The following is a 72,089-nucleotide window of genomic DNA, read 5'->3' on the forward strand; positions in this document are numbered from 1 at the left end:
ACATCACGGATATGTTTAACTCGTATACAGGGAGTCACAGACGACATTTTACCGTACGACTGTGTTACCATGTCTTGAACGCATACGAGGACCGATATCGAGACAAAGGTCCCGAGAGCCTAACGACTCTGTACCGGAAGGTCGATATCGGGGATGAGGACGAGTGTGATGTGGCGGACCTCCTTATGCGTACGCTTGAGGTTTTCCGCCACCTCACTGAACAAGAATCGGGAGCTAAAACCATGACATCCGTAGCGACCGAACCACGAACTGAGCAATCTAACGCTATGATGCCGATACGAGAGGCTGCCCCTTACTGGGTTCCTCCGCGAGGTGAAGGGACTAACGATGATGCAAACCACAAAGATGCAAAAGGAAGGGTAGTGTACAACTGGGTCTACCAGCCATGGGACCGGCAAAAGATTCTGACATTCCGGAAATCTCTGCCTGACCTACGTAAAAACCCCACTGCCTTCTATACTGAATTAGGTACAGCCCTAGGTTCAACGATTATGACCCTGGCTGACATCGACTTGTTCTTCGGGTTATGTCTACCAGCTGATGTGTGGAAGCAAATCCGGAAAGTCGACCACCTTGAGCTGTTTGGACACACCTGGTCACAACTCGATGGCATTGATAAACAACGAGAACCTGGACAAAAGCCTTTGAAATCCATTTTAGACCTCCCAGATAAAATCGTACAAAAATTAAAAACCCTGATTCCAGAAAAGAAAGTGGACTGGTCGATAGTAACGGCCTGTCGCCAGAAACCCCAGGAGGATGTATCGGACTACTTCTCCCGGTTTGAAACGGTGTTCTCCGATTACAGCGGCCAGGACATGATCACTGCAACCGGACACCATCTGTTTGTCCAGAATTATGTTAAGGGTCTGTCACCAGAAGTCTCCCAGAAACTGCAGGCCAGCGAGAGTAGTTGGGCAGCCTCCAAACCTACGGCTATCCTCCAGATGGCCCAATATTATGAACATCAGAAAAATGAAAACGATAGAGCAACAGAGAAAAAGAAGAAGGACTTGAAAGAGAGGGTGATGATTGCACAACTGCAAGGGGTGACTATAGGACGAGACCAATACCGGGGAAACTATCAGACGAACGTCCCTAAGACTGCACCTCCCAAGGACCGCACTTTGACTTAGAGAGGACCAGTGTGCTTTCTGTAAAGGGACTGGCCATTGGAAATCCCAATGCCCGGTTCTTTTGGAAGTAATCAGAAACAAAGACCCCAAGGACATAGCAAGTGGACGGAGAAATAAGGGACAGCAGCGAGGGCCCCCAACTGACACGACTAACGACAGATCAGGCAGACCGAATACATTTGATCGACCCAGACAGAACCAGTGCCAGCAATCTGACTACGATGATGCCCACGACTTTGCATAGGACTGCCAAGGGCAAGGGAGGGATCCAGTCGAGCTCTATGTTGACCAGCAAGGCCTTTATGTCACTGCTAAGGTCTTGGGTACAAAGTCTCCATTTCTGGTAGACACTGGCGCAACACGTAGTGCGTTATCTAAACGACTGATTCCAAGGGCACCCTTGTCTGGCTCACTTATAACATCGACAGGTTTCGATGGAACGCCCTCCACTAACCCTTTGTCCACTCCGATCCTCTTCGACTTAGAAAACAACACCACTGACACCACGTTTTTGCTTTCCTCCAATAGCCCTGACGCCATTATGGGACTCGACTTATTGAAACACTTCCGAGCGACAATCAGATGTTCTCAGGACGGAGTTCGAGTTTTCCTTTACGACAATCCCGTTCTGCTTAGACATTGCCCTTCCCGACGCATGTTTTCCATCACAGACGCTGACACATCCCTGCTTGACACTCTGCCTCCGTACCTGTGGGCCAAGACGGATTCGGACGTAGGGCGCATGATGATTGACCCAGTGCACATTTTTTTATTATTACATTTCTTAAGCGCTCAGCTACCCGTAGGTTTCCCGGCGCTGACTGTCATTACTGTCCGACCAGACGCAACACTCCCAAAACTTCCACAATATCGGATATCGCCCGAGGGCGAGAAGGCATTGGTAAAGATTATTCAGTCACTGATAGACGCAGGAGTGGTAGAGGAAGTGGTTAGCAACGTTTGCAACAGCCCTATCTTGCCCATCATCAAGAAACAGGGAGAGGGAGATGAGAAAGCATACCGCTTTATCATTGACCTTCGAGAGATCAACAAAGTGGTGGTACCCCAGTACCCCGTGGTCTCAGACATCACCACCATCCTGACTTTGATTCCTTCTACTGCCACCACCTTCACTGTCATTGACCTCAAAAACGCATTCTTTTCCATCCCCATCCACCCAGACAGCCGATATCTCTTTGGCTTCACCCTAAAAGCCCGCTCATATAGGTTCTGCCGAGCACCGCAGGACTACACCGAAAGCCCTAGCATCTACAGCCAGGCCCTCAAGAGACAACTGGATCAAGTCCAGTTACCCGATGGAGTGGTGTTAGTGCAATACGTCGATGACATCCTTTTGGCAGCCGACACCACTCCATTAGCAGTCACAGCCACCATTCAACTCCTGCACTTCCTTGCGGAAAATGGCCACAAGGTCTCCAAGAAGAAGTTGCAATTCTGCCAACCCCAGGTCACTTACTTAGGCCACCTCCTGTCCAAAGACGGAAGGAAACTCACTCCCGACCGGATCCAAACCATTCTCGAAACTCCTGTCCCTAAGACTCAGAAACAAGTTCGCTCCCTACTAGGCCTCACCTCCTTCTGCCGACAGTGGTTACCAAACTTTAGCCTCATTGTGAAACCGCTGCTTTCTCTGCTAGCTAAAGACGTCCCCTTCCCGCTCCCTTGGACCCCTGAATGCCAAACCTCCTTCACGGAACTACGAGATGCCCTTTGTTCGGCCCCTGTCCTAGGTACCCCCGATTACACAAAGCCCTTCTCCCTTTACACTCACGAAAGGGAGGGGTGCGCTTTATCTGTCCTGACCCAGTCCATTGGCCCAAAACAACGACCGTGCGCTTACTTCTCTGCCACTCTTGACCCTGTAGCCAGAGCCTTGCCTGCCTGCCTTCGAGCTGTAGCTGCCGCTGCTATCTCTATCCGACAGAGCGAGGGGATCGTACTCTCGAATTCCCTCACGGTACTAGTACCCCATGCAGTCGACACCCTCCTGAACCAAACCAAGACGCAACACCTGACGAGTGCACGACTGACTGGATACGAGCTGACTTTGCTTGCACCCCATATCACCCTGAAAAGATGCACCACACTGAACCCAGCAACTCTGTTACCCTTACCAGAGAACGATCCCGATGTGCCCCCTGTACATGACTGTGTGACTCTTACGGACGAACAGACTAGAAGTAGGGTTGACCTCAGAGACACGGCTTTTCCTGACCCTGACGGAGAGCTGTGGGTGGACGGTTCTTGCATCAAACTCCCCGATGGCACCACTTCAGCTGCCTATGCAGTCACCACGGCCCGAACTGTGGTCGAGACAGCCCGCATCACGCAACGATCTGCCCAGGTAGCGGAACTGATTGCCCTGACACGAGCCTGCATTCTAGCAGCAGGAACCACAGCGAACATTTACACCGACAGCCAGTACGCCTTCGGGGTGGTTCACCATTTTGGGCTCCTTTGGAGGGAAAGGGGATTCTTGACCTCACACGGCATCCCCATTTTGCACGGAGACCTAGTCTCCGCCCTGATCGAAGCTGTCCTTCTCCCCAAAAAGCTTGCGGTCATCAAATGCCAGGCACACAGAAAGGTGACAGACATTATTGGACAAGGAAATGCGCTAGCCGACATCACTGCTCGAACGACTGCTGAAAATAGGACGACAACACGTTTGTACGTGACCAGGTCACAGGCAGAAAAATGGACTGACGCTAGGGACACTATTAGAGACATTCAAATGGCTAGCACACAACACGAATTGACTGAATGGACACGGGTGGGATTAAAGGACGATGAAGGCTGCTGGCGGACAAAAGACACAAACAAATGGTTGCTACCTGACTCATACTTGATTCCCATACTGACTATGGCACATTCCCCTGCCCACATAGGATCAGCCCCCATGATTGAACTTGTCTCCAGAGTTTGGCACAATGATAAAATCACAGACTCCGCCAAACGTCTGGTCCAACAATGCTTGATATGCCTGCAACACAACCCCGGGAAAGGAACTGTAGTACCCCGGGGAGGGTTTTTGGGGCCTTAAATCACCCGTTTGAAGTCCTGCAGATGGACTACATCCAGCTAGACAGATGCCAAGGCCTGAAATATGTACTTGTTGTGGTAGCAAATGGGTGGAAGCATACCCAACCCGTGACAACACTGCTATGGCCACTGCGAAAGTACTGTTAAAATAATTTTTCCCCCGTTACGGCCTTTGTCGAATTTTGTGGAGCGACAATGGCCCCCACTTCATAGCCGAAGTCATCCAGCTCATCTTAAAGGGGCTGGGCATCAAGCAGAAGTTCCACGCAGTCTTCCACCCCCAGTCTGCTGGACTTGTTGAGCGACACAATGCCACACTAAAGCTCAAACTGGCCAAGATAGTGGCTACCACGGGTCTGAAATGGCCAGACTCCCTCCCACTGGCATTGCTATCGATGCGTTCCACCCCCACCAAACATCTCTTGACACCTTATGAAGTTGTTTTCGGTCGACCCATGAGCGTCTGGTCTGCACCGAAACCAACTTCCATTCATGACGTCCCGGACGTCCTAATGTCTGATTACCTGTATAAATTGACTGAAACTCTGTCTGTCACTCATCAGCAGGTGCAGCAGGCCATCCCCGATGCTTCCAGGGGTCCGGGTCACGCCATCCAACCTGGGGACTTCATGCTGATCCGGAATTTTCAGCGGTCGAAGAGTCTGGAACCCCGGTGGACGGGCCCCTGGCAAGTGTTAATCACCACCCGGACGGCTCTTCGTGTGGAGGGGAAACGGCACTGGCTGCACGCACACCACTGTAAGAAGGTCTCCTCGACCCTGGCCACAACAGAAAACATCGACAACCAAGAAGAGCTCCTGAACAAGGACCGACCGTCACTAACCTGCTATCCTGATACCGAAGCCACTGTGCCATCCAGAGAAGGGTATTTCCTGCGTCGAAAGGAGGGAGCTTCGGCTAAGTAGACCACGGACTAAGTTAAATCTCAGAACGGTGACCTAAACACCACCAAGGGTCACCCGGAGAGAAGCTAAACGAAGTCTGTGGTTCTGTCAGGTTCGGTTCAGGATGCTCCTCAGGATGGGGTTGATGCTATAAGGGGGCCCACCTCTAGATCAACCCAAGTCTGACTGTGATTGTGCCCAGACTGTTAAGGTGATCAAGCGGGGGAAAAGTTGGGGTCCGGAGGAGAACAGCTGGGCTCTGGTCACCGTAACCTGTAACCACAGAAACAAGGGATAAGTACTGCAGTACCCTCAACCGTGACAAATATAATGTAACCAAACCCCTGTTACCTCACCTGTATATCTCACAGGTGTGCCTATCTGCAGGAAGGATCTAAGGGCGGCTTCTATATCCCCTGGTGAATTACTGGAAAATACAATGCAGAGATCATTAGCAAACCCCCTGGTTCCCTCCCTTCCTAGTTTCCAAATGATCAGGCCAGCATGAACACCTACCCTTATGAAGGATACATATAACCTAAAGTTGCCCCAAAACACCATTCAATGAAAACAAAAGAACGATCCCATTCCTGGTAGCGGTGGTAAATAACAACAAAGTCTTTCTCCTCCGAGGAAATGCTGATAGGCCTGACCTCAGGGTGTGCAAGACGCAACTACCCCAGGATCTCTCTCAAACATTCCCTATAATACAAGAGTTAGTAAAACAAATCATAAACCCAGCTCAAAGTATGTGAATAGCGTCTTTCCAGATCCAGCTCTGTAAGCGCTTTAGAGTGGTAATTGAGTACTGTAATTGAAAGCGGCACCAAAAACAAGGTGTCCTGCGCTAACAGGAGCAAGACGCTCCCTGTACGTACACAACAAATGTATTCTGAACAGACAATAGGACTGTAAATGCCCCTCTCGTTTCCTGGCAAAAACCTGGAGTTTGAATGATGGAAGGACACACGGGCGCTTCCTAAGCCCCTCCAGTTAATCCTCAAACGAGCGGCCACGCTCAGGGAACACCACGTTGTAGGCGCTTCCGAAGCCCCACCAGTATAATCCACAAATGAGTCTCCGAAGACGAGCAACACTGAACCCACACGCGAAAGGCGGCGTGTCTCTTCAGCGCTTAACCTAAACTTGCCTCTGACGATATCCACGATACTGCAACACAATTCCAAAGCACTCGACCAAAGGCACAAACAGGAATAATCGGCAGCGCATCTTCCGCCTGACTTCCTGATAATCTTTCACTGCGTCGCGTCATAGGAGCGCGCGGTGCAAAGGTTCATGGGATTTGTAGTTTTCTCATCCCGTTTCTCAGCACAGGGCAGGCAGTGATTTACCAGAGGTCGGGGAGGGCGAATCGTGACAGTACACCCCTTCTCACAACGCTCACTGACTGCCACCAGGTTTACCAGGGTGCAACAAATGGAACCTCCGCACCAGTCTAGGCGCATGGACCGCCCCCACCGGTTCCCACGAATCCTCCTCAGGACCATAACCCTTCGAAGACACCAGATACTGGAGCCTCCCCCTGACTCTACGGGAGTCCAAGATGCGCCGCACCTCGTACTCCACCTCCTGTTCCACCCTCACAGGAGCAGGGGCGGCACGGCTCGGACCCCGGGCAGGCTTGAGCAGTGAAACATGGAACACAGGGTGTATCCTGAAATGTGAGGGGAGTTTAATTTTCACCGCGACTGGGTTGACCTGCCGAACCACCTGATAAGGACCGATGAATCGGGGATTGAAAACACTGAACCTTTTGAAACGAATGTTCCTAGTGGACAGCCACACCCAATCCCCATTTTTGTACCCAGGACAAGGCCTACGATGTCTATCGGCCTGCGCCTTGTACCTAAGCTTAGCTTTCACAAGGTTGTTTCTGGCCTGCAAAACTGTCTTCCGTAACTGCACCAATCTTGTCTGCAACTGGGGAATAGGGGCTTCAACACTTGGCACACTCAAAGGGACAAATCTGGGATGGAACCCATACGTACAGAAAAACGGGGTACACAATGTAGAGGAATGTATGGCATCATTATATGCCACCTCAGCCGACCATAACCACTCTACCCATGCTTCCGTAGAGGTATCCACAAAACACCTCAAGTACTGCTTGAGGGTCTGGTTTAACCTTTCAGTCTGTCCATCCGTTTGCGGATGAAAGCTGGTGGACAATGATGAAGCAATGCCCAAACGATCACACCAGACCCTCCAAAACCTAGCGGTGAATTGTGCCCCCCTATCCGAAACAATGACTTTAGGCAAGCCATGCAACCGAACAATATGGATAAGTAGCAACTGGGCCAATTGACTAGCCGTTGGTACCCCTCTACAGGCAATGAAGTGGCCCATCTTGGTCAAGTAGTCCACGACTACTATTATAGCCGACATCCCATGATCTTGAGGGAGTCCCACCACAAAATCGACTGAAAAGCTTTCCCAAGGACTCACAGGCGTGGGCATTGTTTGCAACAGCCCTTGTGCTGGTCTATGATCGCTTTTGGCCTGCGAACAGACCTCACAATGTTGAACCCAAGCAAACACATCCGGCCGGATGGTGGGCCACCAATAAACACGTAGTAGTTTTTCCAAAGTTTTCTTCCCTCCAGTGTGTCCTGCACAAGGTAGATCGTGGCACCACTTAAATACTTGCTGCCTCAAAGCAAGAGTGGGGAGAAGCAATTGAGACCCTTTCCTTGGCAGACCTTGACGTATCTTCCATTCCGGGTGCAACTGAATCCACTTCTTCCAAGCAAAGGTCTGGATGCCTTTCTTTACCTTGTGTAAAAACTCCGACGTATGGATCACCCCTATCACCTGCTGAGGTTTGATGATGCTGGTTTCCGGAGACTCCGTCACTGTGGAATGGCTTTCTTGACGGGTAAGAGCATCAGCTTTCCGGTTGTCACATCCCGGGCGGAAGGTGACCACAAAATGGAACTCTGAAAAGAAAAGCATCCATCTCAGTTGCCTAGGAGTGAGGTGACGTGCGGCTCTTAGAAACTGAAGATTTCGGTGGTCTGTAAAAACTGTGATTTGGTGTGTGGCACCCATCAACCAATGCCGCCACTCGGTGAAGGCGTCTTTAATAGCAAGCAATTCCTTCTCTGCAATTGTATAATTGCGTTCTGCCGGATTTAGCTTGCGTGACATGAAGGCAATGGGATGCAGATGACCTGTGTCTTCACTCCTCTGGGAGAGAACAGCCCCCACTGCCAGTTCAGATGCATCCGCCTCTACCACGAAAGGGAGGTTTGGGTCCGCATGAATCAGTACCGGAGCAGAGGTGAACGCTGTTTTCAACAGATCAAACGCTGTTTGCTCTTCAGTACCCCATATAAAAGGGGTGTTCTTCCTGGTTAATTTTGTGAGAGGGGTCACCAGATCCGAAAAGTGAGAGATGAACCTTCGGTAGAAGTTGGCAAAACCCAGGAGCTTCTGGATATCCTTGACCGTGGCGGGTTGGGGCCACTCTGCAATGGCACGTACCTTCCTTTCAGCCATTATCTGCCCTGACGGAGTGAGCATAACCCCTAGGAATTCCACGGTGGTGACATGAAACTCACATTTCGTCAGTTTGCAGTAGAGATGGTTTAGCTGTAAAGCCTCCAGTACTTGTTTCACGTGTTGGATGTGTTCTGGTTCATCATTAGAGTAGATTAAAATGTCATCGATGTAGACAACTACAAAGATGTCCAGGTAGTCTCGCAACACCTCATTAAGAAAAAATTGGAATGAGGCTGGGGCATTGCATAGCCCAAAGGGCATCACCAGATACTCAAAAAGCCCATACCTGGTCTTGAAAGCGGTTTTCCATTCATCGCCTGATCGTATGCGCACTAAATGGTAGGCTCCCCTGAGATCCAGTTTTGTGTATATTTTGGCTGATCTCACTTGTTCCAGTAATACCTGAATTAACGGTAGGGGGTATTGGTTTTTGATGGTGATGGCATTTAATGCCCTATAGTCTATACAGCACCGTAATTCCCCATTTGCCTTCGGAATAAAGAAAAGGGGGGAAGCTGCTGGGGACCGGGATGGTCGGATAAATCCCAAAGTGAGTAGGTTGTCCAAATATTCCCGTAGATGTTTTGTTTCGGGTTGGGATAGTGCATAAATACGACCGCATGGAACCACTGACCCAGGGGTTAGATCGATGCGGCAGTCGTATTCCCTATGTGGGGGAAGCACTTCTGCTTTGGTTTTACTGAAGACTTCTTCATACTCAATGTAATACTGAGGTAAGTCCACCTCTTTTTCCGCAGCCGTGGAAACGGTGTGAGTGACTGCCAACACCATAGATGGTCGAGATTCCTCCTGGAGGCAATGGTCGTGGCAGTAGGAAGAGGAGAACTCCAAATATTGTTCTTTCCATCTTATCTGGGGTTCGTGTTTTTTCAGCCAAGGGAGTCCCAATATTATACCATAATTAGGAGCCTGGATGAGGTTAAACGAAATCAATTCCTTATGATCACCCCCATACCACATCTCATACTCCGGGGTATGCTGTGTGATAGGTCCCGATTCCAACACATGACCGTCTACTGCAAACACTTCCTCCATGATGGGTTTGTCTACTGGAGTCACTCCCAATTTCCGTGCTTCTGCTAAATCCATGAAGCAACCTGTTGCTCCGGAATCTACCATGGCACGTACATATTTTGGAGATTGATCAATCCATAGTTCAATGTCTATGAAGAACAACTGGTTTCCTACTCGGTTTTCTTCTGTAATCGAAGGGATGAAATGTACACTTGAGTCCCTCCCTTCTTTAGGATTCAAGCCTCGGAGTTTTCCGAACTCTTATCGACAGTGGATACTGCCCCTGGACCCGTACGATAGCGTCCTCCTTTTGGTTTCACCGGACATTCTCGTAAAAAGTGGCCTTTCTTCCCACAGTACAAACACAGCCCAAACTTGCGACGATGCTCTCGTTCACTGGTAGTGAGGGATGCTCTCACCACCCCCACATCCATAGGTTCGGGTTTACCCTCAGCTTTATCCCCACTAGTCGGTTTCTCCCCGAACACCGGGGTTCTGTCTCTTCTTCCAGACTCTCCCTTTCTCTCTCTCAATCGGTGATCCAAGCGCAAGGCCAAATCGATAAATGCTGCACATGTGGTAGGCTGGGGTTCAACTTGTGCTATTACATCCTTGAGATTGTCTGTGAGCCCTTGGTAAAACAGAACCATCTGTTTGGCTTCAGGCCAATCAGTTTCAGCGATTAATCTACGGAAATGATTCAGGTAAGTCACGATATCCGAATTGCCCTGTTTGAGAACCAACAGCTCCTTATCAGCTGAGAAGGTCTCCGCTCTTCTATCAAACGTTTTCTCAAATTCGGCTCGAAACAGATCCCAATCGTATAGGATTCCATCATTGTTCCTGACTATGGGTACAGCCCACTGGGCTGCCTCCCCTCCCAAATAGGAGATCAGAAAGGAAACACGTGATTGGTTTGTCAAAAAACATTTGGGTTTACAGGTGAAATGCATCATCACCTGGGTCATAAACACCTGCACTTTCTTTCTATCACCCATAAACCTTTCTGGGGGGGCCAAAGGAACTGGAGAAGGCATTTCGACTACCAACGAGGTTGGTGGAGGGGCAGGGTTACCTGCATCAAACGGGTTCCGCTGCATGGCATCCATGCGTGCCTGCAACGCAGCCGTTTCCTGGCGAGAGGCGGCCAACTCAACCTGAACTAAGCCTAAGGCGGTCACTACCTCATCTAAGGTAGCCATCCCTTGTATCAACCCAACCAGGAGGAGCGGAACTTTTAGGCCGATTATTCTGTCAGGTTCGGTTCAGGATGCTCCTCAGGATGGGGTTGATGCTATAAGGGGGCCCACCTCTAGATCAACCCAAGTCTGACTGTGATTGTGCCCAGACTGTTAAGGTGATCAAGCGGGGGAAAAGTTGGGGTCCGGAGGAGAACAGCTGGGCTCTGGTCACCGTAACCTGTAACCACAGAAACAAGGGATAAGTACTGCAGTACCCTCAACCGTGACAAATATAATGTAACCAAACCCCTGTTACCTCACCTGTATATCTCACAGGTGTGCCTATCTGCAGGAAGGATCTAAGGGCGGCTTCTATATCCCCTGGTGAATTACTGGAAAATACAATGCAGAGATCATTAGCAAACCCCCTGGTTCCCTCCCTTCCTAGTTTCCAAATGATCAGGCCAGCATGAACACCTACCCTTATGAAGGATACATATAACCTAAAGTTGCCCCAAAACACGATTCAATGAAAACAAAAGAACGATCCCATTCCTGGTAGCGGTGGTAAATAACAACAAAGTCTTTCTCCTCCGAGGAAATGCTGATAGGCCTGACCTCAGGGTGTGCAAGACGCAACTACCCCAGGATCTCTCTCAAACATTCCCTATAATACAAGAGTTAGTAAAACAAATCATAAACCCAGCTCAAAGTATGTGAATAGCGTCTTTCCAGATCCAGCTCTGTAAGCGCTTTAGAGTGGTAATTGAGTACTGTAATTGAAAGCGGCACCAAAAACAAGGTGTCCTGCGCTAACAGGAGCAAGACGCTCCCTGTACGTACACAACAAATGTATTCTGAACAGACAATAGGACTGTAAATGCCCCTCTCGTTTCCTGGCAAAAACCTGGAGTTTGAATGATGGAAGGACACACGGGCGTTTCCTAAGCCCCTCCAGTTAATCCTCAAACGAGCGGCCACGCTCAGGGAACACCACGTTGTAGGCGCTTCCGAAGCCCCACCAGTATAATCCACAAATGAGTCTCCGAAGACGAGCAACACTGAACCCACACGCGAAAGGCGGCGTGTCTCTTCAGCGCTTAACCTAAACTTGCCTCTGACGATATCCACGATACTGCAACACAATTCCAAAGCACTCGACCAAAGGCACAAACAGGAATAATCGGCAGCGCATCTTCCGCCTGACTTCCTGATAATCTTTCACTGCGTCGCGTCATAGGAGCGCGCGGTGCAAAGGTTCATGGGATTTGTAGTTTTCTCATCCCGTTTCTCAGCACAGGGCAGGCAGTGATTTACCAGAGGTCGGGGAGGGCGAATCGTGACAGGTTCTGCCTGCTACCGAGCACCTTGAAGATGATGGCAGCGCCAGATAAGAAGATGATGGAAGCAACAGGAAATACCCACTACAGAAACCCAAGAACAGACAGACTCCACAGCACAAAGACAATTGCACTCTTCATCACAATCCTTTTCTGCTTTCTCCTCATGACCACGCTCTGGATTGTGGAAGAAAATGCACCTGCTCACGAAACATTCCTGACCACTGCTCAGCCTACCACCATGAAGGAACATTATCTGATTTCGCTCTCTCCTCAACTCAGAGAGAGGCGAAAGGAGTTTTGGAATAACTCCTTTGTACAGTTGCTGCACCAGCACAATCTTGCCACCAACGCCACCAACTGTTGGATCTGTGGGTTGCTACCCCACGCCACTGGACATTCAATTCCTTTCATCCCTTCACCCTTCTCAGTTCATGGCTCCTGCCTTGCTTGGCTGATCCTCCTGCAAGAAAGCTATAAAGACAATGCCACCTCCAGCAAAACCATGATGCACTTCTATCATGGGGTCTGGCGAAACAAAACGAAGACACACTTCTGCCCGCAGACCTCCAACGACTCAATCCACATGGACATCCCTGCTAAAGAACGAATTGAAATGCAGGTGTTCAACAATCCAACCAGACCCACCTTTTCCTACCTGCGGAAACGAACGGCTGCCACACTGACTGTGGCCCTGCCAGTCATCAACGTCACAGGCCACATGTGCATAGAAGGGCTTGGGACACAGCTGATAGGCCGCAGTGCCTGCCGTTTCACCAGAACTTTGGACTCCACCGATCCGCCTTCCTTTGTATTCTCTCCGAATATGTATTTCGTTTGTGGCGCGAAGGCTTACACCTGGCTCCCCAAAGGCTGGGGGGCACTTGTTTCATCTCCTTCATCCTTCCTCCGACTTATGTGGCTCCAGCGAATCATCATAGACAAAAACGAGCCAAGGACATTGAACAAGCCGACTCAACAGGAGCGCAGTTCCTCGATGCTATGAAGGGACTTGTTCCACTCTGGGGCCCGATGGCAAACAGCCGTGCCATCCGACATCTGACCCAGGCAGTTGAGACAACAATGAACATCACAGCTGGTATCCTTGCTAACAACACCGCCGAGCTTCAAGCGGTCCGCTTGGTGGCACTCCAGAACCGCCTTGTCCTAGATGTGGTTCTTGCGGTCCGTGGTGGAGCATGCCGCATTATTGGGTCCAGCTGCTGTACATACATACCGGACAATTCACCCTCAGTGTATAAAGCCATCGAACATCTTCACAGACTCTCTTCAGAAGTCCACCAGGAACAGGAAGAATGGTCGCTTGGTGGTTGGTTCTGGAACACCGTTAAGAACTGGGGCTGGAGACTGTTCACCATTATCCTGATTCCTGTAGTTGTAATATGCGGTCTATGCTTAGGAATTCAATGTCTGCCACCTCTGTGTTCATTATGTGCAAATTGTATTTGCCCTAAGACTGTGGACTTTGGAAACGAACGCATGGGAGCATTATATGATGCCGAGGTTAGGAATTTGATGAAGATTGACATTGAGTAAGCAAGTTGGCTAGATATGTTGAAAAGGGAGGACTGTTAAAAGTTAGGCCGCAAACATCAACATTATCGGCGCCATCTTGCCCTTTTTGAGCCCATTCGTGCGCGTAAGCGGCAGCCATTTTGAGCACCATGGCCTCCCTGCCCCTCGCTGATAGCCAGCGCGTCTCTCCCTCTCCTAACCTCGCAAGCATCCCCCGCACGCTGACAACCCCCGCTCTCTCATGCTTTGGGTCATAAACCCCTCTTCAGCGCAGCTCTGCCTCGGAATCCCATCCTGTTCCCAGCGCGACACCTCCCTTCATTCCTTTCATGGTCCCGGGTCCTTTTGATACCACCCCCCTTTTCCTGTGTGCCCGTTTGTCTTCCTCATTCCCAGGCCACCACCTGGCCCTGCGGATACTGTTTATTGCCCCCCCCCGTACAGTAGGAAGCTCCCCCCATCAAAGGACCCTCGAGTTGATCAAAGCCCCCACCCTATGAGATCCGATCAACCCCACACATTCCGTGAATCGGCGGAATGTCCAGCTGCGCGATAATCGTCACCTGTTGTGACCGGGGTGGGGACTTCAACTGTAAATGTGTGTGGGAACGGGCCTGAAGGGGAGATTCCGAGGATGTCCTTTCATACATCAAAGCATTGCAAGAATGTGTTACATGCAATAAAGATCATAAACCTGTGTATAAGAGGCCAGGTCTCAGAGATGCAGTTAGTGCACCTCGAGAGGATACCCTGTAGTCTGATTTGATGTGTGCTGCTCCGTCGGAATAAAACTTCTGTTTCCTGCCTTCCAGTCTCCAGCGCCTGCCTCTTTGTTTGGTAACTTGAATGGGTATAGAGGCGGTTAACGCCGGGCAACTCTGAAAAAGGTCATCTGCCCGTACCTTTTTTCTACACCACCACCAGTATCGCCGCCTCCTCCGGCCCCCAAAGACATTTCAAGTCTCCAGTTTGGGACTTCTTTAGTGTTTGCCCAAGAACGGAAAACGTAGCCATTTGTAGCATTTGTAAGCTTCGAGTTAGTCGTGGTAAGTTTGGTACCAACTATGGTACCGGAGGCCAGAGAGGTCATCTTAGGAGAGCGCACCCTGTCCAATGGTTTGCGCACCTAGAGGCGGTCAAGGAAGCCCGAATTGCACGTAATGAAAATGTTGATTTTTCATCTGATGATGACGAGGAGGAAGAAGACGATTCAAACACTTCACTTACACCCAGTACCCCTGTCAGCAGCACACCCCATGTGAGCCACACTAAGAGTGTGGGAGAGAGTGAGACATCAATGCGGAAAAGTTCATCAGCGAGCGTAACTGGGTCGAAGATATCATCATCATCCCGTAAATCCTTGGTCCAGGGCAACATTAAAAAGATGTTGTTTACAGAAGCGCAATATGAGCGCAACCACCCACTGACGCGTCTGTATAACACTAAGCTGGCTAAAATGCTAGCTCTGGACCTTCTCCCTTTTTCTTTTGTAGAAGGGGTTGGTTTTCTAGAATTAGTGGCAGCGCTCTGCCCTAAATGGAAGGTTCCTAGCCGGTTCTATTTTGCCCGAGTTGCGGTTCCAGTACTACATGAAGATGTTCTGAAGGTGATTGGGGCAGCTTTGCAGAAGAGTGCTGTTCACACTATACATCTGACAACAGACTTGTGGACCAGTGGCGCAGGCGCTGATTACATGTGCATCACTGCACACTGGGTCTCTTTTTCAGGGGCTAAAGCAAAGCTAACTGCAGGTGTTGACGCGGACATTGTTTTTAAAGCTGCTCGGAAACATGCAACACTAGCCATGTTTGGTTTGGAGAAACGTCACACAGCAGAAAACATTTTGGATGTCTTTAACACAAAGGTCCTTAAGTGGCTGTCCCCAACAAAACGCCAGGTTGGTTATGTTTCCACGGACAATGGCGCCAATATAGTTAAGGCAATGAGGCTGGGTGACTATTTCAGAGTGCCGTGTTTGGCGCACTGTATAAACCTGGTTGTCCAAAAACTCTTGGGTAATAAAGACAGTGCAGCGTACAGAGTATTGGACACCTGCCGAAAAATGTGCAACCATTTCAGCCATTCTTTTAAGGCCCGGAAGCAGCTGAGGAGCCTGCTATATCAACGTCAAATGCCAGTGAAAGCACTCATCCAGGAGGTGGTAACACGTTGGAACTCAACCTTCTACATGCTTGAGCGTCTGTATGAGCAGTATACGGTACTCGATCTATATTTCTTAACAGAGGGTACAGCTCAGGAGGACCTGAGGATGGGTGCGGCGCAATGGAACATAGTTCAAAGCCTGACACGCATGCTTCGTCCTTTTGAGTTCTTCACGCGTGCAGTCAGCAAGGAGGACTGTCATTTGGGAAAAGCTATCCCATTGTTGTACATGCCGGAGCACCAACTGAAGGAGGTGTGTTCTGTGTTTGAAAAAGATGTAAAAAACCAAGACTCTTTTGTTCTGGCTGAGAAATTATTAGAGCTCCTACAAGGTGATGAACGTCTTAAAATGATCCACTCAGAACAGCATTACATTTGTGCTACTATTCTGGATCCATGCTACAAAAAGGCGCTGGCAGGCCAAGCATTCTTTCCTTTTGATGATGAACATGTTCCAAACGTTGGCTAGCCTTGTCAGCCAAGAGGTTTGAAAAAGAACGGCAGAAAATTGAAGGAAATGGCAGTACATCAGCATCAGCAGGCCATCCCCAGTCAAAACAATCCACTTCTGCACCTGTGGCTGTGGCACAAGTGACCTCTCAGCCGTTAAAGACACCGGCAACCGGATCATCTGCACCAGACACAACAGAAACATTGGAGGCTGAAGAGGATTGGCTAGCTCGGCTTGGGTTTCGTTCTCAAAAGGTCAGAGGCACAGCAACAGCTAAGCAAAGTGGAGGAACCTTGGATGAGGACCTTGAGTTGATGGTGAAGGACTATCTGAATGACTCAACAGAGGTCTATGTTAATGCTGACCCATTGGCGTATTGGCATGGGAAAAAAGAATTGTGGCCACAGCTCACCAACCTGGCTTTAAACTACTTGTCTTGCCCACTCGCAAGCGTGTCTTCTGAACATGTTTTCAGTGCTGCTGGTGGCATTGTAACTTCCAAACGGAGCCGCCTCTCGCCCAAAAATGTGGAGAGGTTAACAATGATCAAGATGAATCAGCACCTCATACCACCAGATTTCAGAGTACGAGAAAGCGCGCCGGATGAAGACGAGGTGGACAGCAACATAGATGAGGGAATTTCTACTCTGTCAGGTGACACTGAGCTCACCCTGCCTGAATTCGCAGAGTATGATGACGAAGCCTTATTCTTATTCCTGGACCGTGATACCGAGCCCTGAAAATGAGACAACGAATCAATAACTTTCTTTTTCGTCCTTATTCACTTTTATTCCTGTGTGTCTGTCTTTCTTTGTTGTGCACAGTTAATATATTTCAAACTTTAATCAGATAATCACAAAAACAAGCCCATCAGCAGAACTGTCTTCACTTGTTTGCTAATTGATTTGAAGGTGCCGCAGTCTGCATTCCTCAGGTTCACAAGTTCAGAAGAACATGCTCCTCTATCCTCCTCCTCCAGACTCCTATTTCCATCAAAGCAGAGGGCTGGTTTACGCCCAATGAAGAAAGACTCAGCACTTGTGGGGGTGTTGTTCTACCTCTTTGCAGGTGAGTTGACGGCTCTGGGACCATTGTTGAGAAGCTCTAATACCGGATAAAAGTGGTTTGGACCAAATCCGAGGTGCAAATTTTTTAGTGTTTTTGCTGACTTGCTTGCCTTTGAGGTGCTCTTAGGGGGGGTTCCGTCTGTTTGTGGGTGAGTTTCGGGGTCTGTCAGCACTGCTGGGACACTCTAATCTTGATTGCATTTGCTTTTCAGGAAATCCGTGGTGGCAACCCCGACTTATGGCCTAGCTATGCAGCGCGTTTGGACCGAAGGCCGAGAAATATTGTAAGTAGGAGATGTTGCTTTTGGCCTGTTTGGGGGTGTTACGCTTTTTGGCGGGTGGGTTGGCGGGTCTTGGGGCATTCCTGGGAAGGTCTAATACCGGGTAGAAGTGGTTGGGACAAAATCCACGCCGATTTTGTTTTTGCTATTTCTGACATTTTGCTCAATGGGGCCTGTTTGGGGGGCTTCCTGGTGTTTGTGGGTGGGTTTCGGGGTCTGGGCGCACTGCTGGCTATATATACTTTACTTTGCAAGAGGTTTGAAGCAAATCCATGGTGGCAGAGGGGAGTTAGGGCCTAGCTGCAGAGCGCGCGTGGAGTGATTTGGGAAATTTGGAAAAAAATGACAAAGTCCCCATTTTTGTACTTTTGCTCTTTGGCTGTTTGGGGGTCTTCTACTCGTTTTTTCCTGGGTTGACGACTCTGGGGCCATTGCTGGGAAGCTGTAATACCGGATAAAAGTGGTTTGGACAAAATCCACGCCGATTTTTTTGGTGCTATTTCTGACATTTTGCTCAATGTAGCGTTTTCGGGGGCCTGTTTGGGGGGCTTCCTGGTGTTTGTGGGTGAGTTTCGGGGTCTGGGAGCACTGCTGGGACACTCTAATCTTGATTGCATTTGCTTTTCAGGAAATCCGTGGTGGCAACCCCGACTTATGGCCTAGCTACGCAGCGCGTATGGACCGAAGGCCGAGAAATATTGTAAGTAGATGTTGCTTTTGGCCTGTTTGGGGGTGTTATGCTTTTTGGCGGGTGGGTTGGCGGGTCTTGGGGCATTCCTGGGAAGGTCTAATACCGGGTAGAAGTGGTTGGGACAAAATCCACGCTGATTTTTGTTGTTGCTATTTCTGACATTTTGCTCAATGTAGCGTTTTCGGGGGCCTGTTTGGGGGGCTTCCTGGTGTTTGTGGGTGGGTTTCGGGGTCTGGGCGCACTGCTGGCTATATATACTTTACTTTGCAAGAGGTTTGAAGCAAATCCATGGTGGCAGAGGGGAGTTAGGGCCTAGCTGCAGAGCGCGCGCGGAGTGATTTGGGAAATTTGGAAAAAAATGACAAAGTCCCCATTTTTGTACTTTTGCTCTTTGGCTGTATGGGGGTCTTCTACTCGTTTTCTCCTGGGTTGACGGCTCTGGGGCCATTGCTGGGAAGCTCTAATACCGGATAAAAGTGGTTTGGACAAAATCCACGCCAATTTTTTTTTTTGCTATTTCTGACATTTTGCTCAATGTAGCGTTTTCGGGGGCCTGTTTGGGGGGCTTCCTGGTGTTTGTGGGTGAGTTTCGGGGTCTGGGAGCACTGCTGGGACACTCTAATCTTGATTGCATTTGCTTTTCAGGAAATCCGTGGTGGCAAACCGGACCTATGGCCTAGCTACGCAGCGCGTTTGGACCTAAGGCCGAGAAATATTGCAAGTATGAGATTTTGCTTTTGGCCTGTTTGGGGGTGTTATGCTTTTTGGCGGGTGGGTTGGCGGGTCTTGGGGCATTCCTGGGAAGGTCTAATACCGGGTAGAAGTGGTTGGGACAAAATCCTCGCGGAAAAGCCTTTTGGCACTTTTTGTAACTTAGGGTTCGTTAGGGTTAGCCCTAGCAGCAGGATTTCATGTGTTTCGGGGTGTTCTAGATTTTTGCAACTGAATTCTGGGGTCTTAGAGCACTCGTGAGAATGTGTAATTTTGGTTGCAAGTCATTTGAAGAAAATCCATGGTGGGAAAGGGGGGATTTGGCATAGTTAAAGAAAGCCTTTGCCACTATTCTTAACTTAGGGTTCGTTAGGGTTAGCAGTATTTCTATTGCATGTGTTTGGGTGGGGGGGTTTTCGAGTCTTGGAGCGATGCTGGCTATCGATACTTTTGCTTGGTTGCTTGCAAGTGGTTTGAATGCAATCCACGGTGAGTAAGGGGGTACTTGGGCCTACTTTTACTTTCAAAGTACGTTTTGTCACCAGTTTTCTGCTAGGCCTCGTTTTTTGAGATTTGATTGGGGGTCTTCTACATTTTTGCGACTGGCTTTAGTAAGGGTCTGGGTGGGAGCACTGCTGGGAAGATCTAATTTTGTTCTAAAACACAGTTTACAGTACACCTAGCTTGAGGGGAAAGATCCGTTACATTAATTTGCCCATACTTATTTATCCTTCAAAAGGTGACTCAGACAGAGTACGCACTTTCAAAAATATTGTACTGTCTACTTGGAAAATCAAAGTGTGACATTTTGCACTCCACAGCCTACATACCTTATATTTATTTATCAGTGGTGTTGTAATATTATATCACTTCCTGTTTTTCGTTGAATAATTACAGGCCGGGTTTCAGTCTGTGCAATGGGGCAAAAAGGATGGAGTCAGGCTTCACATTAGCGAGCCACAATTCAGCATCAGGCAGGCAGCGGACAGGGTGTCTTCTGGTCACCAACATTGATGGACGAAGTGTCAGCTGCAATGGAGGAGTGCCGCTAATGAGAGGATTTTTTTTCTGCATGCAACTTACTTACCAAATTCAACAGGACAACTACAACAACATACAGATACAGCATCCTTTGTGTTTTTCTCTGACTGTGACTGCATTTCTTGGATCTCTCTCTGCTTCTAAATTGATCCCTTAACACATCACTTAGTCCACTCCACTATCACATCTGCACCACACATAGTCATTTGTAAGTGCTCCTACGTAATTCGCAAGTCGCAGCACGCCCCAGCCCGTAGAGGACTGGGATGGCCCCAACGATGAAGCATGTCACCAAGGGGCAACCCTGGTGAGTGAGGGGACACCTAGAAAAAGAGCAATTTCTCCTTTTCTATCTACTATACCTTCCAGACCAACCCCATTGAGTGTTGTGAATGGATTTATAGTGACCAGCAAGGCTCTCAGGTATCTGGCAACAGAGACCTTATGTTGAATATAGTTATCAATAATTCCACACACGCCCTGTACTGTCGCATTCTTTGTTCCACAGTTGTCGAAAGTACTACTTACTTTTCACTGACATGCATGCATTAGTGCATGCACTTTCAAAGATTGATGGATAGGTTTGTACCCAAAGATTTGTTTATGTTCACAATTGTTTGTCTATGCTGTGCTATTTTTTCTTGTCTCCCAAAACCTTTCCCAAAAACCCCCGTACCCATCCATTTTTCAAACCCTAACCCTCTTCCCCCGGGCTGTGTGGTTTTGATTGATGTGTGACTAAATTACAGCAATAAATCCACACACTTGCTGGGGAGGATAAGGTGATAGCAACAGGCTGGTGAAGAAATCCGAGGATATATTCTTACTCTGCTTGACAAAGACCCATGGCTAATGTCAAAGAACTTCAACCGAATTAGTTATACTTTACCATTTGTTAGGCTACAATGTGGCACTGTTCTAGTGTACTTCTGTCACCTGCTTTATTCTCTATTGTACCGTTGTATTGCTCAGGAGGACAAACCAGATTTCATTTTCTTTTTTTTCATAGGCATGCAACTGCCACTGTGTCACACCACTAGTACCACCGCTATGAGGAAATTTTATCCGCCCAGGATTGCCAACCTTATTCGCTGTTTCCCGTGGAGCCAGCCCTGGGCCTAGCCCTACTTGCAAACAGAAATTACAGGTAAGATAGGCGTTTGGTTGGAGGTAGTATAATGGAGTATTAGGAGAGACGAGAGATTGGATTGACGGTAGTACTACTAAAGTCCTAGGACTATTCAGGAAAACAAACTTACTGTTAAACCCCCACCCACCAGACTCAAAAGCAGTAAAAAACAGGTATGGTCAGATAAAGTTTCAAAAAGTATATTTTTATAGCCCTAACAAAATAATCTCCAGCAAGACCCTCCCTAACCCCAACGATTGTCCTTCAAAAGTCCCCCAAAAACCCAACTCCCAATTCCCACCCCCCAAAAGTCTCTAAAAAAGGGGCAAGGGACACTATGGCAGGGTGCTGTTGGATTTAGCAGCCAGGGCATCATGCTCCTTGCGGAGGGTGGCAAGTACGAAGCGGAGGCCCTCCACCGAGTTCTTATAGTTATGGACCTCCTGCTCCAGGTAGGACAGTCTGAGGGATAAGCGGCGCCGGTGTGCCTTGCAAATCCTGTGAGGGGCAGCTGCTTTCTTTGCTGCTCGGCGGTGGCGTTTGGCTTTGGTAGCCCGGCTCCGTACCGCTGGAGCACTGCGCTGGCTGGCAGCCCGCACGGAGGAGGATGCAGCTGTCCCAGTGGACGTTGTTGTTGTACAAGACTGCGTCTCCTCCTCCTCCAGGGCCACCAGCCGCCGATATTCAGCGACAGTGGCATCCAGCCTCCGTTGCCGGGCCATTCGAGCCAGCTCCTTCCTCCTTGATGGTGTCTTGGATTTGGAAGGAGCAACTACATGAAGAAAGAAAGACATAGTCTGTAACCAATGCTCCTTAAGATTAACACAAAATGATTGAGCAGAAAGTTGTCACAGTACAAGTAGCAAATTGAAAGCACAGTACATAACTATTGAGGACAGTATCTATGTAACCTCCGACTTCTTCATCCTTGCTCTAACATTAGTGGGAGTTTAAGGAACAAATTCTACGAGCACTATGGACTTCCATTACAGTCGACTATGACAGTACACCACTCTTATTCTTCTTCTTCTCTCTTGTTTAGGAAAATTGGTACGTTATCTTATGCAAGCCAGCATAATGCCAGCGCAGTGAACTTGCACCCGAGAAAAACAGACGCACACCATGGTGAGTGAGACAGACTTGCGTTACTGTACCGGTCCAGTACATGCAGGTGGTGAAGCTCTTACTTTTCTATTACGGGTGGCACTGAGAATACTCTGTTAAAAGGGCTACTGCTTAATTAATATAGCTTTCACCCTACAGTGCAAATGAGTATTAGAAAAGGAAAATGAAGAAGCTAAATTATCTGATTATCTATCACTTCACATGGGATGTATTTGATGACATATGGGATGACTTTAGGTGCTTTGCTTATTATTGAGTGAACAGTGATACCCCCACACATGAATGACGTACTACTACTAAACTAAAGTTATTAAGAGAGGTAGGGAGTGTCCACCGTAATAACCGGATATATGCTGTGCTTGCAGTTGCAATACAAACTACTGCTACTATTCATGGTAGTATTTGGACAACGTTACAACTTCTTTTCCTTGCCTTTCCTACACTGGAACGGACGTGCGGGTGCGGTGTTACATGCTCTTCAAAGTAACACTTAGTTCATCCAGTGGCCGTCTACTCTCTCTAGATACACATATGCTATCTAAGAGTCAGATAGTACCATGAATGATCCAGGCATCCATCCATTCAAAGTATATGCACACATACAGTTTCTGTCTCACCCACCCAGGCTGTTCTCCTTCCACCCATCCTTGCTTCATCATTCACCCAGCCATGCACCATACCATATTCTTTCCTTCCCAGCCACCTCGGGGACCAAGCAAACACATATCATTCTTCTTTGCCAGTCATCATTACATTTCTCGTCCTTCCACACTTACTTACACCCTTCTTTCGCTTTTCGTTCATCCCATCCATCAAGTTCACCTCAGATCTGATTGGGATTCTTCTCGCCAAAAACTTCACAGCTAAGTCGAAGTACATTTAGAGGAGGCTACTACCTGCTTTATTTATAATACACCCGTGCAGAAAGCACACTCTGCAGTCTTCAATCTCAATGACTAAGGAATGTATAGCTTACCTCTGCCCGCCACCGCCGTGTGAACCCTCACAGGCATGTCCTTGTCCGGCACTTGCACCGCCTCCTCCCCAGAGTTGTCCTCCTCGTCCAATGCCACCACCACCTCCGCGCTGGCCCCGTCTCCAGATGTTCCACTTACAAAGTACATTTAATAATGTTAGAATACACCACTCACTACTATATAATATTTGGTCTAGGAGGAAGAAAGAAATGTGAAAAAAACAGTATACAATTTAATAATTTATGACTGTGTACTCTAAAGTAAAAACGTCCCTTTTTCCAGGGAAGGCTGTTGTCTTGCTGCACTTTTTGGCAAAACTGATGAATGTTTGCTTTTTACTTTTTAACACGCACCACTTTTTCTCCTAACAGACAGAAGCTTGACTTCTAAGAACACCAGCAGGATCAAGTTCAAACCAGGTGAGAGCTCGGCTCGACCACAAGAAATGTGTCCAATTAATCGTCAGCACTAAGCACTTTTCCATTTCCAGTTAAACGTTTACTTTTATGACAAACTTGATTTCAATAAATGTGTTTACTATTAATAAAGCTTTTAAACTCAAATAGACTCTGTGGTTTTTGGTCCTCCAGGCTAGAGTGGATGAGCTAAGGGTTTTGGAATTTTTGCAAGCATAAGTCCGTGCCTCTGCCATCGGTGACTTTGGGAGCTAAATGACTCTGCCACACTATCTAGTCAGTAAGGAGATTGGGGGTTCAAGTACAAAGTCTTTTATCACTGAGGTATGCGGAAAGTCTAACAGCACCTATTATAATTGATAAGCTAAGCAATGCATTATTTAGTGTCCATACTTCTGTTTGTGCAGATTTGTCCCTGCAACAGTAGTAGAATGGATTGTCCTCCTATCCAAACCAAAAGTAAAGTAGTATCTTATTCTTTCTTGGTGGTCATTCGCCTTTTTATTGTTGGCAATTGTCAAAGCATAAACATTTAGAATACTTGAAAAGACATTATGGACAATCCCAGAGGACTGCACTCAGTGCATAGAGCTATTGCTGACTAGAATGGGAGTCCAATGGAAATGCCAAATGTGCAATCTTAGTTAGCTACACAGACAGACTAATAAGAATAATCTAGTAATACTACACGGAGTCATAGTCGAGGCAGGATAAGAATTTAGATCCTGTCTACAAGAAGATCAAAGACGATTTAGAAAAAATCGAATGAGGAACGCTAGGAAAAAATAAGTACTCTATATTAAAAATAAAACTTACTGGGGCCAGCAAAGGAGCCCTCGCCTGCCCGGTCCTGGCCTGCATCGTCAACAGCGCCCTCCTCCTCCTCCTGTGTCCTCCTCTTGCCCCTGGGGGAAGCTGATGTACAACATGAAAGAAAGAAAAACAGAAAACATGGATGATATTTGTCAACCAAATCAAACATTTCAAAAGAACTAACAAAATATTTTTGCGAAATAGCAAATAGACAACTACTCCACGGGATATATTATTGACCAATCTCATGTGGTCGACTACGTTATTACTTTAGTATTGCTTGATTTGCGGACCGTCGAATTGGAAATTACCTTATGTAACTCACTAAACAAAGTACTAAAAAGGTTTGCCTAGGATTGTCAGGCAGCAGTCCGCAGCACGCGAAGTGACAGCCAAAGTCCATTGTGATTGAAGATCAGCGACAACACTAAAGTTTCCTACTACATTAACCAGTCATTAAAATACTCAAACTATTAATCCACCACCACTATTTCTTCTTATCGCCATGTGTACAAAGGAAGGACTGGACTTGAGTCTGTAGGGGCTGATTTAGAAGCTCCTTGCGGCTCTTTTGCTCCATTGTTGCGTGACTTTTGTGACGCAGCGACAGCACAAAAGAGGCGCAATGGTGCGGCGTATATTAACAACGTGACGCATATGGGAGATGCATCACGTTGTAAAGCCCTGCGCCAATAGGGGGCGTACCGGCGCAAGGGAGGGCGTTCCTGCGCAGGAACGGATCCTAAAAGTGGCTGAGGGAAATCTACAAGATTTCAATCAGTCACTTTGAGGACAATGATGCGTGACTCAAACCCTGCGCCTGCTTGAAGCAGACGTACGGCTTGACGCAGCATTGGGGAGATAGGGCACCCCAGAGCATTGATGGAGCTGCACCATCGTTGCGACGCAACTCCAGCAATGCGCCGCCTTTACGGCACAGATGCGTAACGCTTTGGTGACGTTTTGGGCCCATGGTGCGCCGCATTGTAAATACGGCGCACCATGGGTGATGGTGGCGTGACGCACAATTACTGGCGCATCCCTGCTACTTTGCAGGGATGCGCCGGTAATTAAAAATCTGAACCTTAGTGTGTAGCATTACGCAGTTCTTTAAACTACACTCCTACATAATTTCACAGGCCAATGAAATGAACACAAAATCTAAAACAAATAAGCATTGTAGCAACACTACTGAGAAGAAGGAGAGCAGTGTACCTGAAATGCACAGAAGATTTTGAAATATAATTTACCTACAATGCAATGAGCAGCATTATTGCTCTTGGTAAAAAACAAAAATTTGCAATATAATAACACAGCAGGAGAAAACATAGTAGTAAAGAAATAGCTACTACTACTCACCAAGCCCAGGGATCTCAAGGCCAAGGAGGTCGAGCAGATCTCGCTCACGGGTCAGGACATCCGTCCAGCGGTGGGTGGCCTGGTTGTAGGTGCGCCAGACCCGAGAGTGGTGGTAAATGGCCTGGCACACCTTCTCCCACCGCTTCCGGCGCTCCCGAGCCCCGTACCCGGCACTGATCTTGCCGCCTCCCATGATGGTCCTGTGGAGGCGGCGCTGAACATAAAAAATGAGTTGGCCCACCTCCTCCGGGGTAAAGATCTCCCTGGGTACGACCTCCTCCCCCCTCAAACGCCCGCACGGGAGCCGGACACGGGGTGCGGGACCCTTCCCCTTCTCGGGATGCTTCCCGGCTCCCTTCACCATGGTCTGGGCGGAAAGGAATAAAGAAAATAGAATAGGGAAGAGAAGAAAAGAAAAGAGTTTAAAAAAGTAGTTTAAAATTAACCAAAAGTAGCAGCAAACACAAAAATATAGGGCTAGAAAAATAGAGGGATAGATAATAAGTAAAATAGATCAAAAAAACTTCAAACAAGCAAAGGATGGCAGAGATTGACAGAGGATACAAAGACCATGCCCAGAACCATAGCAATGAATGAGAAACAAGATGGCCCCGCCCGTTCACGACGGCACGGGTAAGTTCGCGCAAGATTTTCCTTGCGATTACGCTCGAAACTGTACTGGCAATCCGCAGACTTTGCGAGATTACACTTCGCGCCCGGAAACGGAAATACGTCAGGCAAACAAGATGGCCGCGCCCTTGAACGACCGCGAGGGTAACTTCGGGCCTCGCGCTACGAGCGGCTCTCAAAAACGCACAAAACCTTGCCAACTAACACGCCGCAAAAAAACAAATTGCATATTCGCACGAATTTGTGGCTTCCGAATCCGATCTCGCGCAGGTTCGCGCCCCGCGAATCCCGCGAAATTGCAGAAAAATGAGTTTTTTAAAACTGAAAGCACTCGGCAGGGGCAAGAGTTCAAACTCATCATTAGTAACAATTCCCTGTAGTGCTTCCTGACTGGGGCCCCTCCAGAATTCAGTTGCTAGTTGCAACAATTGTATGACCCTGCTCTGACCCTCACAGCAGGCTCATAGAATAGCTACAAGTAGGCCACAAAGGTCCTGGGAAAAAAAAATGCACTGCAACAGAAAGCAAATTACAGATAAGGAAGCAGGTGCCAGACTGGAATTTTAAAACAGTGACACATTAATAAACTAACCGCAAATTAATTCATGTCAGTTGAAGCAGGGCTGGTGTGCTTGCTTTTCCCCCCCATAATCTACAGTGATGATGAACCAGAGGGTGGCATTGATGTAACAGAGGGTTGCAGTGGTGAAACAGAGGGTGCTGGGAACCTGTGATGATGAACCAGACGTAGAAACAACATAATCGCGACCGTTGCATGCCGAAATGTAAGTTCGCAATTGCGAACTGGTACGAAACCTTCGCGAACTGGCAGAAATCCTTGCGAACACAAAAAAATAAATCTGCAAATTCGCTAGAATTCGCGGATTTTGCAGATTGCGAGTTCGCAAATCCGCAAAATTCGCGAACGCGAGATTCGCAAAATTCGCCCATACTTACAATAGGTTAATCGCTCGGAAATGCATGACCTATTGCATTTAAACCCACACAGAGCCACACACACAAAGCCACCCACACACACAAACAAAGCCACCAACACACAAACACACAGAGCCCCACACACACACACACAGAGACCCCCCCCACACACACACAGAGTCCCACACACAAACACAGAGCCCCACACACACACAGCCCCACACACACAAACAGAGTCCCCCCCACACACACACACACACAGAGACCCCCCCACACACACAGAGCCCCCCCAAACACAGAGCCCCACACACACACACACAGAGAGCCCCCCCCACACACACATACAGAGCCCCCCCACACACACACAGAACCCCCCCACACACACAGAGCCCCCCCCACACACACACACACAGCCCCACACACACACAGACATACACACACACACACACACAGAGCCACACACACACCCAGAGCCACACACACACCCAGAGCCACACACACCCCCAGAGCTACATACACACACAGGAGAGCAAGCACAGCGAGGGGGCAGGGAAGCAAGCACAGCCAGGGGGCAGGGGAGCAAGCACAGCCAGGGGGCAGGGGAGCAAGCACAGCCAGGGGACAGGGGAGCAAGCACAGCCAGGGGGCAGGGGAGCAAGCACAGCCAGGGGGCAGGGGAGCAAGCACAGCCAGGGGAGCAAGCACAGCCAGAGGGCAGGGGAGCAAGCACAGCCAGGGGGCAGGGGAGCAAGCACAGCCAGAGGGCAGGGGAGCAAGCACAGCCAGGGGAGCAAGCACAGCCAGGGGGCAGGGAAGCAAGCACAGCCAGGGTGCAGGGAAGCAAGCACAACCAGGGTGCAGGGAAGCATGCACAGCCAGGGGACAGGGGAGCAAGCACAGCCAGGGGACAGGGGAACAAGCACAGCCAGGGGGCAGGGGAGAAAGCACAGCCAGGGGGCAGGGGAGCAAGCACAGCCAGGGGAGCATGCACAGCCAGGGGAGCAAGCACAGCCAGGGTGCAGGGAAGCAAGCACAGCCTGGGTGCAGGGAAGCAAGCACAGCCAGGGGGCAGGGAAGCAAGCACAGCCCGGGTGCAGGGAAGCAAGCACAGCCAGGGGGCAGGGGAGCAAGCACAGCCAGGAGGCAGGGGAGCAAGCACAGCCCGGGAAAACCAATCCATGTGGAAAAACATCTAAACATTGCCATGAAAGTCAAATTGTGAAAAATGCCCAAATAATGTGCAATAAATACATGACAAAAATAAATCAATGATGAGTAAACACAGATTTGTAGCAAGAACGAATGATTTAGTGTCAAAAACAACCTTTTGCTCCCTGACTCACTCAAATGAGAGATGCACTTTTCCAGTATGTTCCTCAGCCATTAAAACAACATACTTTCTTAATAATTACTTACTTTGCCTTATGTTTTAATGAGAGGCCTGGAGTGGGGAGAGTACGGTAAGACCGGGTCACAGCAATGTGTTTCTCTGCAGTGTTTCCATTCATGGAGGTGGACCCAGATCTGAAAAGGAGGAGGAGGGACGGGCAGCAGATCACACAGCTCAGACCCCAGCAGCAAACAAACAGGCAAACACACACAAACACAAACAGAATTACCCCCAGGAGCGCATGCCTGCATGAAGGGGACAGAGAGAGGGGCGACTCCCTGCCAGAGCCTTGGACTGCAGAGGCGGACAGGGGCGCCTGACCCTGGACCACTGCAGGCTCGCTCAGCTGACTCTCTCAGCCGTGAGGGGAAGTCGGCTCGTTGGCAGTCCTCCATCCCCTTCTGCACGTGCCCCGACTTTGCAGAAATCTACCCTGGTCCTTCCAAGTGAGAGACTGCTGGGAGATGGGCGGCCCCACTAGCAGGCAATCATAAACACAGGTATCAGTGAGAAGGAGGTGTGAAGATGGGCAGGTGGGGCAAGAGAAAGCTAAAGTTCAGAAAAACGAAATGGAGCAAATGCAGGGAAAAAAGTAGAATTTTGAAACAAGAGTTAAGGGTGCACTTCCCATAATCGGGCTGGTTATAGCGCCTGAAAGGTTGTGTGCCTGGGAACGGGACCGAAGGGCAAAGGGGTGGTTGTTCACGGGGGTTAAGCAGGTGTGCCAGGAGGCGATGGACCAGGAGTCGAATACTTGGGAAGGAGTTGGCCCATAATGGCAGGTTAGTGTTGTCAACAGAGGCGGGGTTTGATCGGAGGGAAGAGAGAAAGGTGAACGGGGAGGGAGTGGTGAACAGATGGGAAAGGAGATGGAAATGGAAGACAAACGAATGGCGAGGGATGTGGGTCACTTGAGGGGTTCATGTCGATGATATCCCTGGGGTTGGAGATTGAGCAGAAAGCTGGGGAGCCAATGTAAGGCGAGATACACGTTGGGACTTGCAGAGAGCAATGCCTCATGAGAGATGTTGGGGTGAGTGAGAGGTAGCCAAGGGGAGTACGGGACAGGATAGATATAATGGGGGATTGATTACCTGCACTTCAAGCAGGGGTGCATTCTCCCCAGTATTGCCACGTGTGGCGGCATGGGTTGGCCTGGGCTGCTGCATGCTGTTATGGGGCTCGCCAGGGCCCGAGTTTGTCTCTTCTAGTGGCCGCACCTCCATGCCTGAATCCGTGAGAGTTGATCCCTGGTGTAGGAAGGCTCGGCATCCTGAGGAAGTGCACAGGGTGGGACCGGCAGCCACTCTCAGACCACCGGCAGGAAAGGGCGCTCCAGCCAGCGCTCCCGCAGCACTCGCAGAAGAAAACGAGCCCTGTCTCTGGACAGTCTGCTCTGGGAAAATCCCCCCCCCTTCTCTTTGACTTGTGTGCCTAGTCCTTGGGAATCAGCAGGGGTGCTGGGACACTGAGGCTAAGAGGAAAGGGGGTAACTTACCTGGAGTGGCAGTGAGGCTGTTCCGGGCAACAACACCAACAACAACAAAAATGGCGGCCGCAAACGTCCAAAATTTTCAGAATCGGGGGCGTGATTTTGCATTCTGTATGACGGATGACGTCACAGGGCAAAAGAACACAAAAAACACGCCCCCGAATCCGAAAAGGACGGGGCTTCAACCGAGTGTCTCCCCTCTCCTCCAATGGCTGGCCTCCATTTAGGAAGCCAGCCAATGGAGAAGAGAGGCGGGTTCAAGCCCCCCTAACTCAAAAACATAAAATCTTCGGACTCTGCCCACTGCTTCGCAGTGCGACGGTCCTCGACCTAAAAACTAAATGGAGATTATTTCACTGTCAGGACAATGTACACACCTTAGTACATATCTTCCCTCTGACAAGCACTGCACCCTCCCATAGGGTTACCTGGACCTACCATAGGGGAGTCTGATGTGTATAGAAAGCGAAGGGTAAGGTCGGGCAAGTGGGTGCACTTGTCAGCACAACATGGCAGTTTAACAAACTCTGCACAGGCCTGGGTTCACTTTTTAAGGCTACTTGTATGGGTGGCACAATCAGTGCTGCAGGGCCACTAGTAGCATTTGCATTACCAGCCCTGGCACATATAGTACAATTTACTAGGGACTTTACTAGTAAGGCAAACATACCAATCATGGACAATCAATTACCATTATACTTTATACAGGGAGCACTTGCACTTTGACACTGTTTAGCAGTGGCAAAGTGTCCAAAGCATCTAAGTTGGCATCCCCATGTCAGAAAAAAGGTCTAGGGGGGAAGCAAAATGTTTAGGGACTTTAGACAAAAAGAGCCAAGTCCTACAGCTACCACATCTGCTCTGCAGGCGCAGTCCGTGCAGGTAACAATGGTGGGGTGGTGGGGCCAAGTGGGAGGGATTTCAAGGGACGATGCAGAGGGAACATTAAATGAAGAAAATAATTTATTTCCTCCCAGCATTGTCCCTCGAAATCCCCCCCATGCGGCCCCACTGCCCCATCACTGTTACCTTCACCGTGTCTGCTGCAATGAGATCTCTTATCTCCTCTAAAATACCCCTTTGTCTTCTTTTAACTTGGAGACCATTTACATTTGATGACTTCATTTTGATACCTTTCCTATGACAATCCTTAGTCCTTTTCTGTACCATACCAGGCTATTTCTATTATACACTGCCCCACCCATCTATACTACTATAATAAAGAAAGAACTTTCAGCCTTTGAGGCGGGTAAACTCGGGAACCACAGCACCAATTCACACACCTGATACACCGTTGGAATCCTCACGGTGTGTAGATGGTTATAGGCTATATAAATTTGTTTAAAAAACGTTATTTAAAATTTTTTACAGTAAAAGAAAAAGTAGTGCCTCCTGAGTAGCGCCGGCCGTGATGTGCGTGCTCACGTCAGGAGCGCGGGGAGGAGCGGCGTCCAGGAGCGCGACGAGGAGCAGCGGACATGGCACGGGGGAGGAGCGGTGATGTGAGGAGTAGCGGACAGGCCAGCGGCGGTGTGAGCAGCGGACAGGCTGGAGGAGCGGTGGCTGAGGTAAGAGAGCGGCGGACATGGCGCGGGGGAGGAGCGATGACGTGAGAAGCAGCGGACAGGCCAGCGGCGGTGCGAGCAGCGGACAGGCGGGAGGAGCGGCGGCTAAGGTAAGGGGACGCATGTCGGGGCAGGCGAGGGACGGGCTGAGCGGGGGCCCGGGCTGCAGGAGAAAAGAGAATGATCCTGTGTTTTTATGGTGAAACAGCAATCATTAACACACCTCTAGGCAAAAAAGATTAGCTATGATGTAAGCTTTTCCAGCCAATGCACACTCTGTAGAGCGGATTGGTCAGCTGTACACCTCTGCAAACAAGAACAGACATATTTAAAGCAGTATATCAGCAGCGGACAGGCGGGAGGAGCGGCGGCTGAGGTAAGGGGACCCATGTCGGGCAGGCGGGGGTCAGGGCAGGCGGAGGACGGGCCGGGCGGGGGCCTGGGCTGCTGGACAATGTCGGGGCGGTCGGGGGTCGGGGAAGCTTGTTGCTCCCGGACAAGGTCGGGACGGGTTGCTAGTTTAATATAAATGTAAATGTAAATCCAGTACTTGTATTGCACATGAATCACCCCCAAAGGGGTATCTCAGCACTGGGGGCCATTGGGAAGATTAATTAAATAGACAGCAATCCTTGAGAGTCATTTAACAAACAAAATTCATTATTACAAAAATCATCATGAACATGAACGAAAAATTCAATATAACAAAGGACAAGGTTATCTCAGAAAAGTTTCCTTTTATAAAAACTTTGTTTTACACTTTTCAAGCATCTTTTTTATATTTTATGGAAATTTTTGTGCAGGACATAGAAATATGTACAGTAAGAAATATATATATATGTATAATTCATATATGGCAACCAAAACTGCTGTGAGAAATTCTATATTTACAACAGTGTATTACACCTTCAGCGTATTAGTATGGACTCAACAGATATTGCCATACAGTATCATCAGAATACAATATTCATAAATTTCTTCAGTTTTCAACAAGGCTATATTCACAAACAGAGGGTGTAGTAGTGTCGACGTTTCGGTCTCTCAGGGTTAGTTCCACAAGACCATCCTCAGGACCAAAGAGGTTGCACCAAATCTAATATAAAACACAACATATGCAATTCACTATATACAAGAGACCACCTTATACCTATGTACAACAATGATCGTCTGCTTACACCAAAACAAAACACCCGGGTGAACCAGATTTATCCCACAAGTGTATCGCATGATATGTGATAACTACAACCAACACCCTATGTGTTAAATATCTAGCCAATGGTACTCACTAGACACAGCGTGTCACCAATACATCACTAAGTCCTAAAAAACAAAAATCAAAACTTCAAAAAACATAGCAAATTCAAAAGCAATTCACTTAAATTAAACCTAAACAACACTATCATCACTATCAGCTATCACTCTTACCTCCAGCAAGTAGCCACTTGCTAGAAATGTCCTCGTCACTTCAAAGATAATCTTTAGTTTTCCACAATGCATCAATTCTGCAAAACACAACCGTAACCCCATATGTTAAATATGGTGACCCGCATCAATATCAAAGTAGCTTAGTAGACAATAATCATTAGTAGATTAAGCTTACTTAAATGCGGCAACCACACAGTCTCCAGTTATCCAGCATTTGGTATTTCGGCATCTACACGAGAACGACGCGGAGCTCTAACCTTTAACCTGGTGAGACTACGTCAGAGCGTCTCTCTAAAACGTGGCGGCCATCTTGGAACCCCCTACGTTATCATATGCTGCTATGTGAATCATATCCAATACGCCACATATTTAAACAAGTGTGTAATCAATACTGTTCGATGGTAAGAAACAACATAGTTCTCAAGACCCTTAAGGAAGTTAGAGGGTAAAGGGCTAGAAATGTAGAGGTATTACTGCCTCTAAAAGGACAATTCCCACACTCCTATTGTCTACGTCAAAAAAGTGTCGGCCATCTTATGAGGTGGAACAAATGTTTCAACAAAATAAATATGTGAAAATCAACTTTTCAAATGAACAACATTTGACTCTAAAAACTCTTGCTGGTCGGGATGATATTTTGATTAAACCGGCCGACAAGGTTGAAAGTATCATTGCTCAAGATAAAACTAGTTATGATTCTGAAGTCTTACGACAACTGGGCAATGTTGCCCATTATGTCAAATCAGCTGGGGACCCTACAATGAATATCAGAAAAAATATATTATTGGTCACACAGGCTGGACTTGATGGCTTGTGGCTTAGTAAAAAGGAATTTGAATATTTAAACAGGAAAGACTTTACCATTCTGGCGTTTTACACGCTGCTGAAAATTCACAAAAGTGACACACAACCTCCCGAGATACCCATAGTGGCAGGATGTCAATCTATCTTACAACCCCTGGCAGAATATGTAGACTTTTTCATAAAACCTTACGTTCCTCTGACCAAATCTTTCACAAAAGACAGCACGAGCGTGATTACATTACTGGAGGGTGAACCTTTCAATGAACAGATTAATATCTTGGTAACAATGGACATAGAGAGTCTTTACACAAATATTCCACTGTTGTGAACGTATCTAGGATGAGGTTCCGTGACAATCGTGATGGTGTTTTTGACTCGGTCGAATATGGACGAGTTTGGTATCTATGAACCGCAAATGACGAGTTTAGTGGGTGTACGCGTTTTCGCTACGCTGGCCTGAACCGTTCATCTTATTCGTGGGTTTCTTCGTCTGAACCCACGGGTTCCATTTTAGATACGGCATCCATTTTGTCTCTTGCCCTCAAGTAGCCAGCGAACGGACACTGTCCGATTCGTGACCCTGGGATTCCCAAGCTCTTGCGGAAGACACGTGTTCCTTCGAGGGTGTCTTTATGATGAGGGGGATGACACTGCAAAGGCAGATGGCCCAGCTCGAGGCTCATCTTGCCGTGCCGGTCTATTGTTTCAGCCGTGCATGCATTAGGCACGAATCCTTTGATCCTGCAATCGTGTTTCCGATATTGCCCCCTACACTCTTTTCCAATCTGTTGTCTATGTTTGTCTTCCTTGCACCTGTTTCTGTCTCTTTACTTAACTCATTTACAGCTAGAATGGAATGTACTTAATGATGGGATAACGTACTTTTACAGTTGGGAACCAGCGATGCTACTGTAATTATGTTCCGGGCTCCTGAATACATGAAAGCAACCCTTTTGAAGTTTACTGTGGGAACTGAATTGTAACCTTTTGTTCTCCATGTTGTGCTATGACTGAAATATGTATAAAAGGAGCGATCCACTGTTGCAATTTGAAGCAGTCTCCCAGAACCTACACGTGGTGTACTTCTTGCGATTTCTGTATTCCCTGCAGTAAATAAACCTTGATCTTTGACGCCGAAGGAAGTGTCCCGTGTCTCTGTGATTTGTACGCCGGAACAGGTAACCCACGAAGGTTTCAGGTGTTGTCCCCTGGCACCGCTGGGCCTTAGAATAGCCCAGTCCTTCAGTTGGCGCCCAACGTGGGCCGACATCAGCGGTACCGGTCCAAAGCCCGACGATCGTGAGGAACTTTGTGTGAAATCTCCGAGGGAAGGTGCACCCCGCTTCATCGATCCTGTTGTCGAAATAAGTGGCCCGAAGACTTTTCCCGCGAAGATTCCCGCCTCCTGACGGCTGCGACGGACTGATGCCCTGACTGTCGACCTGTTTTAGCGCCTGGCGTAGTCCTTTGTACGGCGAGACGATAGACGGGCCTTCCTGGTGACGCCATTGCTCTTTCAGTTAAGTATTTGTGGGTCGCTCCCAGAGTCCTTGGTTGTTGTTTGAAACTTGGTTGTTTGCATGGTTCCATTGCATTTGTGGTTCTTAGTTATTGGTTCTTAGTTGTTGGGTTTTATTTGACGATTGCAATTGCCAAAAACCGAGGGTCTTGCATTTTTGCGAGGACATCGTAATTCGATAACCCTTGAAGTTTGTAAACTCGGTTAGTGTGCACGATGCCTGGCCATAGTCCTTTGTTTGGTTTCTTTAAATGTTGTGGTGCGGATTCCCGATTGGAGGACTCATGTCCGATACCTCCAGTTGGAACTCCGATCTATAAGCTCTATAGTCGCCATGGAGTGGGTCCTATCGTATATAATGATTATTGGATCCGCTACACTAAAGACGATGGTGTCCTTAGTTGGCCACCTCATGGTAGTTTCGAAACAGCAATTTTGGATAATCTCGAAGCAAAATTGTTTAAGAAGAAATCTAGGCCGGCCATGTTTGATTCCTTTCGGTTATGGCGCAAGGAGGCCAAGCAGAAAGAAATCAAACAGATAAAGAAAAATAAGAGAGAAGGTATCATTACGGTGATGAGAAATGCAGAGCAGTTTCAGCGAGACAAAGAAGAGAAGGAAAAGGAAGTTTTTGCTAGATTGCAACATATGGCGGTGGATACGTGTTATCCTGTTTTACCGTCGAGTTCTGATAAGAAGGGAGAAGAAGCGGTAGAGGACCCTTTGTTGTCCTATCTACTGAAATCGCCACCTCCATACGCACAGGATACTACGGCTCCTGTGGTTCCTCCTGTTCCTCAACCCGTTATTCCGGCAGCTGCTGGTCAGCCTGTCGCTGGTCCTGTTCCTCCGAATCCTTTTGTTCCTCAAGCTGTCCCTGCTCCCTTACCTGCCCTTCTTCCTACTGCTCCACTGCCTATACCTTCTCAGTCTGCTGTTCCCGCTACTTCTGCTCTCTTGGCTACTCCTACTGCTCCTACTGCTCCTACGTTCAGTCCCCATGTTGTTGCCCCTGTGCTTCTCTCCTCTTCTCCGTCTGTCCGTAGTCGCATACCTAATGCTGTTGCTAATCTTTACTCTCCATTCGGACCGATCCTTGGGTCCGATGTTTCTGATGTCCCTCAAAGACGAAGTCAAATTCCTGGTGGTAGGGAGAGTGATACGTTAATGAAAATGACGCGTAAATGGATTAGGTATCCCGCTAAATACACCCCGTGCATGGTTTTCGACACGTTCTCTCAATTTAATGAGCCCACACAAAGATTTGTGTTTGAGGAAATGTGTAAATCCCTAAGAGAAGAGTGGGATAATGATGAGGTAGACAACGTACCGTCTGAAATGACTGAACTCCAGAATCAGTTTTCGAGCGGTATGATTGTGGGTAGTAATGTTCGACGTGCTGTAGAGCGTCTTCTATCTTTTCGATCTACAGTATTACCTCGAGCATTGTTTAATGACGAAACTGAGGAGTGGATGGCAACGCCTGGTCAGTATCCCATGCGAGAAGTCCCCCAAGTGTGGATGCCAGGTGATGCGACTGTTAATCCTGCTATTCTACCGCACTTCCAGAGAGTTTGGATACACCTTCCATGGAAGCGGTCGGAAGTTTTGCAGGTGAAGCAAACTTTGCCTGACCCCCGCAAAAAAATCCGGCAGGTTATTATAAGGAATTATCTCAATTAGTGGAAGCTACTGTTATGAACCTTGCCGATATCGATATGTTGTTCGGTAACGTAGTACCGCAACCAATTTGGGCAAAAATCCGTCAAGAAGATCACGTAGCTGAGTTAGGCGGTGATTGGGCTGCCCTTGCGGCGGCCGACGGACGACAAGTTGGTGGGGCTAAGCCTGAACGGATTATTGAGAATTTGCCCCAGAGGATAATTACATTTATGAAGACACTTATGCCAGCAATGAGAGTTAATTGGGATAAACTGTCTGCGTGCAAGCAAAAGAAGGACGAGAGTGTCTCCGATTTCTTTACGAGATTTGAGGAGGCATTCATCGATCACAGTGGTCAAGATATGAGCACTGAGGGAGGTCAGCGATTATTTGTAGATAAATTTGTATCGAATTTGTTGCCTGACCTCAGCAACAAGTTGAAAAATTCCGAAAGCTCATGGGCTGTGTCTACCTCTGCTTAGATATTAGCCACGGCTCAATATTACGAAAATAGAGAGAAGGAGGAAAATGATCGTGCGGATAAGAAAACAAAGGATCTTAAAACTAAAGTTCTGTTGCAGCAAGCGTATCCTCCGCGCTCGAATCAAAATGACGCACAGCTGCAAAATAGATCGCAATCACAGTCTTCTAGGTCGCAGTCGCGTACTGACTCCTCCACACCGAGATCTATGCTTGGTTATAATCAATGCGCATACTGTAGGGGCGAGGGCCATTTGAAGTTTAATTGTCCGGTTCTACGTGACCGAAATAATGGTGGTTCGGCTCGAGGAGGTCGTAGTGGTCCTCAACCGGCTTCACATGGTAGAGGACGTGGTGTCACTCAGAATCAGAATGAGCGTTCTAACACTTCAACAGATTCGAACAATTGCTTTGATCAGCGCGGTTCATCGTCAGGTAGATCTGCACAGTATCATGTGGATGACTGTTACGTCGAGCATGATATTGATGACTGTAATTACTAGGACAGCCACAGACAAAGAGAGGGAGTAGTATCAGTTCCGGTAGATCAGAGAGGGCCTTACGTCGCAGTTGCCACATCGGGCGTAGTTGAGCCTTTTCTGTTGGACACTGGTGCAGCGAAAAGTTCCATCATGCGTTCGAAACTCCCTGGCGCACCTTTGTCTGGCTTAACGAATGTTTCCGTTGGATTCTCTGGCGCCCCCGTTAGCAATCCGGTTTCTAGCCCTTTGCCCCTTACAATTGGGCCTCGTGAGCTAGAAGCTCCATTGATTTTAACTACTGGTTGTGGTGAGAATCTTTTGGGTCTGGATTTGTTGAAACGGTTATATGCGACACTGTACTGTTCTCCTGCGGGAGTGGAGCTTACATTGGGTCAGAGAGAGATCTCTCCTATGTATTTGTCAACTGATAAGCTCCCACCGGAATTGAGTTCTCTTCCTAAGTCTTTGTGGGCAACAGGTCCCAATGATGTGGGCCTGCTGGACATATCACCTTATGTTGTCCAATTGAAATTGAATGTGCGATTACCACGTATTCCCCAGTATCGTATCTCTCTTGATGGTGAACGAGCGCTATTAGCGATCATTTATGACTTGATCGAGAAGGATGTCATCGAGGAAACACGGGGAAATGTGTGTAATAGTCCTGTGTTACCTATTTTAAAAAGAACCGATCCATCCAAGCCTCCTGTGTACCGTTTTGTCATCGATTTGAGGGAGGTAAATAAAATTGTGGTCCCACAATTTCCTGTGGTGCCTGACATTACGGCTTTACTGACTCTGATTCCAGCATCTGCCTCTTGGTTCTCAGTGATCGATCTGAAGAATGCTTTCTTTAGCATTCCGATTGCTGAGGAAAGCAGAGATCTATTCGGCTTCTCATTAGGTGGTCGCAGCTTCAGGTTTAAACGCGCTCCTCAGGGCTACTGTGAGAGTCCATCGATCTACAGCCAAGCCCTAAAGAGTCAACTTGATGCGTTTGTGTTACCGGCTGGTGCGGCCTTGATTCAGTACGTTGATGACTTGCTAGTGGCCGCTGACACTAAAGAGATCTGCAAAACTGCTACAGTATCGCTGTTACAGCATCTCTGTAACTTACATCACAAGGTGTCACCTTCTAAACTGCAATATTGTTGTCAAGAAGTAACCTATCTAGGTCACTTATTGTCAAAGGAGGGAAGAAGGTTGACCCCAGAGAGAATTGCAGCGATTGCTCGAATGACTGTGCCAACAACTCAGAGAGATGTGCGTGCCTTTCTAGGTATCACGTCATACTGTAGGCAATGGATTCCGAAGTTTTCATTGCTAGCGAAGCCATTGGTAGCCCTCACGTGCAAGGATGTTCCGACTCCTTTGCCATGGACTGAAGAGTGTCAGAAAAGTTTTTCTGAATTGCGTGATGCGTTGTGTTCGGCCCCTGTGTTAGGTACCCCTGACTACAGTAAGCCGTTTACACTATACGTTCACGAGAGAGAAGGTTGTGCGTTGAGTGTCTTGACGCTACAATTTGGTGGCAAGCAGCGTCCATGTGCATATTTTTCCTCGACCTTGGACCCAGTAGCTAGAGCTTTGCCGAGCTGTCTAAGAGCAACAGCGGCAGCTGCGGTGTCCATCCGGCAATCTGCAGGACTGGTCATGGATAATATGCTTACGGTGATGGTTCCGCATGCAGTTGACACTCTCTTGAATCGTACAAAAACTCAACACTTGACGAGCGCAAGGTTGTCCGGTTATGAGTTGACGCTTTTGGCAAGTCATATACAAATAAAGCGCTGTAATGTACTGAACCCGGCGACATTGTTGCCGACTAATATGGAATCAGATGATGTACCACCACATGATTGTTATTTGCGAACTGAAGAAGAAACGAAGGGTCGTGTTGACCTAAAAAACACCCCATTGGTAGATCCCGATGGTACTTTGTATGTTGATGGTTCATGTTTCAAGTTGCCGAATGGTGATGTGACGACTGCGTATGCTGTGGTGACGTTGAGTACGGTTGTGGAAACTGCGAGATTGAGCCAGAATTCCGCGCAGGCGGCAGAGTTGATTGCGTTGACGAGAGCGTGTGTTTTGTCTAAGGGAAAGCGAGTGAATGTGTTTACAGATAGTCAGTATGCATTTGGCGTTGCACATAGCTTTAGTCGCCTGTGGAGAGAAAGAGGATTTATGACATCGCATGGCACGAAGATCCAACACGGACAGCTCGTGAACGATCTTTTGGACGCACTTACATTGCCTAAGCAGGTGGCAATTATTAAATGCAGCGCGCACCGAAAGGTTACGGATGATGTTGGTCGTGGTAACGCATTTGCGGATGAGATTGCTAAAGAGACAGCTAAGAATCTTGCAACCCGAATGTACGTCACAAGTTCAGTAAGATGGCCGGCAGAGACTGGTATGTGTGAGGACACTGTTGAGAGCATGAAAACGATTCAGAATGAGGCCACCGAAACTGAAAAGACTAAGTGGGAAGAAAGCACGGGAAAGCTAGATGCGCATGGATGTTGGATTGATTTGTCGGAGTGTCAGAGGTGGATGTTGCCGGACGCATATGTGCTAGCCGTTGTGACTATGGCTCACGGCTTGTCACATATTAGCGCGAAAGGTATATGTAAATTGTTGTCCCCTGTATGGAAGAATGATGGTATCGCTAAGTGTGCTGAGAGAGTGGTTAAGAATTGTATGGTATGTATGATGTACAATCCCGGCAAGGGCACCCCCACTCCACCTGGCCATTTTGCTCCTCCTACATGTCCCTTTGAGGTTATCCAACTGGACTTCCTCCATATGGAGAGATGCAATAACCTGAAGTACGTTTTAGTTGTGGTTTGCGCGTTCTCCAGATGGATTGAGGCCTACCCTCTCAAAGATAATACTGCCCTGTCCACAGCAAAAGTCCTACTGAAGGAATACTTTCCTCGGTATGGAATGCCACGGATTGTATGGTCGGACAACGGAAGTGAGTTTGTGGGGAGTGTGATGAAAAGTGTGTGTAAGGGCCTTGGAATTCGACAAAAATTCCATAGCGCCAATCATCCCCAGTCAGCGGGTTTAGTTGAAGGGTACAATGGTACTCTGAAACTGAAACTTGCTAAGATTCAAGCTACGACTGGTCTGTCATGACCTGATGCCTTGCCTCTGGCTCTCTTATCGACCAGGGCAACTGTGCACTCTCGAGTAGGGCTTAGCCCATATGAGATTGTGTTCGGCCGTCCTGCGAACATTTGGGGAGTCCCGAGGCCTAATGTTAATTGATTATCTTCATGATCTGACTGCTAAACTGAGGTTAATTCATCAACAGGTCTTTGAAGCTCTACCGGCACCGACAGAGGGTCCTGGACATCGGCTCCAACTGGGTGACTGGGTTGTCACCCGCAACTTTGGCAGAAAACGTAACCTGGAGTCGAGATTTGTGGGTCCCTTCCAAGTCCTGCTGGCTACAAGGACTGCTGTTCGTTTGGAAGGCAGAAAGAATTGGGTGCATGCCACCCACACCAAAAAGGTTCCTATCCCTTTGCCAGCAGATTCTTGGGTGAGGACTGGGATTGCCGCAACGGAAACGGAGACCCCAACAAAATTTGTGCCGTTTAGTGATGCTCAACCTGTAGGAGATACTTCATTGCAATCAGACACATTTGTTGAACCATCAGCATTGGAGAACTCGAGGGTTGAACTGTCATCTAATCGATTGGACACTGTCTCACAATCTGAACAATTATTTGAAAAACAGACTCGTCCTGGGAAAAGTCGATATTTTCTTTGTTCTCATAACAAAGACTAATAAATACATCCCTTTTTGTTTTCCATTTTGAATTGATATTACCCCATTACTGTTGTCATGAACATTATGAACAATTGCATCCTCTATTAATTCCTGAGCTCTATTTCACGTATGTTTTTCCACAGCTAGATTTGCATTAAAATTGAATGTTTGATTAAAGAAAACCTTACATCTGGGTTGACCGTAGGGCCGTGCGGGTACTTCCTTCTGTTTAGCAGGTTCCCGACACTAGGTCGGTTACTTTTGTCGATTTCTGGGAACTCCTGGGAATTGATAATCGCTACTCAGAACGAAGTGCGTCAAGAACGTTGCGGACGGTTTTAGAGGATGGATTTCTCTAAGTTGTCGGAGGTAGAGAGGATGTCTGCTCGAAGATTGAAATTGCACAGGGTTGTACAAACAAAATGCTTTCTGTTTCAGGTATTCCTGCTGTTTCTGACTGTTTCTATGCTATTGGTGGGTGGAGTGTATTTTGGAATACAGTTATTATTGCCTTCCGCTTCACCTACTTCTTCTTCTTCTGAACTAAAATCTGTTCCCACTGTTTCTCCACATTCCTTTCATCCTCTGCCCCAACATGAACAGGTTAGACGTGCGGAATTCATGAACAACTCCTTTGTCCAGCTTTTACATCAGCATCAGTTGGTGATGAATACTACTAACTGTTGGGTGTGTGGGTTAATGCCACATACCATGGATAGGGGTATTCCGTATTTAGTTCTTCCTTACAGCTCCCAGGGGTCAGCTCGAGCGTTCCAAACTATGTTCCGTAGTGCACTAGATTCCTACCCCCATCGAGAGCCACGCTCTGCAGATTCTGGTCCCGGCCCGTACCACAAGCCTTTGGCAAGAGCGATTGTTGACTTAGATAGAGATATTTTTGATGCATCGCTTATTCCAGAGGAAGAGGTGCGAGCATACAAGGATCTGAGTGAGGCTGAGTATAGTATATCAGTGGGTGATAGACAGCTTAAAAGCTTGTCTCCGATCCGGATTGTACCCCATCTCGGTAACTTCTGCTTGCAAGGCCTTGGTCGAAATCCGCGAGCCCAGCTTGGGAAGAGTGCTTGCACTGAAACGTATGTTTTACCAATGCTCTCTTCCCCTGTTTTCCTGACTGCCAAGGGTACATACTTTGTATGTTACGATCGCGCATATACATGGTTGCCCCGTGACTTTTCGGGCACCTGTTATATTGCGAATCTGTTGCCACTGACCTTCACAGTTGCCTCGGACTATCACAAGATTAGAGTTGTGAGAGGCGTTATTAGCAAAGAGGACACTGCCGGTCGAGAAGCAGGAGACTTCTTTAAGGGTTTCCTGCGGTTTTGGGGACCTATGGTTAATAGTAGGAACCTGAGACAGTAGACTTGTGTGGTCGAATCGACTGCTAACATAACTGCAAGTGCTCTTGGTAATCTGACAGCAGAGCTTCAGGCGGATAGGCTTATGACGTTGCAGAACCGTATGGTTTTAGACGTTGTTCTTGCAGATAGAGGTGGTGTATGTAAGGTTATCCATTCGAGTTGTTGCATTTTCATCCCTGATAACGCTCCAACTGTCTATCAAGCCATTTCGAAGTTGCATAAAATCTCCGAGTCCATACACGTGGACGTAGGTGATTGGACGCTACTTGGATGGTTTTGGGGCCTAATGTCGACATGGGGTTGGAAGATTCTGATGATCATCGGGGTTGTTGTAATGTTTCTGTTCACGTGTTGTCTTTGTGTACAGTGTGGTCCTGCCTTATGTGGCCTCTGTGCTACAACGTGTATAAGACGGCCATCTGTTACCAAGGAAACATTGATGGATAGAATAATGTTGCAGCAACATCTGAATGATTTGATGAATATCGAGATCGATTCTGATATCGACTAGTGCTTGCCTACATGAGGGCAAAAGGAGCGTCTGAGGTTCCGTGACAATCGTGATGGTGTTTTTGACTCGGTCGAATATGGACGAGTTTGGTATCTATGAACCGCAAATGACGAGTTTAGTGGGTGTACGCGTTTTCGCTACGCTGGCCTGAACCGTTCATCTTATTCATGGGTTTCTTCGTCTGAACCCACGGGTTCCATTTTAGATACGGCATCCATTTTGTCTCTTGCCCTCAAGTAGCCAGCGAACGGACACTGTCCGCTTCGTGACCCTGGGATTCCCAAGCTCTTGCGGAAGACACGTGTTCCTTCGAGGGTGTCTTTATGAGGAGGGGGATGACACTGCAAAGGCAGATGGCCCAGCTCGAGGCTCATCTTGCCGTGCCGGTCTATTGTTTCAGCCGTGCATGCATTAGGCACGAATCCTTTGATCCTGCAATCGTGTTTCCGATATTGCCCCCTACACTATTTTCCAATCTGTTGTCTATCTTTGTCTTCCTTGCACCTGTTTCTGTCTCTTTACTTAACTCATTTACAGCTAGAATGGAATGTACTTAATGATGGGATAACGTACTTTTACAGTTGGGAACCGGCGATGCTACTGTAATTATGTTCCGGGCTCCTGAATACATGAAAGCAACCCTTTTGAAGTTTACTGTGGGAACTGAATTGTAACCTTTTGTTCGCCATGTTGTGCTATGACTGAAATATGTATAAAAGGAGCGATCCACTGTTGCAATTTGAAGCAGTCTCCCAGAACCTACACGTGGTGTACTTCTTGCGATTTCTGTATTCCCTGCAGTAAATAAACCTTGATCTTTGACGCCGAAGGAAGTGTCCCGTGTGTCTGTGATTTGTACGCTGGAACAGGTAACCCACGAAGGTTTCAGGTGTTGTCCCCTGGCACCGCTGGGCCTTAGAATAGCCCAGTCCTTCAAGGACCCTAATTAAATATTCCCGATTTATGCCCTTATGTGGTTATAACAAATCATATCCTTATAAAGGCATAAGAATCATATCCATATTTAGTCATAGCCAATGCAGTCCAAATACGGCAAGGCTACTTTCCTAGACTCCTAGAAAGTACAACGCGTTCTTTAAGCAGCCCGGGAATCCCCCGGCTTTTGTTTTGATTTGTCCTAGAACTCCTGCGAGTCCTGAAAGAACTGCCAGTTCTTAGTGACAGTTCTTAGTGACGTCTTATGTCCAACTTTACGTCAAACACGGCACCTTCCAGGTATAAATATACCATCATTTGCCTTAAGCAACACACAGTGGTTTGGAGCAGAGCGGCTATCTACTTACCCAAAGCCCAGCTGATGCGAGTGCCGAAGGAAGCCGACCCTCTCATTTGACGCACTGAGAGAGACACTGTCTTTTCTCCTGCCGAGAAATCCAACTCCAGTGTTTCCAGTCACCCTTGCGGGTTGCTGGGAGATCGAGTCCTGAGAAAGAGATACAAGACCTCCTTCATTCTATAACCAAGGTACGGAGCTGATTAGACCCTTAGAGAATTCGTGATTCAGATTCTAGGCAAAACTAGCTTAACTTAAACTGCAGCTCACTTACTCCTCCCCACGTACTAGGCTTAGGTTAGGTACACCGGGGTAGGCGTATTTTAGAAGCACCAGTTGAGTACGTTTAGTCAACTTTTATCATTGTATGTAACTGTATATATTTTATCCGTTTTAAGTATCATATGGCTCAGAAACCATATAAATGATTTTACAGTATTATTTCATAATACTCCTTTTACTGTATGCACTTTACTTTATGACAAGTATTGCAATTGTGGCAATTCATTTCTCTTGCATGAGAAAGAAGACTTCTCAATAAATAACAACTTTTATTGAAAACTCTGTCTCTCTATTTCTCTGCACTCTAGTGAAACTAAGCATGCAAGAATGACTGAGTGAAATAGCTATCTATTGTTTTCACACGACTCTGGAGATATACTCCTTATTCTGGAGGGAGCAAAGTTGTCATGTTTATGCGGTTGTCAGAAGCTAATACCTTCTTGTCTAATCAGGAAAGTTAACACCTTCCTGTTCATTTGAGAAAGTTTCTAGTGACTTCTGAGCTAGCTGACATTCATAATTAAGTCTAACATATTCAGTAGAGACCTAGTCGACCTCAGCCCTACGTCTAAACTACCGTTTATGTTATTCCAATGTGCATAGCCTATTGGGAATATAGGAACTACACTACACCACAAACTGAAGCTCTCATTGTCATCACCAATGTCTTAGATGACAGACCTCGTCCACATCAAGTTCCGACGAACTTCATTGTAAATTGTGCAAAAATTGCTTTGGAACACAATTATTTAATCTTTAATGGTGATTTCTTTGGTCAAATCAAAGGGGTGGCCATGGGGGCTATTTTTACGCCGGATATAGCTAACTGTTTCAGTAGAGACCTAGTGTTATTCCAATGCGCAGAGCCTATTGGGAATATAGGAACTACACTACATGGCGCCCAACGTTTGGTAAGGCGATAATCTAACGCAAGATACTAGAGTAACTCAGTTGTGCTTTTCACACAGGCCCCTTTTCCCGTAAAAACTCCAATAGACGTCTGGAATGGGTGAAAGGTTAATATCTGCCAGAACTTAGTAGGAAGAAATTCCTATGTATTAGTTTTTGGTTTAGTCAACGTTGAAGGATACAGTGTTCCAAAATATTGTGCACCTAATCTTTCTTTCCTTGAAACTTGATCTGCAAAACTTTCAGTCAGTAAAATGTCAGAAAGTGACGACGAAAGAGAGAGAGCTAGAGTAGCAGCTCAACTCTTAGCGGATGACACAAACATCCAAGATGACGACCCGAATTCTATAATCATCCCAGTCAATATAAGAAAAACTATAACTATAAAACGTATAGAAAATTGAGTAACATCAAGAGGTGGTACGGTTGTATTTGTGGTAGAGGCCCATGAATATCGGCAGACAGAGGTATTCTATTCCTGGATAACTTTTCCAGCAGCACATGCTGTAACACACAAGTTCCACTACTACAAAATAGAGGAATCTCCAGAGGAATACTCTCCTTTCGAGGAAGTTGAAATTTCACTAACATACCAAGAGCACCTGCTCTGGTTTAATGGCGCCCTTAAACATTAAAATCACATTACCAGGCTCGGTCCACTAGGTAGACCAGGAGCCACATGGCCGGTTCTAGCCAGCTACACACCACATCCCGACATTGAAAAAATGTCAAGCGAAGAACTCTTAGTTAAAATAAAAGAATTAACAAAAGCATATAGAGATTTAGTTCAATTAACTGTTGATGGTACAACCTACCGACTAAAACCCCAACTAATTGAAAATCCTGAAAAAACTTTCATTAAAATAATCTCAATTCTCAAAAAAAGAAGTGGGAGGGTAATAAACAAACCTCTCCCAGAGAAAAACAATTTCAGTCCAGAGGAAGGTCTCCCCAATGACGAAATAGATCTCCAGAAGGGGGGGGAGGACAAGTCTCCCCAAAGGGAGCCCTCTGAAAAAAGATATAACCTTAGAAATAGGGTAAATTTGAGAAAACCTGACAGATATCAAGATATTGATACACGTCCCTCTCGATCTTTTCAGACTTCCTTACAGAAATCGGAAAGAAGAGGACGGTCAGAACATAAAGAAGAGCATGTCAAGTCCAAAGACAATGAACCTGCTCATCAAAGTAAAAAATTACAATTTCCCAGAAAGAAGGTAGCCAGTATTAAAGTAAAACATGCCGAGAATTCTGAGGACACAACTGAAAAACGGAGAGTGGGCCCAGAAAATGCTAGACAGCACAGCAGAAGTGGCCATAGCTCGCAAGATCCTGATGAATCTTCTGGAGACACTGGACACGAATGAATACATTCAAGTGGAAACTGCAGACACCCAAATTAGCGTGCCCCATAAACTATATGAAATAACATTACGTATAGAGGGAGATAAAACTAGGAAAATAAGAGGTCTCTTTTGGGAGAATCAATCTAAGGGCTATGATATCCTTCCAGCAGAGAAAGACTGGCAACCAGAGTTTGTCAGGGAGTGCCCACATGGCGAAGAAATGATTATGCCTTCCTTCTCAAATCATATTCCAATTCATACAAAATACACATTTTCTAGAAAATGGGCGGTGGCCCAAGCCCCTGCATTATATAAAAATCATGTAGGATGGGATGAGGATTCTCCTCACCATAAAATCCAGTTAAAAAATCAACCTACTGCACAGAGGTAGTATCCTGTTAAGCAAGAAGCTAAAAAACAAGTAAGAGAAATTTTAGATCAACTTGAATATCAGGGGGTGATTGAAACATGCACCTCACAAATGAACAATCCTTTGTTTCCTGTCTCCAAACCAGATGATTCATATCGTCTAGTTTTGGACTACAGACACCTAAACTCCTGCTGTAAAACTTTTGCAGTGCAAAACTCACACAGTGCAGCACTAATGAATAACATTGTGCGCAAGAAATGTAAAAGGACATTAGACATTTCAAATGGTTTGTTCTGTCAAAACATAGCACCAGAAAGCAGATATTTGACCACTTTCTCCAGCATGGGGACCCAAAAACAATGTTGTCGTCTCCCACAGGGATTCAAGAATAGCCCAGGATTATTTTCAGCCAGGGTAACAGATTTACTACAAATGTATGATGGTGAGGCATTATCTTATGTCGATGACATCTATCTTACAGACAATGACGTGGAGACTCACTTGAAAAGAGTGAACACCATCATACTTGGGTTCGCATCTGAAGGGTACAAATTTAACTTAAAAAAATCACGAATTGTCCATCTAACTGTCCTATTTTTAGGATATGAATTATCAAGTGAAGGCAAAAGCCTAGCTGACAACTTCTTAGAGAAATGTGCAGTACTCCAAGCTCCAAAAATGCTGAAAAACTTACAATCAATTCTAGGTTTTCTGAATTTCGGAAGAACATACATTCTAAATTGTGCAGAGAGGGTTAAACCTCTCTACAAACTAATAAAACCTGATTTTAAACCAATTAATTGGACTCAAAAACACAAAGACATTTTAAGATCATTACAGACAGACATGTTAACTAAAACAAAACTGCAAACACGCGCAAACGAACGCAACCTTGTAATCCAAGTCATCCCAGGAAGATGCAGATTCACATACCTGACCTCTAATGAGGGAGAAACTGTACCAATAGCTTACAAATCACACTTGTACACACAAGCTGAAATGAAATTCAGTTCTACTGAAAAAATTCTGACTGCGGTTCAAACTGCTGTAGCAAAAGAAAGAGCCCTAGCCCAAGGGAAGAGGATATCTGTACTAACAGCAGTATCAGCCCTTGAGGCAGTAACAAGACTAGGCATTCTAAATGCTAAAGCTCTAGATCCAAAATGGATACAATGGGAAAATTCTCTTGCTACAGAAGACGTGAAACACGCTTTTGATCCGAAAATGAAAAAACTAGAAGATCTGGAATATGAACATGAATGCCCTCTGTCAATCGAAATTCTGCCTCTCGAACAGTACACCTGTGTAATCTACACGGACAGATTTGCACAACACTTCGTTGTGGAAAAATAAATTTACAATGCTGCGTGCGCGATTGTTAAAGGTTGCTGGCGCTTAGGTAAATTCAGACCGATGGTCACTAAAACTGAATCACTCAGAAACTGTACAGCTCAGCGAACAGAAATAAGATCTCTAAAGATGGCGCTTGAAAATGCCGATCGCGATTTCCCCTACACTAATAGTGTGCGCTTTGCATTACTGCGTCCGGTCTTACAAATAATTCCATGCAGACCTGGATAAAAAACACTTACATTTCTCCCCAAAGCTTTCTGGCCTCCCTGTATGGGTGAGCTGCCTTTGCCAAAAGAAAAAATCAAAAGCCTAGGGGTGTGGTTCGAACCCGAACTAACCTTCAGGACGCATGCTCAGAAAGTCGCTGGTGTGTGCTTCGGCCTGCTTCGGGCGGTGCGGAAAGTTCTCCCTCTCCTGCCTTTCCAGTCCAGGAAACTACTGATCCAGGGACCAATTTTATCCAGACTGGATTATAGCAACGCCTTACACCTGGCAGCTCTGGAAGCCACCATTAATATCCTGCAGCTGGTGCAGAATGCAGCAGCCAGGATGCTCTCGGGGGCTCCAAGAAGAGCGTCGGCCAAACCACTGTTGAGAGCTCTCCACTGGCTGCCAATTCGTGAGAGAATTGCCTTCAAATCATCATGCATTGCCCATAAGACGCTCCAAGGCAAACGTCCTCCAGCCCTTAGGAGCCTGATTTGTCCCTATAGACCCGCTCGGGCCCTCCGGTCGGATTTGGAAAATCTTGCCATAGTTCCAAGAGTTAGGAAGGCCCGCACAGGAGGACGCCGCTTTACTGTAAATGCGTCGAAAAACTGGAACGCTCTCCCTAGGCATATCCGGACCGAACCCTGCTACCATAAGTTCCGAAAGTCGCTCAAAACTTTTCTTTTTCCTAAGATCCCCTAAGTACCGGTTTCTCTCAGAGGTTCTTCCTGTCATCTGTTGAGTTAGTGCTGGGACGCTCTAGGGCAGCCATGCGCTTTACAAATTAAATTTCATTTCATTTCATTTCATGAGACAGGTGCCACATTAAAGCATAAAAAACTATGGGAACAAGTAGTTCTTTTGCAGAAAGAACTACGAAAGACTCACGTGATACATACCCAGAGTCTTCAACGTGATGGCGTTCACGTTGCAGGGAATTAATTGGCTGACAGAGCCACAGCAGCAGCTGATCACTCGGCTTCCGTAGATACAAAAAAGCGTACGAAAAAACAAATAGATGGCGAAATGCTGCTTGCAGTAAAAGCCTCGATGGAAGGCAATTATGCGGCGTTACCTCTAAACTATCCACTCTGAAATACATACATAATTGATGCGAACTCCGTTCCGTTTGCTCATATCCCTGGAGTGGGGTATAGAGTAATTCCAAACACGAACCGGAGAGTCTTCTTGATTGAAGAATCACACATGGGATTGGGTCTGAGGCAACAAGAGATCCTGAAATCTCTAATAGAATTACAATCAAAATGCTGGTGGCCGGGGATAGGCGTGCAAATTTATAACTTTGCAATGAATTGTCAGGACTGCAACAGAGATCGCAGTTGTGAACTGGACCAGACACCTGCCCAGACACCTCTATTAGACAGCATTAGGCTATCTATACGCAGACATCCAGACGGAAAAATGTGATCCCATAATTATTAAGACGAGATTCATTTGGATGTGGCCCCAGCGCATGGCTGACGTCAGAACTGTTATAAAAGATTTGCGAGTCTTTATTGGCACATACGCAATTGGCATGCTACATTCTGACCAGGGCCCTGCGTTTAGCTCTTGGGCTTACAAGGAGGCCATGGCCAGCATGGGCATTGCATTGCGGTATTCTAGTCCATTCCATCCTGAGGGAAATGCGGTAGTGGAGAGAAAAAACTGTGATATAAAGCAATCTATAACAGCAAGGGTATTAGGTTCGGGTGACGGGTGGGTCTAACATCTAATAAGTGTTCAACGTAGTCTTAATAACATGCCAAGAAATTCTCTAGGAGGTATCAGTCCATACGAACTTTTGTTTGGTACTAGAATGATCATCCAGGATCTGGATTGTCAGACTTCAGTGGTGAAACAAAAAATCCTTTGATATCAAAGATCGTTTGGCTATTTTACAGAACTTGAATGAAACAAGAAAAAGTCTAAGTAACGAACAGCTAAAGCCAACGACCACTGAAGAAAAGCCACCTGTCCCAGCAAGACCTGTCTGGATTCCAAAGATTGGGGATCTGGTCAGAGAAAAGATCGCGATGAAGAAGGAATTTGGGCCTTCTTACAGAAAAGCAGTACCTGTCTTAGCTGTCAGCGGAACAAGATCAGTAGTACTACCGCCCCTTGCTGGTAAAAAGGAGAACCGAGTTGTATCAATCGACCTGGTGAAACCACAACCATGTGGCCAATAATAAGTAGTAGGCCCAGCGGACTCCCAAGAAATAGCAGAAGACCAAATCTTGCTACAATCCAAGATGTTCAAACTGGGAGACTAATCAGATTTGATAAACCTGCAGTGAATAAAAAAGGACTATGCAACAAAGCCATGGAACTTGTGCCTCTTGAAACCCAAATTGCAACAGTTCGTCAAGAAACACCTGTCTACAACGATGTAGCCTCTGACTATACAAATGTAACAAAAGAAAATCCAAAGATCAATGGAAATCCGGAAGCAATTCCACCAATTGACAGAACTGCATCTGGCTACTTTATCAACTTTGATGACTTTTCTGATGATCCAAGTAAACATGGAGACAAGCCAGCAACACAAACTTTCAAAGAAAATATTACAGAGCTCTTTCATCAACTGAGAGAAACATATCTAATTTCACCATGGATTAAATTATGGATTGTGTTAGGTGTACGTTTCCTCCTTCTGTGGCTCATCTTGGTTTTAAGTTTGGGTAGATGTATTGATGGAAAATATAGTACAATGGACACAGCAAGTCAGAACATCAACTTGGTCCTGAAACCACACAGATCTTCTCACATCAAAAAAAGAGAACTATCATCAGTGAACATCACAGCCATCCCTATACCTGGTGGTATAGCATGGGACAAAACTGACTATGAAATCTATGGCCCGGTTGAGCTCTTGAAATATCCACACCAATTTAAGATCTCCTTAAGTGACTTTGTATCACCTAGTACATTGTCTGATGATTGGGACTTTGAAAATATTAATAATATGATGTCAGATTTAGATATGTCAGCAAAATTTACAGAACATGATTATTTGCTGGGTTCATCGAATTATCAGGAAATGTATTGCTTCAATCACTTCGGGCATCATTATCTGCATAAATCTGCTAATCCTAGAAATGTTTTCAGTTATAATCAGTGGGAACATTGTCCAACTCCGCCAAAAGGCAGTTCAAAGACATTTTATGAAAAATGTCCATACTTCTCAGGGTTTAATTACACTAACCCAGAAATGTTTTATTTTAAAATTATGAATAGGACAGCAGTGAAAAACATGTTGACACATACTAAATTGATTTATTCTGAAAAGTTTTATGAAAAAAGTCTACATTTGGTTTTGAATTTTGGAAAAATAACTTTGGGCCCGATTCACAGAATGAACTTACTACTTTTGGCATTCACAGAATGCACTTACTACTTTTGGTATTCACAGAATGAACTTACTCATTTCGGTATTCACAGAAGTTAGGACTACTAACTTTAGGACTCCTAAATGCCTTCTGTGAATACCGAAAGTCTTAAAATTAGGATTTTTCTCAATTTAGTACTAGTAAAGTTAGGACTCCTAACTTTAGGATGCCTAAATGCCTTCTGTGAATACCGAAAGACTTAAAATTAGGATTTTTCTCTATTTAGTAGTCGTAAAGTTAGGACTACTAACTTTAGGATGCCTAAATGCCTTCTGTGAATACCGAAAGTCTTAAAATTTGGATTTTTCTCAATTTAGTAGTAGTAAAGTTAGGACTCCTAACTTTAGGATGCCTAAATGCCTTCTGTGAATACCGAAAGTCTTAAAATTAGGATTTTTCTCAATTTAGTAGTAGTAAAGTTAGGACTACTAACTTTACTACTACTAAATTGAAAAAAATCGTAATTTTAAAGCTTTCGGTATTCACAGAAGGCATTTAGGCATCCTAAAGTTTGTAGTCCTAACTTTACTACTACTAAATTGAGAAAAATCATAATTTTAGGACTTTCGGTATTCACAGAAATAATTTACACATCCTAAAGTTTGTAGTCCTAACTTTACTACTACTAAATTGAGAAAAATCGTAATTTTAAGACTTTCGGTATTCACAGAAGGCATTTAGGCATCCTAAAGTTAGTAGTCCTAACTTTACTACTACTAAATTCAGAAAAATCGTAATTTTAAGACTTTTGGTATTCACAGAAGGCATTTAGGAGTCCTAAAGTTAGTAGTCCTAACTTCTGTGAATACCAAAATGAGTAAGTTCATTCTGTGAATACCAAAAGTAGTAAGTGCATTCTGTGAATGCCAAAAGTAGTAAGTTCATTCTGTGAATCGGGCCCTTTGAGACCAAAACCATCTGGGGTACAAAAGAGTGGCAGGTACAAGGTTTAGAATCATTGTTTATAGCCTGCATGATCCCAGAACAAATAATGTTCCTGAATGACACCATTCAACAAACAACCTGTCTTGGTTTAGCCAAGATAAAAGATTTAAACAACCCGTCTATACCAAAGCCTATGCCTGATAGAAACACCACTACAGATGAGGGGTTAAACGTGTCCTATATTTTGAAACAAAACAGAACAATTCCTGATTGGAACGAATGGTTGATCTGGCCCACAGACACTAATAACTGTCAAGATAGATTCCTAAACAAAATACAGGGGTTCAAACAGAACAGGCCAGACCCAAGATATTCCCAGAGACAACATCCAGGGATAGTTACAGCATATAGTGTAGGAAAACTATGCCTCAATTGGCTACAGAGATCCACACTTCCCGAAATTAAGCAACACTTAACTTTACTTAAAGAAGGTGCTGACTTGCAGGGTTTCATAATGGGACCTCGCAAACAGCGTCCAAAAAGTTTCATATACGCCGGTATATACGCAGCTTACAATGAAGCTTGGAAAGTAACACAAATTGAAACTGCAGAAAAAATACGAGAAATTGGTCGTATTCATTTGGAAAAATCACTTTCTGTAGTGGACAATGGGTTAACGACTCTGTCCTCCAGAATTTATTCACTGGACAGCATTGTATCATCTGCTATTGATATAATAGAACAGGATATGCTAATGTTACAACATGGTCAGTCCCAATTACGTTCTATTGTACAGCTAGGCTGGACGTTACAAAACCTCCATTCAGGCTACGTGCCATGGCGTCTAATCAACAGAACGTCATTATTTTCTATCTTTAACCTTACTGATAGACAAATCTCATTGGCACAAAAAGGAGCAGACTATACGGTGCTGAGCATTGAAAAACTAGAAAGATTACCATTGACAATGTCAGAAAGACCTGTCATTGAATGGATAATACATGGCACCATTACAATCCCGATAACAACTTTTCAGTTTCAATACTGCCACAAGTATATACCAGCAGGGCTGTATGAAAGGTTGGGTAAAGGATACATCAAGTCAACCTGGAATTTGCCTTATACACATAGATGTTATAGTGAGGGGAAAATAGAGGTATTTCTTAGTGGTAACAATTGTAAAAAATCACTAAGCGGTACACTTCTATGTCAAGGTATTAACTTGCATGGAGCCTGCGAAGGTTCATCAAACAACCTTTCAGGTCATCTGCACGGCACCCCTGCTACACAGATAGAGCCTTTTTTCAGACAACTTTCCAACGGTAGCTACGTTATAATAAGTGACCACAGCTGTTGTGGCATGATGCCAGGAAAAGTCTATCTCATGAGCGTTACTTCCAGGGTCATTTGTTCTATGCAAGTATTGTATCCAAACAACAATCCAAACATGGAGGCAGCAATATGGCCTTCAGTGAATATCTCTTCTATTCGAATTGATACTTTAAGCAGAATGAAATCTTTTCTTTTACAGACAACTGTGCCTTTAACCTCGTCCAAAGAGACGTATGACCTGCAAGTTGCAAGGACAGGGGCAGAGATACATACCCTATTATCAACAAATTGCCCCATGCATTTTGTAGAAATGTTAAGCCAAATCTTAAACATGCCAGATACCAGTGGCATCGCACATGTATTTAATACAATTTTTTCGGGACTGTTAGCACCCTTTGAAACAGTTCTGGGCATCTTCCCGAATTTTGTGCATTCTTTATTCGGTGGCCTGCTTCTTATTTTGGGACTCGTAGCAGGAATTTTATTTTTGTTCCTTCTGCTCCGATATGGCAAGCCAAGTCACAGACAAAACTCAGGCTACGATGGAAGAAACGATCCTAGCAATACCATCAGCAGTACCAATGGATATCGATGCTTTGCTTTGTCCGGTAACGACTCATGCAACGTGTTGTCCCCAGCCGCTACTTATTCTGATGACGGCATTTGTTGAGACTTCACCATTAAGATTAGGTGGCTGTGAAGTACGAGATGAAAGCAGCACCACACAGGTACAACCTTCCATAACCATTGCTGATCTGAACATCGATAATGGCAAAGCATCGCATATAAGCACTATTTCTGATTTTTCAGCGTTGGCCCAACTTTCACCTATTGTTGTAGACACATTTTTTGCTGGCCCATCTGAGGTAATGTTCTCTCCTAACAACAAGAATAATATTTGAAATAGCGAGCACACAGCGTTCCCTGAACTCTGAATTCGGCCTTCAGTTTCCATAAACAACAGTGCTGAAAACAATAGGAACTATTTTTTTCCCATGAAAGCGAAATAATTTTTTCCCAATTTCCAAAATATTTACCTTTTTTTTGGCACATGGTACTCTGCTTAAAGTAGAACTATTCTTAGAGAACAGAACTTCTATTTTTAGAGACTCTTGAGACAATATTTTGAATCAGCCTCTAGCACATGTAAAATCTTGTATAAATATGTGATGAAATGGTCTCGACCTTTTTTTCTGTATTAAGAGCCATTTCATGAATGTAATTTTCGTGACTCATTCAGTCAACATACTAAATGAACAAAATGTTATCTGAATGATACCACTGCTTGAAAGCGTACAGTATAATACTCATTTTCATGTATCTATACCATTTCAAATGCATTTGATGTATTTTGGGGTGGGCTGGAAAACACATGCATACTCATATGTTTATAATTTGCTTAGTATTTAGTAATGATGGACATTATACGTGGAGTGAGTGTTGTGAACGTATCTAGGACCCTAATTAAATATTCCCGATTTATGCCCTTATGTGGTTATAACAAATCATATCCTTATAAAGGCATAAGAATCATATCCATATTTAGTCATAGCCAATGCAGTCCAAATACGGCAAGGCTACTTCCCTAGACTCCTAGAAAGTACAACGCGTTCTTTAATCAAACCAAACCTCCAACAGCCCGGGAATTCCCCCTGCTTTTGTTTTGATTTGTCCTAGAACTCCTGCGAGTCCTGAAAGAACTGCCAGTTCTTAGTGACAGTTCTTAGTGACGTCTTATGTCCAACCTTACGTCAAACACGGCACCTTCAAGGTATAAATTTACTAGCATTTGCATGAAGCAAAACACGGTGGTTTGGAGCAGAGCGGCTATCTACTTACCCAAAGCCCAGCTGATGCGAGTGCCGAAGGAAGCCGACCCTCCCATTTGACACATTGAGAGAGACGCTGTCTTTTCTCCTGCCGATAAATCCAGCTCCGGTGTTTCCAGTCACCCTTGCGGGTTGCTGGGAGATCGAGTCCTGAGAAAGAGATACAAGACCTCCTTCATTCTATAACCAAGGTACGGAGCTGATTATGCCCTTAGAGAATTCTTGATTCAGATTTTTGGCAAAATTAGCTTAACTTAAACTGCAGCTCACTTACTCCTTCCCACGTACTAGGCTTAGGTTAGGTACACCGGTGTAGGCGTATTTTAGAAGCACCAGTTGAGTACGTTTAGTCAACTTTTATCATTGTATATAACTGTATATATTTTATCCGTTTTAAGTATCATATGGCCCAGAAACCATATAAATGATTTTACAGTATTATTTCATAGTACTCCTTTTACTGTACGCACTTTACTTTATGACAAGTATTGTAATTGTGGCAATTCATTTCTCTTGCATGAGAAAGAAGGCTGCTCAATAAATAAAAACTTTTATTGAAAACGCCCATCTCTCTATTTCTCTGCACTCTAGTGAAACTAAGCATGCACGATTGACTGAGTGAAATAGCTATCTATTATTTTCACACGACTCTGGAGATATACTCCTTATTCTGGAGGGAGCAAAGTTGTCATGTTTATGCGGTTGTCAGAAGCTAATCCCTTCTTGTCTAATCAGGAAAGTTAACACCTTCCTGTTCATTCGAGAAAGTTTCTAGTGACTTCTGAGCTAGCTGGCATTCATAATTAAGTCTAACATATTCAGTAGAGACCTAGTCGACCTCAGCCCTACGTCTAAACTACCGTTTATGTTATTCCAATGTGCAAAGCCTATTGGGAATATAGGAACTACACTACACCACAAACTGAAGCTCTCATTGTCATCACTGATGTCTTAGATGACAGACCTTGTCCACATCAAGTTCCGACGAACTTCATCGTAAATTGTGCAAAAATTGCTTTGGAACACAATTATTTCATCTTTAATGGTGATTTCTTTGGTCAAATCAAAGGGGTAGCCATGGGGGCTATTTTTACGCCGGATATAGCTAACCTTTATGTGGCAACTTTTGAAAACAAAGTTATTTTTAACAACAACCCCTTTTCGACCCATATAAAGCAATATCTGCGTTACATAGATGACGTATGTCTTGTATGGGAAGAACCGAATAAAAAACTTTTGGAATTTCATATATGGCTAAATGAACGGGATAAAAATCTGCAATTTACTATGGAATACAACAACCGGTCCATTAGTTTCCTAGATCTATGCATCAGTAATGATGACTGAAAACTTTTGGTTAGTTTATATACTAAACCGACCTCAAGAAATACCCTCTTAAAATATACGAGTCACCACCCACGAAACATACGTGATAATCTCCCTTTTGGTCAATTTCTAAGGATAAAAGGAATTGTACCAAAAGGGAGGATTATTTCAAAGAGGAAAAAGTTCTACAGCAAAAACTGATGGCACGAAACTATTCCTACAGATTGGTCAAGCGATCACTTAAACGAGCGTGGTATTACGACTGACACGCTCTTCTACAAACAAAGGATAGGAGTTGCAATGAAAAGGATGCGATCACATGTGTAACCACTTTTGGGACTGAATCTAACATGATAAAAAAGATCATAGCCAAGAATTGGCACTTGGTACAAAAAGTAGAGCCCCAATTAAAATACCCTCGTTTTGCTTTTAAATGAGGTAGGAATCTGAGAGACCACCTGGTGAAAGCATATAAGGAACCGGCTCCATTAACACTGCAGAATCTGTGGGGTCTAATGCCAGTAATAGGCCACTAACCCTTTGGGCAATGTAAAGCTTGTGCAACTACATCATCTGTAAAATCATGTATATTGAATGGAAAAGAATGGTTCTTTAAACACCACTCTAATTGTTTGACTAAAAATTTGATCTATTGTATAGAATGCCCATGTGCCTTAAAATATATAGGCAAGACCACCCAGGAAGTGAAGAAACGGATAATGCAACACCAGTCGCGCATTAGATGTAGAACTATGACTGCACCTCTGGTAGAACATTACTGTAACCTATTACATGATCCCTTGGCAATGAAATGGTTGGTGTTGGAAGTAGTTAAGAAATCTAAACGTAGACATGATGTTGATCGTCTGCTGACACTAAAAGAAAATAGGTGGATCTGGTTGGCAAAGACTGTCGAAAATGGTTTGAATCAATTTGTGGAGTGGCACACATTAGCGCCCCTTTAAGGGCTATGTGGCGTCTCCTTATCAGGACAGATACATGATGGCACCTAGAATGCTACCATTTGGACACCGGCTTTTTAAGCTCGGGTGTGGTTGGTACCCTGCTGCTCTGACTTGTACACTTACTTGTGAGGGTATGTACTATGTTGTTCCAGAAATATCTACGTGGTACTTGGTGACGATGTCCAAAGGTCTAGCGGTAACTGTTTTGATTGTACGTCAGTACATGTAAAGACAGGGAATTTTAAGATGGCCGACACTTTTTTTGACGTAGACAATGGGAGTGTGGGAAGTGTCCTTATAGAGGCAGTAATACCTCTACATATCTACCCCTTTACCCTCTGACTTCCTTAAGGGTCTTGAGAACTATGTTGTTTCTTACCATCGAACAGTATTGATTACACACTTGTTTAAATATGTGGCGTATTAGATATGATTCACATAGCAGCATATGATAACGTAGGGGGTTCCAAGATGGCCACCATGTTTTAGAGAGACGCTCTGACGTAGTCTCACCAGGTTAAAGGTTAGAGCTCTGCGGCGTTCTTGTGTAGATGCCGAAATACCGAATGCTGGATACCTGGAGTCTGTGTGGTTGCGGCATTTAAGTAAGCTTAATCTACTAATGATTATTGTCTACTAAGCTACTTTGATATTGATGCGGGTCACCAGATTGAACATATGGGGTTACGGCTGTGTTTTGCAGAATTGATGCATTGTGGAAAACTAAAGATTATCTTTGAAGTGACGAGGACATTTCTAGCAAGTGGCTACTTGCTGGAGTTAAGAGAGATAGCTGATAGTGATGATAGTGTTGTTTAGGTTTAATTTAAGTGAATTGTTTGTGAATTTAGTATGTTTTTTGAAGTTTTGTTTTTTGTTTTTTAGGACTTAGTGATGTATTGGTGACACGCTGTGTCTAGTGAGTACCATTGGCTAGATATTTAACACATAGGGTGTTGGTTGTAGTTATCACATATCATGCGATACACTTGTGGGATAAATCTGGTTCACCCGGTTGTTTTGTTTTGGTGTAAGCAGACGATCATTGTTGTACATAGGGATAAGGTTGTATCTTGTATATAGTGAATTGCATATGTTGTGTTTTATATTACATTTGGTGCAACCTCTTTGGTCCTGAGGATGGTCTTGTGGAACTAACCCTGAGAGACCGCAACGTAGAAACTACTAGACCTTCTGTTTGTGAATATAGCCTTGATGAAAACTGAAGAAATTTATGAATATCGTATTCTGATGATACTGTATGGCAATATCTGTTAAGTCCATACAAATACGCTGAAGGTGTAATACACTGTTGTAAATATAGAATTTCTCACAGCAGTTTTGGTTGCCGTATATGAATTGTACATATATATATATATATATATATATATATATATTTCTTACTGTACATATTTCTATGTCCTGCAAAAAAAATTCCATAAAATATAAAACAGGTGCTTGAAAAGAATTAAACAAAGTTTTGATAAAAGGAAACTTTTCTGAGATAACCTTGTCCTGTGTTATATTGAATTTTTCGTTCATGTTCATGACGATTTTTGTGATAATGAATTTTGTTTGTCAAATGACTCCTCAAGGATTGCTGTCTATTTAATCAATTATACCCATTTCCTTGGGGAAGATTGGGTTGCCCTATTTACTGTTAGATCGTTGGGAAGATTTGGCAAGCTATTGCCCAAAGTCGCATGGTGCTGGGCATACCCCTGCTGCCGGAGCCAGGGATCGAACTGTGAGCCTGAGCATCCAGCGTCAGGTGCCCTGGCCTTGGTTCCACATCTCATCCCAACTTGCTGTGCTGAGGACTCTTTTTTTGGTTTTTTTTCTACCACATGCTCCCTACCTAGTGCACCCTACCCGACCTCCAAACAATGTGCCACCCCACAACCTCAAATGTTCCCCTGTCCAGTCCAGCCATTTGGTTGTGCTATGGGGTCACCCTACATACTCTATATGATACCAAAACACTTTCTCAGAGTGAGCAACCCTCCACAGATAAATCATACTACATCATTTGAAACCCCTTTTCCTCTTCTCTCCACTATGCTCCACACTCCCCTGTGCCTTTTTATCCCATTATTCCCCACTCTACAATCTTATGATCTTATGTTTATAGGTCTTGCCAAATCGTATAAGACACCAACTCTTTTACTAAGTTGTATAATACAGACTCATCGCTTCTGTTGTACTAGCCACAACAGGGCATTAGTCTCTTCTCCGCTATGGGCAAAGTACATTATATTACCCACATATCCTTAAATGTAGCTGCATACTTCTGATGAGCAGACACCCCCACGTTTTATAATTTAGCCGTCTTGGTCCCCATATTCCGCCTTCTCTCTTTGTTGCTTGACACAAGTCTGATCATATAGAGCATGAGAATCCCTCGAAAGAGGAACATTTTGAATTCAAGACTTTAGACACAATTGCCTGAAAGGAGCAAATTTTCACCAGACTTTTCCTACGCTTCCTCCTATTCTGTGTTATTCTGAACAGTCCCTATGAACCCTTTGAATTTCAGTGACTAGATCTTCATGGAATAGCCCCTCAAGTGCCTCCTCATGAACCAGTTTAATGACAAATGCCTTAGTGTCTGAGTCTTCAGCTCCTTCCAGGACATCCACGATCTTAATATTGTTGTGCCTTGCTTGATTTTCTATTTTCTCCAGGTCCCATGAATTACTTCTCACATCCAGTGTCAACTTTGTCATTGCATCCTCTAATACTGCTATTCCCAAAGTCATTTAATCCATTTTGTCCAAGAGCTTCTGACACATGTCTCAGGTCTCTCTCTGGTTGCTCTCTGAAACATCAAATCTATTTCTGACCTCCATAATGAGATCCAATAGCAGTCTCTCAGTCTTCCTTCTATCCTCTGTAACTTGGGGCATCTGATTTAGCTCGGACCGCCACAGGGGGTATGCTGCAATACCTGAGGGCAAAAAATCCTGTCCAGTGTCTGAAGCTTTCTCACTTCTTCCTACTGCTAACAGAGGGTTGCATTCCAGAGACATTACACCTGCTTCTAGTTCTGAGTTGCTCACCTTTTCTTCTGAGCCAAACCTATTTGCCACTACTACCGTATACACCTTGTCATTTCCCTGGGCTACTTGTGAGGTTGAGTTGGTGGGGTCTACTTTAGGGACACTGGCAGTATGTGAGGCAATAGTGTGGCTTTTCTGGGATAGCTGCACAGAGGAGCATAAAGAAGGAATTGGTTTCTGAAGTTTAACAGCCTTAGGTGGCTTACTAGGTCTAGTAGATTTAAATCTCTCCTTTTTATTCAATGCACATTTGTCTATTTCTCGTTTAGGCTTCCTATATTCACATCAAGCAGATAATCTTCCTGTGCATCATTTTCCTGGTTTTTGCTGTAGTCAAACAAAGGTGCAGGCTGTGCTCCAGACCTAAGCTGGTATCTTCCTTTCCGTTTATATAATCCCAGGCTCCTCCTGCATTATTTCCAATGTAATAGTACATAAATTCCCAAAAGGAACTTGATAAGCTTGATGAGCGTATGTACCAGAGCCTGCAGAGCTTGTGACATCTTCTAGAGTAATCAATCTCACTGGTGGGACAGAGTGCATGTCTAACAAAGAAATTGCTATTGATGTTGTTTTAGTAGGCTTACCATCTGCACCCGAAGGTACTCTGGCCATTTAGAGGTGAGCCTGTTTACCAAACCTACCGATCGAAATACTCTGTTGGAATTTACAAGTGGCCACCCAAGGAGCCTTAAAGAAAACTTGCCCAAAGGCAATTTTTACGGATTTGTCGTAACTGTTCTAACAAGTACTATTACTTCCATATTGCTGAAATCGTTTTGAAAAAATTGTGTACTAAAGGCTACCCTAAGAAATTAGTTAAAGCTGCCTTAAAAAGGGTGTGGTATATGCCTTGTGAAACTTTACTCACTCCTAAAGAAAAAACTAAAGCCACACAAATGACCTATGTGTTGACTTTTAATCCTAAAGCGAATAAAGTCAAACAGATAATCCTCAAAAATTGGAGATTATTCGAACACCTTAATATCCCGTAGCCACTTTTCGTTTTTAAAAAAGGAAAACATTTAAAACAACATCTTGTCCGAGCAAGCAGAGAACCAGTGGCTAAAAAAGGCACCAGAAGCCTGTTAGGTCTGCCAGCCCTGGTTGGTCATTATCGCTGTATGAACTGTGCGGCTTGTCCCAATTCTAAAGATTCTAAATCTATTGTAATCAATGATAAGACTCACACTATGCAGTCCTTCTCAAAGTGCAACACCAAAAATGTGGTGTACGTGGTAATGTGCCCATGTGATCTCGCCTATATAGGCCAGACGACTCAAGCGGTGAAAATGCGAATTGGCCAACACAAGTCCCGCATCAGATGTAGAACCCAAGGAGCAGCGCTGGTACAACATTTTAATGACGCTGGTCACAGTGAAGATAACTTAATCTGGACAGTACTAGTGGTAATTACGGCAAACAACAGGGGCGGATTAGAGATAAAATTAAACCAACAGAAGCCCGGTTGATTGAAAGATACCATACTGCTACTAAGGGACGGAATGACCGAGACAAATTATGGGTATTATTTTAGATACTCAGGGTGTTCTGTCGTGCTTAGCAGGTTTTTGTAAATTGGATTCTGAGATCTGTAGGTGCAGAGATACAGATTTTTTAATTTGATTGGTGCATATATACTTATATATATATATTGTTGACAGTATGTGTGTATAAGATTGTAAGGTGTGCACATTCAGTGTCAAGAAGTGTCTTTTACTGTGCTTATATATAATTTTCCCTGGTACGTGGGTCACTGTGGGTTTAGTCCTTTGTATGTTATTATGGTTTGAAGATCAAGTTGTTTGTCGTGGATACGAAGATATAGTTATGTGTAGCGGACCATTGATATTGACTGGTTGTGTTGAAAGATATGGTTAGTTGATTCGGGCAGAGTTGAAACTGTAGTTCGTGGATTTTCTTCGATCTCCCCTGCCCGTTTAAAATTCCTTCCTTGCCTTAATGTGCATTCTTTGTTTAAAATTCTTTTCCCCTTTTGAATATTTATTGTTTTGACCCCTTCGTCCCTTTTTTTCCCGCATTATTTATTACCGGACGCGTGGTGCAGTGTGTTGTGCGTTCCTTGAGGCGTAGCATGGAGGCAGTCCAACCTGTTTGATTTTTTGTGAACTGCGGGTGCTGCTGTAAGGGCATTCCCATTCTGAGTCCGTCCTTAGTGTTGCAGCATTTGTATGGGTCACGTAGAATCCTTTTCCAAGACACGCAAATGTGAGTCCACTGTTTGTGTTTGTGGACCCTTTACGTATGACGTCTTTGCGTTTATATGCTGAGTGCCGAGACGTCCTTTCCGTGTTCTTCATGACGGATGTCGACCGCTTCGTATGAGGACCTGGATCGAGTGATAGGTATCCCCCTTGAGAGGTAGGAAGTGAGGGTGTTAGATCGGGAGGGGTGTTATTTCATGGCATTTTCACTATGGGAATGCAGGTTTACAGGCAGAGCTGCGTTGTGCTCTTTGCAATCCGCGTGGAGGCAGGGTACGAGCGTATTCTAAATCGGGGCTCATTTTGATATTTTGACAGGAGAAGGAGAGTTGCGACACTTTTGAAATACTAAGGAGTGACTCCGTGGATGTTTAAGTGGGCACGGAAGGACTGTGTCCTTTCAGGTATGTGGTGCAAGCCTTTTACTTTGAACTACATGTCCCACATTAGATTGTTGGAGTTCTCCTCTTTTGTTTGATGGCCGCTTAGAAATGTGTATTTGTTTTGTCCTCCTAGATATCTAGTGTACCATCGGACTGAGTGGCCGTAGTGACCTGTCCCTGTATATTAGGGACTGGAGAGTGCTTTATTCACTGATATTGTAGGTACTTGTGGGACTCAGGATGATTATTACCTTTGGGTCTGTTGCATTGCTCTGGTACACTCAGATCCTCTTTTTAACGCACGCATGGTTTTGTATCGCACAGGCCCTCATTGTTTCTGTGTTTTAAATTACTTTTGCTTTTGATTGTTGGGCCCAAGGCACTTTTTTGTCTCCTTCTTACACTGGAGCATCACCCGATTCTTCTGGCACTGAATGGTCACACAGGGGATAGTGCTATATTGGTAGAACTGACTGTTGTGTTAAATATGTATCATCATTATTGTTTTAGTGATTTTATACCTTTGTCCTGATGAAGCCTATAGAAATGACTGGCTGAAACACAACCACGACTGCGTCAACACTTTGATGAGGAGTCCCCTAAGTGTTGAGTTGGTCCAAATTAAGATATAAGCGCCTTCAAAAATAATTAGTTAGGAGTGTTTCACCTCTGGCGCTATTAGGACTTCCTTTGAGTGTACTACTTGGAGTTAGGAGTGTACACTGTGAGAATTTTTTGTGTTTACTTAGGGTATACATAGACATTTTTTTCTGTATAAAAGAATTTTGGCTTGTGTATGTATTATATATATGGTACATGTGATGTATATATTGTATTATGTATTGTATATGGACATGAATGTGAGTTAGAGTGTTTCCTTGTTGTGTATTTTCTGTCAAGTATATATATACATTTATGTTATTTTGTGCCCTACCTCGTCACTTGACACGTATATATTTTATCTTGACTTATGGATACATAGGACATGTAAATACTGTATTGAACATCATGGTAATTAGTTGTACCTTGTATGCAAATAAATGTTGAATGGATCCCTCTATACTACTTCTTGTGTATATACATCTTTTGATGTCCCTTGCTCATGTATAGGAGGGTGATTTGGGCATAACCCCGTTCCTTGATTTTCTAGCGTTCTGCTGCCTAGGCCTCACACTCTGACTGAGAACCACAACAACAACTTTGACTGGCGCTAAAGCTGCCACTTGTCCCGCGGAAGGGAGTCCTCCACACGGCCCAGCATTTTCTACGTAGGGGTGTGGCATCTGAACAGCTCGGGACTGTGCGCTCGGGTCCGCAAACATCTACTTTTGACTGCTTCAAACACGGGGGATCAACACATTTAAAAGGTATGCAGAGCAGTTTGACTACAGTGTCATTCTATGGAAAAAGACAGAGAGCAGAGGAATTGAATAGCCAGATTCTGCTAGCCAGGGGAGAGGGATTCATTCACTCCCGCAGCCAAGATTAAGTCTGCCACCATGTTCCCTAATCCAAAGGGATCAGCCTTGTTATGGGCTAACCCACTCAGGAGGTAGGTCTAAATATGAATTAGGCTTCATAGCACTCAGTATTAACTTGTGTCTGCATTTTACTACCCTTGACATGCATGTGCCGCTCATTCTTGAGAGTTTCTTACCTTTTGTCAACTCACATTTTCATGTGTTTCTTTCTTTCTAGTTTCATTGACAGTATTTGTTTTTGTTCTCATTTTTTTACTCTCTCTTCTGCTGATTGCTAACTGGCTAACTGTTGATTGTGTGATATCACATGTAGTTCTCCTTTCAGGAAATAGCCTTGTGAATGGTCTCTACCTTATAAAAGTGTGGAGAGAAGGGGATGTGCGCTGGGCAATTGGAGCTATTGGCTGTTTGTGCTGGGGAATGGTATGGTATAAGAGTCTTAAAGTTCCCTGGAAATACACTCACTATGATTGCTTTGCATTGAGTTGGACGCTTGTGTTTTATCCTTACTGTTTCACAGCAAGTATTTTTTCTCATACTCCCAATCTACCAACCAAGCACAGCACCACAAGTGAAGGCCTGATCTGTTTTCAATGTGACCTTCTAGCATACAAAGGCATACTTGTATTTCCACAAGACGCACGGAGGATTATGTGAGGGGAACTATAGGTTGTCTGCTATATGTCGTATGGTGTGCTACAGCGCAATTTTGTTTGGCGTGTTGTAGTGATTGATAATGTGCTGTCAGGCCTCCAATCAGTACTGTTAAATCTGAGAACCTCAAGCTTAATATATTTAAAAGAACTGTGCACCCCTAACATGGGATGTAAATGTACATAAGTCCATGGCAGCCATGACTACCAAGGTAAATGCTAGGACTGCCCTTCTGTTGAACCCATTGGCCCTATGACATAACATAGCACTAATACCATATCAGAGAACAACTGCAGGCCTCCAGAAGGATTGCAGATAGAGAGAAGGTTGATGGCAGTGGAGCTGTGTGATACTGCTCAATGATTTAGGCAACTCTGTGCCATCCTTCCTCATCAGTTCTCTGTTTCTGGAGATCACACATGGTGTCTATTTTCCTCTCTATGATACACACAGTAAGTACTCAACACTGCCATTTCCCGGTAAGACCACACCACTACCAAAATGGCAAAAAATACTACAGGTGTAGTGGCCTGAAGTGGCAGGGTGACTTATCAGACACCCTGCCATTTCCTGAGCAGATTCATATTGTTTCATTTTGGGATTTCTTATTCATATACAGCTAACATCACAGTAACATTAGCCATTCATGGAAAAACACAAAGGGGGATTCACTATACTCCACGTAGTAAGCTACTGGGGACTGGTGAGACCAGTGATAGATGGTGTGGCTGGGAGCCGTGATCATTGCATCATTGTATCCCCTACCTTTGCTCAATTTTCCCACCGTGGAGTTATGGTTAACAGCGTTTCCATAGCAAAGACATTTTTTATTTTCTTAATAATTCTGACGACCATATATGAATCAGCACTAAACTTTACAAAAAAGATCCACTTCAGGTCCTTCCTTGCAAGTTTCATGAAGATTCGTCAAGCAGGGGCCAAGGCACAGGGGTTGTCCCAAAAGTGCAATTTCCATTTTAATTCCCAGAGGATTATTTGGTCTTTGATACAGAAAATGATGGAATTAAGCCAAATGTGGCATAAAGGTAGAACTTTAATCAAGGACGGTTGTTTTGTTGGTTTGGTGTAAACCTGTTCAGTAGTTTTATAGAAATTAGTGTTTAAAATGGTTCTTGGCTTGGGCATGAAGAGGTTAAAATTTGGAGATGTTTGGGAACATTTTCTCACAAATAAATGGCACACTATTGGCCATAAATAAGAAGCTCACCACAAATCACTTGCGTCTCGGTTCACTAATGGCATTTTCGTCAGAGACTGCTCATTAGGAAGATGCAGCCCCAAGTGCAGTGACTCCCACTGACTGAGGGGCCTCTGCCACAAGCGAGGTGGCCCTTGTAAATCAGTCCCTCAGTGTTTTTGGTTGGTGTATTTTGCCACCTTGATGAGGACATGCACTATTCACTAATGACTTCCTAAATATACTCTTACGTTCCTCGTGGCCACTTAGCATGGAAAATGTCTGCCCTTTGGGAAATTTTGATTCAGAAAAATCATTAGCTGGTGACACATTACAAAAAACCCAACAGGCCATACAGCCCTAAGAGCCTCCCAATTAGCACTCTGAGTTCGTTCATTATGAGCAACGCCACTTTATTCCGGTGATTAATTTGCTTGCATGTCCTTATTATCGTTTCTTAGTACTCGTCTTAAAATATGCAACGCTTTCCTAGGCGCTTGACGTATGTTGCATGAAATAGCTCTTGCGCTCACTTTCCTTTTTTTTCCTTCACTTGCTCTTAGCCTCAAAATATTTCCTCACTTGTTTTCAGATTTCGCCCAACCATAATCTGCCCTCTCACTGCAGGTTTATTCAGTCACCTCCAGAGGAATAACAGGAAGGCAAGCTTTGCATGAAAAGAGCCGACGTCGTGATTAACGCTGCCGGCGTCGCTTAGCCTCGTGGAGCGTCTAATGAAGGAAGGGTCACTCGAAGACAAGTGTTCCAGCCTCGACGTAACTGAATCCTCTGAAAAGTATTGACACGGGCGGCAGAAAAGATAAACAGCTGTGTCGTGTTGTGGCCAATAGCTGATGAATGGTCTGTGCAGTGATTACAGCAACCACGGATAAAACCCTTAATGAAGGTGTGGAGTAATTATAACGTGCGCGTGTCCTCACCGGTGCTCCATCGACGCGCGAGAGAGACCTCCTCTGAATGGACTCCGCGATTTATGTCTTGAAGCGAGGTGATTAATTCACAAACTGATGATCCCTGCTCTATGAATCTGGGCTAACAAGTCCTTCAAAGGAGTAATTGAAATTAACCTTGGAAGATTAGGCTGTTTAATCAGAGGGAAAGTGTCATTGGTTCCGTCGCCATAAGGTCGCGCGACAAGAGTGTTTTCCAACTTCTAGTCAGTAACAGCAGCGGGAAAACGATTTCGTTCATGGTATACCTTTAACATGCCTTATGACTAGTCTATATGTATATAAAAAAAAACTGTATAGAATGTCGCCCTTCCCCTCCACCGCGGCTATAACGCAGGTCCCTGCTGCTCCTGCGGGGTATGGGGACCACAACCAGTCCAAGACCAATGAATATTACCGCCGATATCGACAACCCCCCCCCCCCCCCCCAAAAAAAATACATTAAAAGTGTACACTACTAGACACGCTTTTAATGAGATGAACGTCCTTAGGTGCACCCATGACAATTATGAGTTTTCATATCTTGCATAAGCAGTTAAGACAATCGCCTCCAGAAAATAGCAATGCGTGCATTATCGCAGGAAGTTGGTACTTCGAGGCACAAACATATCCTAAAGTGTCTCATTGAGTAAAAAAGCCAATTCAAGGTGAATGCGTTCAGCCCTAGCTAATTTAAGCTCTCATGTGACCACCTCGTGCTGACCTTGTGTGCTCACAATTCCATCACTCAGGTATGCAGCTCAGTAGGAACATACATACATGTCCCTGGAAAGCAGGACGTGACGTCAGAGCTGCTTCATAAACGAGGAAACTAGTAAAACATTTCGGGCTAAGAGTTTTAGAGAACAGACCTCATTCGTGCAATTGCTTAAGCAGCAGATACGTTTTAAGGCATGGGCTAAGTGGGCCCTAACCCAGGGCCCCCACCTTTCAAGGGGCCCCCTGATAGAGCCAGCTCTATTCTGCAGAGTGTCTTGCCCTGATAACCTTGGATGATTCTTAAACAGATTGTTGCAAATAGCGTTTTCCTTTCAGCTGTGAGTCAATTAACAGACATTTTGCAGAAAAAAGTGTTTTTGTTACATGCAACATCCATAAAAAAAATTCTTCTAGATCCAAACAGGATCTCATATATGAGAAATGTCAGAGTGTCACAGAGATTATTTGCAGTAGTATTAGTGAGCTTCTACTGTGTTAGAATATTGAAAATATATATCACTATCCCTGAATATTAACTATAAACATATTTAGAATTTGAGCCAGTGTGTCTGTGCACTGTCTGTGATCTGGCCAAAGAGGACATGAGATAGCTGAAACTGGATCATAAATTCAAAGCTGATCCGCACAGGGACCCACAAAATCCATTTGGCCCAGGGCCCCCAAAATCCTTAAGATGTCACTATGTGATGGGTAAACATTATGCAGCCAATACTAATCTAGTGGTAGATCATCTTGTCCTAGCCTATAGTGCACTCATAAGAAGCAGTGGCAAAGCCAGTAGGTCTGGTTTTAATGTGCTAACTCAGGGAAATATCTTTTGTGTCTGCTTGTATTTGCATGTGTTTATTCAATAAAACCAGCCATATTGGCTTTGGCAGGGCTTTATTTCCTACATGAAACAGAAGAGACAACAATAGACAAGAGTCAGGTGAGAAAAACAACATGCAAATGAGTGCACAGGGGAAATCACAATGGAAAGGGGCATACATGAGTCTGTAGGAAAGACACAGAGAGGAAAAATAACAATGGAAAAAACAGATAAGGAAAACATACACTAGTCTGTCCCAAAACATTTGAAAAAGCTGGCTGCTTTGAAAAATAGTAAGAGAAAAGGATTATTTTCTGTATACAGTGCATGCATGTGATAAAGTATGATGAATTGGTGTATTTTCAGATTTAAAATAGTCTCCCATGCATTGCAATGTAAGCATTCCATATTAGGCTTAATGGTAACACTGAAAAGCCAACAGTATGATGTGTGAGGAAAACACTCCTCTAAGTGGAACCCATATCCATTCTGTGTACTTTTTAAAGGCATAGTAACAATAGTTTTTGCTGTGGATTTCCTGTTGAAAATCAACCTGTTCTGCTATTTTACTAACCTGTGGTACGGGCGAAAGCCCAAACTTGATGTCCTGGGATGTCTTTAAAAATATTATATTGCAATGTACCCTGTAATGCAATCTGAAATGCCTATAAAGAAATATAAAAAAACACAATATTTTGTTTAAACAGCTACCTCTAAAGCTAACTTACTTGCTCTACAGAGAATAGGGGTATGCAAAGTCCCTATTATGGAAGCAAAGTCCAATGGTCCTACTAACAAATGTACATTTAGTCGGAATCTCCTGAAGAGATTGCAGAACAAAGAACGAAGGTACATTTAGTCACACCTCTTGAAGCCTGCACACCATACATAATTCAGCGGGCAGACTCATCTTCAACCTTAAGCCGACCCCCATTACTCCCCACCTCAAGAAGATCCACTGGCTCCCCATTCAGAAGAGATGTTAATTCAAGATGCTGAACCACACCTACAAAGCCCTACATAATCAAGGACCAGCAAACATCAACCAACGGCTAAACTTCCACCAACC

This window comes from Lissotriton vulgaris, chromosome 8, assembly GCF_964263255.1.
Source record: "Lissotriton vulgaris chromosome 8, aLisVul1.2, whole genome shotgun sequence".
Classification (NCBI taxonomy): domain Eukaryota; kingdom Metazoa; phylum Chordata; class Amphibia; order Caudata; family Salamandridae; genus Lissotriton; species Lissotriton vulgaris.